Below are 72,089 nucleotides of genomic sequence, written 5' to 3'. Positions count from 1 at the left end.
GTTGTGTGTCATCGCTCTCATCAAACTCACAGCTGTTTTCATTGAAAAAGGTCTGAGTAACCCACTATACACACTGTACACGCTGTACACACTGTAATCCTGCTCAGCACTAAACACAGATAGCTAGCTAAACTAAAGATACAAGATACAAACTGTGAACGATACTAAAAAGGTGACAGTAGCTTGGTAGCCTTTGTAGTGTTTAAGATGAGGGTGTCTGGTGCATGTAATGACGGAAAGGCAAATCTCTTATATCTGACAGCAGCCACGTATCTCGGATGTCTGGGAGACAATAGTCTGTAATGTCTTTGGAGGTCATGAGACTACTCATGTCATGTCATGTCACTTAAATGCAGAAGAAGTGTCTCCATTTCACTTTAGTGAAATAATGCTTTGTTCCCTCGTCTGAAAAACCTCCTCATGACAATGTAAGCATTTTTTTTAACAACATTTGAGTTCCAAAATTCATGTGTGTCCATTTCTTGTTTTTTATCTTGCTATTTTAAATTGCGCATTAAGCAGGTTAATGGAAATGCAGCTACTGTGTGTCCTCATCCAGGGAAACTAACTTAACTTCACTAACGTACCACTGGCTCTGTTGTCTGCAATTTTATATAAAATTTGGATGGAATATTAGGGAGAGTCCAAAGTTGTACATTTGTGTTCATCTCAATTTTATAAAACTGATGAAATACTATTTGTTGATGCTAGTTTGATAGAGACAGAGCTGAATACATAATGAATATATGTTTTGTTGGACAGTTTAACAACGTCGTTGCCTCTGTGGGTTCTTACAGATGTAACACCACATCCCTGAAAACATTTTTTTGTGAACCTTTGAGTTTACATTGTTTGTGTTTGTAGATGTCATGTGACTACTCATGTCATGTCATGTGACTTAGTGTGTAAAAAGTGTTTCCATTTCACTTATACTATAATATAGAAATATTGCTTTGTTCAATAGTCTTATTACGCACCTCCTTACATGTTTTATTTGAGAATATGTGAATGTTGAAATTCATGTGTTTCCATAACTCATTTTTTAGTTTGCAATTTCAAATTGTGCATTAAGCAAGTTAATGGGAACACATCAAGTAAATACTGGACCTGCATTCATCAGTTGGCAGAAACCATGTTTAATGTGTCACATTAACTATATGAACTTCATAAGGTGATGTGTCAGTGTTGTGTTTACAGTTTGTCACTTTCAAATCTACATGAAAAACTCTTTGAATAATCCTCTACTGCACCTTTATCTTTATCACTTTATCATCTTTATCAAGTTGTTTCTGTGTTTTACACATACAGATGTTTTTATTTCTACTTTTTCTATAACCACTGGTTTATATGTAGATGAACGTTTTACTTTTTGAATATGAATCATTGCTTCAGTTTGACAGTGCAATTAAAGTGAAATTAGATTTAGCTGTCGGACCAGCTGCAATTTTAAAGTACTGTTTGCATATTAGCGCCTTGTTCTGAAGCCTGACAACTTTTACTGCTGATACTTTTTTGAATCAACGATGCAGTGGTGTTGTAGATTATTGGTTTAATGAAGTGCCAGTAATAACAGAGCGTCCTGAGGTAAGGAGGACTTCAGTGCAGCTCCATGTTTGACTTTTGTTTTATTCCTCATCACAGATGAGTTTTTTGGAGACATTCCCAGATTAGTTCTGCCCGTGCGACTGCCTGCTATGTTATTGGGAAGCAGACAGTAGCTGACTGACTGCCTGTTTGACTGGCTGCCCTCTCATTGTCCTTCAGCAACGAGGAAGATCAGTGGACCAGGACCCAGCAACAAAAGGCTTGGAGCCACCACTCTGTGTGTGTTTGTGTGTCCGTGTATATGTGTAGCTGTCACGGGCCAGTGATATAAGTGTTTTGGGGCCCCGGCTGGATCCCTGCACCACACAGGGGCAGAGACAGAGAAAAAGCTGTCACTTTAGAGGTCCTTTTCAAAACCTGGATCACTTCAGAGCAAACAGGCCCTGAAAGTCACAGTCCATATAGTCCTCTGAGCCCCTGCTCAGCTCCTGCATCAGATGATTTGTTTCTTAAACTCCCTCCTCCCACCTCAACATCTCCCCTCACTCCCACCCGGCCCTTCCTTTTCTCAACTCATGCATTCCTGTTTTCCAATTGTGTTGTCTTTGTGTGACAGCGGGGCTTTGTTGGGGCCATGGATGGCTGTTGAGGCTGGCGGTGCGGTTTCAAAGTGTTTACTGATCTGCAGGCTCCACATGATGTTGGATCTTGTTGTCAGAGGTCACAACCTGTTGGTGTTCCGGTGTGGCCGGAGAGAGGCTCACATCTTGATCCGTGCCGGCGGGTCACGCTCGTCCTTTCAAAGCAACAAGGCAAACAGATCTTCTGGATGTTGGCTCATCCATCAAGCACACCTTAAGACTGCAGCAGCCAAGCATGCAGTGCTGTCACTCACAGGTAAGAAAGCTGTTGGCGGCAGGAAGCTGGGTCACAGGAGGACCTGCTGTAAATCAGTGGTTCCCAGCCAGGGGACTGAAGGGGGGTCTTTGGATGGATCTTGGGTTATAATAGCTAGCGAGTAAAAAAATAGTCTTGTCTTTTTCCTGTAAAATGTTTTCATTTCTCAGGTTAAACAGTTAACTCAGCAGCTGTTGCATCCTGGGAAGCGGAGCTGCAGAAAGTTATCGCCTCAGGTTCATAAGCTAAAAAAGTTAACATCCACATAGCTAGCATTTTTATGGAAAGGCCTCTGAGGAGAGACTGTGCTGCTATTTTTCATTCTGAATGTGAAAGCTAGCAGAGCTAACTAGACCCAGAGACAAGCAAAGAAATTATTCATGTAAAAATCATGTTGAATCTCCTCTGGTGGCGAGTATGAAGTTAGCACCTGTACAACAGGTGGAAATGAACCAGAGTTCTTCTTTAACCCAGGGTGCTGAATGTTCCACAGGTCAACCTGAACCTGCAGTTCTGTGTGACAGAAGCAGAATGTGCCCGCAGCTCTCAGGTGTCAGTTTATGTTACTGTGAAAATGCAAAGAAAAACCAACGTTTCCTGAATGTGAAGAAAGTATAATTTGTTATAAAGGTTAAAAACACGACTTTGGCTGATGTTTGAAGGGTTCTTGAAATGGTGGATCAGCTGACGGGGTTTTGACTCCGCAGTGTGACTGAGATCTGAGGGTCTGACGGACTGAGCTCACCAGGTGATGTACAGTCTGACAGCTGACTTTTTATTTCCTAAATTTAAAACACTTCCTACAAATACAACAAGCAACTCTCAGCCCTTAAACCTGTCACTTCTAAATCCACAGTTAATAAAATAAACTCTTCTTTCATCTACTCAGCAACATTCAAAGAAACACCATAAAGTCATTTTTTTTTAAATAATGAAGCACTACATTTGTTAACACCACCAGAGGGACCAGGAGGTGATTGGTATGGTGGGTGTACGAAGTGCACAGCTGGCCATCCAGATAAATCCTGGTGGGCCACCACATCAGCGGTTAGTGAACCATAAACGAAATCTAAAAGTTTTTACCGTCCCTGTCAGTCTCTTTTTTGTGGACCCTCTCTCTCTGCCTGTCATTCAGGGTGCACATGAGAGCAAGCTGTGTGCATGTTCTAGGACTGAGCTCAGTTCACTAACCCAGAAAACAACAGGTTGTCTGTGAACATTTTACTGACACATTCAGTATCAGTGTATTTGTGCAACCAGTCCTCCAACCTGAATAACCATCAACCCTCTGATTTGACCCATAGGAGTGTCTCCTGAAAAAGCGCCCCTATGGCAGCAAATGTACCAGACCTTGGTTGTCATGGTTACAATAATAAACATGTCGACTTTACCGACATCAGCATACCTACCTTTGTTGCCATGGTTACTATAATGATGGGAATGGCTCTGTTAGGTTTAGGAAAGGATGGTTATTTGAGTTAAAATAAGTATTTCCTCAACATTAGACATTCTTTGTTGTCATGGTTACAATATAAACAGCTAGTTTCACATGGGAATCGAACACCACTGTCCTGTGTCATATTCATCCATCCACCACAACCTCCTCCTGACATGGACTTTGTCTCTCTTTATACTACGTCACTACACTTTTCCCTTTACTCCTGTCATAATTACTACGACCACTAGATGTCGCCTAGCAACAAAACTTAACTATGGGTTATAATAACCTGCTGCACAGACAAACTGTGGGCTCGTTTTTCACAGGACAGTCTCTATTTGTGACTTATCAAATAAGTAAATTAACAACATATCTGCAAACGTATCTGCTGTTGCAAATTACATTCATATAAATGTAATTTCTATGAGATGAAGAAGAGTGAAGATAAAACACGGACACACAGAATAAAGTAAACAGTGCTGTTGATCACTGGGTAACTGCTGTCATAACATTAGAAATCTACTCACACACTTAAGAAACAACACACATTACATTTCTGTTATTTATTGATATTTTGAAACATTGTGTTGTCAGATATTAGATAAGAGAATTTTAAATTAAACTGTCTGTGAATTCATAACAATTAGCATAATCTAGGTGAAAATGCCATCTGTTCTTATTTCTAATGCAAAAGGAAAAGACTACTTTTGTTATTAAATATTATAGATGAGTCTTCATTATTTTTTATAACATACATCAGTCCATTTGTTTCTCCATAGATTACTGTCAGGGTGTTTTTTTCTAAAGCAGATTAATGAATCTAAAATATTTTCATGTCATATGTAATGTGACAATGTGAAAGGAATCATCAACTCTATGGATCATTTTAGTGTCTTTCAGCTCATTATTTAGTTTTACAGGCCACAGCTTTACTTTTCTGGCACAGTCTCACAGCACAAAGACAGAGTTAGCAACCAGCTGGTGAACATAGTGGAGCATTACGTGGCTAAAGGCTGATTCTGACCAAAAACAGAGAAACACTGACACCAAGTAACCCAAACTGTAATTAAACAGCTTTAAGTTTCATGATATCAGTCATTTATGGTTAAACTTCTGACTGATGAAGTTAATGTGTTCTCTGACGTAGATGAAACAGACCGTTAGCAAGTTTGTTTAGAAGTCTTGGTCCTGCAAACTTTATTTAAATGTCAAGCACCTTTGTGTCAGCTGACCACAAGGAGGGCACAAACCTTACAGACTGATTTACACCAGGCTGTCAAGCGACACTGTTTTGCATGCTATGGCTCTAGTTAGCATTAAATACATTCTTATTTTCTCCTACAAAGTATATTGTAGTTTACACGTCACCAACTCATCTGGAACACCTACAGTTTCAGACATCTTTGTCCAGGTATTTATATATATATTTTTTTTTTATTTATGTCCCTGTAAACAAACAGGGACACGTCGAAAAGGATGAGGAAACTCATCACCGCAGTTATCAACTCCTCCTCCATTGTGCTCAGGAACAAATGTTTGATCGGAACCAAAGTTTACAGGTTGTGTTCTCTAGTGTTCTCTAGAGCAGAGCACTTCTACATTCTGATTGGTTCCCAGTAAACTGCGTCATAGTTCATTACAATAAAGTTCCGTGGATTTTTTCCCACAACACCAACAGGCATGCTGCTGTTTGCCACCAAGAGACACTGGTCACATAGGAAATTAATGACTTCCTGTCACTTTGACATTCTCTCTGCTTTCAGTCTGAATGTACAAAAGAAGAAGAAGAAGAAGAAGAAGAAGAAGAAGAAGATGAGTGTGTGACCCAGGAGAACAACGAAAGTTGATGAGTAGATGGTGACCACCTGATGTTCTTCATGTTCATCACACTGACACAGACAGTTACCTGCTTCTCCTCACATCAAGCTTCATTTTAAAACATGTCATAACACACACAGTCTGTTACTGATGGTGGTATGCAGGTGGATGTAATCAACATCTCTTCACCTCTATTTGCATTTCAACCTGATTTATCCAGTTTTATCTTGTGCAGATAGAAGCAACCCAGAGAAGATTTCCCATCATGCTGAGCAGAGGGCGGTGACTTACACCCTGTGCCTCATATTGACCCAGACTCCAGACTGCTCTATTCCTTCTCGAATCTTTAATCTTCACCTCTCTAACTCCCTCTTCACTGCCCTCCACCTAAAACTGTCTCATTTACCTCCGAAACCTCACTTTGATCAGCCTCCCCTTGTTTTCCCATGGTCCTGTGCTACACTCCTCTACACCAGCTCCTGCCTCTGTCACACTACAGACCATTATGTTGATGAACAACTAGAATATGGATTTAGTTAAATGACAACATGTTCTAAAGTTTCATTTTCAATAAAACCTGCGCAGGCAGCCTCAATTAATGTCATTAATTGTAGTTCAATAAAGTGTCTGCCCCTCTCTTGTGTGGTTGAGACTGACGGGACAGTTCAGTAGCTCAGCTGACTCACAGTCACTGATGAAGGTCAAAACCAAACAACAACTCCTCCAACCTGAACGACCACACAGGTTGTTTCCTTCAGCCCTCTGATAAAACCCATAGGAGTGTGTCCTGAAATAGACCTTGGCTGTCATGGTTGCAATAATAAAAACGCTGCCTGTACCGAGAGCGGCATACTTTTCGCCATGTCGCCATGGCTACTATAATAATGGTCATGGCTTGGTTAGGTTTAGGAAAAGACATTGATTTGGGTTAAATGGTTATAATAATAACAACGTATTTAACTTTGTTGAATGGTCATGGAAAATGGAAACAATATAAACAGCTAGTTTCACACGGGAATCGGACGCCGCTCTCCTGTGTCCTATTCATCCATCCACCACTAGTGTTGTGCATGAACGCGTGCAATGAACACATTCGTATTTTTAGTAAACGCTGAACTGAACGAATCAGTTCACAAATGATGAACATGAACTCATTTTTATGACAGTTTTCGGCACGCCGCATGACGTCTCCATAGACACGGCCCAGCATGGCTGGTGCTAGCGGTACAGACGATACAGACTCATCTACAACTGCTGAAGCCAGTTTGTTTGAGCATTTGAAGCAGTTTTATGAACAAACAAGTGAAGACTCTTCAGTGGTGTACAATAATTCATTTAGTTTGGGAGTGGCAGTGATTTGGGGCTGGTGATGGATGGTAGAAGGAGGTACTATTGAAAAAGAATAGCGGGCTTTATTCAAAAAAAAAAATGGAACAGATGAACATGAACTAGTTCATTTTTGGAACTGTGAACTTAGTTCATGTTGCAAAGAATGAACTTTTAACTGGTTCTTTTTAAGTGTGAACTGGCACAACACTGCACCACAACCTCCTCCTGACGTGGACTTTGTCTCTCTTTATATTAAGTCACCGCACTTTTCCCTTTGCTCCTGTCATAATCACTATGACCTCTAGATGTCACCTAGCAACAAAACGTAACTATGGGTCATAATAAGCTGCTGCCCAGACGACCTGTGGGCTCATTTTTAACAGTCTCCAACCAGATGTTAGTTTATTACAACTAGGTTCCAGTCATTATTCTTTCACAGATCTGCGATAACAGATAAAAGTTAAAGTTAAAAATATCTGTTGATATTAGCACACATGATCTACAACAATCTGTTTCACTCTGAGAGCCACTTTGACAAAATCAAAGTGGCTGAGAGCTCCTACTGTCTGATATTACTGCTTACATTTATTCACACTCAAATTGATCTCCAAAACAAATCAGATCAACAAGTCATCAAATATAAAGATCCAACTCATCTGAGCTTCAGCTTGTGGTTCTTGAAGTGGTTCATGGAGGATTTTAAGGTCTGCTCTGGATCATGATTGTAGAAAGCTGCCTCCAGAGGTCACACAATGTTCAGTGGAGTCACTCTTCCCTCTGTCTGTGTTTCCTGGGACACACACACACACACACACACCCCTTTCTTTAAGTTATTTTTGACAGGACAGTTGCAGTTAGGACCAAGCCTATATGGGACGCGCTGTACCAGGTGAGCCCACATCTGATGAATTGTACATCTATCAACATCTAGCCTCTGATTGGGTGAGGCACTGGATTAAAGTCAAGTCTTTCAATTATCCTGTTTATTTATTGTCTTATGTACGTGTGTGTGTGTGTGTGTATGTGTGTGTGTGTGTGTGTGTGTGTGTGTGTGTGTGTGTGTGTGTGTGTGTGTGCGTGTGTGTGTGTGTGTGTGTGTGTGCCTGTTGCTTCAGTGTGTTGTTGTGCTGCTCGTTACACCTGACCGTCCTCATCAGCTCTCATCAGGAGCTGGATCTAATGAGGGTCGCTCATTACCCGCCCGTCTGGGCTAACCCCAGTCTGACCTCTGACCTCTACCTCCCAACGGCCGATCAAGACCTGTCTGCCTCTGTCCCCCCTCCTCTTCTTTAAAAGATGTTGTCAGAATGTGAGATGCTGTTTCACATAATCCGACCCCTCTGACCCTTTGGCCCAGGTCTTTCAGGACCCGGACTCCACAGATCTGTTCTACATTCATATCAGTCATTAATAAATGGCTCATTAATTAATCTTCAGAGCAGGGGGGTAGGGGAGGTGGGGGTGTTCTTTATGTTTTAAAAAAACATTCACAATCACAGTCTGGCAGCGGGGGTCACAGGAAGGGTGGAGGTGAGGATTAGGGGGCAACAATGAGTTAAATGTTGCCCCCCCCGACCATACCCGGTCCACCCCCCCACCTCCCGCAGACCACATGGAGGCTTGAAGCATCCCCCAATGTCCATAATTTCTCTGGAATAATTGAGTGTGTGTGTGTGTGGGTGTGTGTGTGTTATGTGGTGTGTGTGTGTGGTGTGTGTGTGTGTGTGTGTGTGTGTGTGTGTGTGTGTGTGTGTTGTGTGTGTGTGAGTGTGTGTGAGAGTGTATGTGTGTGTGTGAGTGTGTGTGAGAGTGTATGTGTGTGTGGGTAGTTGGAGGTGAAGGGGCTCTCCAGAGAGAGTGGAGGACCCTCGCTGTCAGACAGGAATCTGAAGAGACCTCCCAGTAACGTTGAGCGGTGAGACCCTGCACCTCCGTTCATTCACAGCCCCCTGAGGCTGAGGGAGGTAACATGGTCAGTGATGGACACAGACACAGTGTTTGGTGATACGAGGTAATACATGGACAACACACTGACAACACTACTACAGGTCAATGACCTTTACATGTGATGTAACTGAAGTCAGGGTTTTTTAAGTCTGATCTACAACCATTAAACACACAGACTGTAACTTCTGCCTCTAGGGGTCTCAGCAGTAACAAAAGATGGCGTTGGGTGATGTCATGAAGTAGCGTGTGATCATGGGAGTTGTTGTCTTCACCACCAGTACCTTAGCTTAGCTTCTCCCAGTTTGGATTCCTTCAGTATCAGTGGTTCAGGAAATCAAACAGACCTGGTGATTCTAACTGTTAAAAACACTGAATGAAGCAGTTTGATATTTAAAGTCAGTGTTGGAGCGACGCTGTATGGACGCTGTCCTCCTGATGTAGACTTTGTCTCTCTTTATACTACATCACTGCACTTTTCCCTTTGCTCCTGTCATAATAACTAAGACCACTAGATGTCACCTAGCAACAAAATGTAACTATAGGTCATAATAAGCTGCTGCACAGACGACCTGTGGGCTCGTTTTTCACAGGAGGACAGTCTCTCAGATCCAGATGTCTGACGACTAAAATCCTTCATCTGGTTCAAATATAGAGCTGAAAACCACCAAGGTGGAAAAAGTGTATGTGGCTTAAAACTAGATAAAAGTCAATGTTGAGCTTCTGTCAGACAAACACACTGACACATGATCATAGAGAATATGATGTCATTGACCGGCGACCAATGAAACGTTACCATGATTAAAATCACAGATTTCTCTGGTTTGAGAATTAATGGAAACATTTGTGATAATGTAAGAACACAACTCAACAACATATAGAACACAGGTCTTGATGTTTTAGACACTTTAATGTGGAAAAGTTACAGATTAACTTTAAGACAAAACAGCATCAGTAAAAACACAGATGAGAGAGGAGCAGATTGTTTTTGTGTAACTTCTCAATAAACAACAAAAATGAAAACACACTCATCTCATCTCATTCCCAGATAATGTTGAAAATGGGTGGAGTTACTGGAGGTGATGGAGGTGACTGGTGTATTGAAGGTAAGTGAACCTCCTTCACTGAGATCTCCCACAGTCAAATGGTTCTGTGTCAGAGATCAGGCGTTCCTCAGTGTTAATGTAAATGATTCACTGCCATCTAGTGGTCAGGCTGAAGAATGAGCACAGGGAGGATCGCCTTGGTTGTGCACGCTAAGTCTTTTTTTCTTCAAACTGCGTGAAATGAGCTGAAGTTTTCGAGCAGCAGCCATGATAAGAGCTGCTTCAGTTCTCTACATGATATGTGTTTCCTATCTTATCTCCTTTAGCATAGGAAACACCAGAGCTTCCTTCTCCATTCCTTGCAACATTTAAAGTGGTGTACCACTGTAGTTTCACCTCAGCAGAACAAAGTAAATGTAGAAACAACAGAACCGCTGCTTATGTTTGAGACACGATCCAGAGCTGATTCTCTTTCAAATCCAGTCAGGAGTCATCATGAATAATAAGCATGTCATCTTCATCATCATCATAAAAATCCACACCTCTACTTAATAAATTTATAAAAAGTCAAAACTCTATCATAATAGAGTATGATAATGATAATGATCAGTCAGAAGCTTTAAAATGATTTGATTTAACATCTGTATGTGTCCTGTTGTAAAAGTTATTGAATTGTGTCGTATCAGATGCATTTTATTAAAATAATTCAATAAATAAAATGAGAGATTAGATAAATGTTCATGTCACAGCTGCACTGATCAACATGACCAGGACAAACCCACAGAGAGTCAACACCACACCGCTGCTCCCTCAGCTCTGATAAACCCACTGTACACGGCCATGTCTGTTCACAGCTTGTTCTCACTGAACACTTGAGACTGGAAAGTAAAAACATTCAAGTGTCAGGTTTTGACCTTTTCAAGGTGTAATGTGTAAGATCTGGCCAGAATTTTACTTTGAAATGTTCAAAAAATTAACTAACACTATCAATAGTATGTGAAGGAGCCACAGTGATGATGACTATTGTATTTCAGAGATATCTAATGAAATGAGCATGCTAACCAACTAGCTGCAGCTGTGTGGGAATACCACTTTATGACACTGGATGCTGTGTGAGTCAGTGTAGCGTCTAGTCTGCCCTCAATCCCACAAAGAAGAACAGCTTCCTCCTGAGCTGGAAGTTACACTACAGCTCCCGACAAAAAAAAAAAAGAAAAAAAAAGCTGCCGACGAGCATCACAGAAACGCAGAGATGTCTGAAGCTCCTAGAAAGATCTTCATCTCCATCCTGGAGGACCGCTCCGACAAAAAAATACTGAACCCTGAATGTACCATCAGTGTGTGACAGTTTGTGGCTGGGTGAATGTGACTAATAATGTAAAGCATTTTGAATGGTTGTTAAGACTAGACAAACTCTATATAATTGCAGTCTGTTTACCATTGACAGCAGCGTGCATTCAACTCTGACCGGAGGCCCTCTGCTGCATGTCCTCCTCTCTCTTTCACACTGCAGCTGTAACAAAGGCAAAAATGCCCAAAGAAATAACAACAAAAAAGAAACTTTGGAAAGAGAAATTTTAATATAAACATATATAATATATAAACAATATTTATATAACATATTTTTCTAATATGTAAACCCTTCAGCCACTTCTCATGGATTTCATATTGAGACATGATGACAGCTAAACCATCTCTATGACAACTGACAAACTCTGTTGCTGATGAAGGCCATGACTGGACTTTGTAATGAGAATTTTCCAGTAGATGGCAACACAATTTTAAAATCAAATCATTTCTGAATGGAGTCAAAGGTCATAAAGACTGTGACCTGACTTTAGACTTTCCTCTACAGTATTACACCGGGTTGAAAAACATCTTCCACCTTCTCTGACACCTGATGAGTAAACACCCTCACGTTTGATAGTTGGATGCATTTTGCAACTCTTTCCTGATTTACAAACACAGCTGCTCACACATGCACACGTGTCCCTGCAGCTGCCTGGCACTCAGGTCTGTGGAGGCAGGCTGTGTGGTGCACGTCCTGACTGACACGTGTGGGTGTATGAAGACTGTGTGTGTCACTGTATGTTAATGTCACTGCAGTGATTCTGTGTCTCTGTCAGAGGAACTCAGTAACCTCTGAAGACGTTTATGTCATCGCTTCATCTGAACAAAGGGACACATGCAATCAGCCTGTTTGTGTTTGCTCAGCCTATCATAACAGTGCCCTTCACCTGCAGCTGGGGGGGGGGGGGTGATATCTGTCACTAATGTCAGCATCCTATATTTCTGTTCAAGCATAAACATGCATGAAACACAACACACACACACACACACACACACACACACACACACACACACACACACACACACACACACACACACACACCTCTGATGACATAGGAGGAGCTCTCTTTTGAAGTTCTCCATTTGCTTTGTCTATCACCTCTCAGATAACCTCTGACCTCCGTGACAGAGGCAGAGGTTACTATGGTTCAACTCCAGGATGTATGGGAGAGCAACATGTACAACCTACATTGCACAGAGAGGGACTGCACATTGTTTGACGAAGCCTTTAAAGGAGTTCAAACTCATCACTAAGGTTTTCTACTGCCCCCCCCCTCCCCTTTTCAGACCCTGTTCCACATTCAGTGACAATTAGACAATCAGAGGTTTTCTACTCTCACATGGAATAAGTGAATAAGTGATGTTTGGTCAGCAGGAACAACCTGTAAACACAACACTGACATAATATGATCACATTTTAAAGGAGCCCTGTGGAGTTGCTCATCACTGTCAACTGTGCTGTACATTAAAACACATACTTTATACCATACACAAAAACAAGTAAATAACAACGAGCAACTACACAATTATGAACATGACAAGACACTAAAGGTTAGTGGACTAAAAGGGCCTGTGAATAAAAATGTCTTTAGAAGAGATTTAAAAATCGAGATGGAGGGAGCTCTTCTGATTTCTTATGGCAACTGCCTCCGTCATTTTAGAGCAGCAACTGCAAAAGCTCTGTTACCTTTTAGTTCCAGTCATGGGACGTACAGGAGAGATGAGCTTTCACATCTGAGAGATCCAGGAGCTGAGTGTCAATGGATCATTTCTGTGATGTGAAGTGGGTTCTGGAAATTAAGAGCCTTAAAAATAATTAACAAGGTCTTAAAATGAATTGTTAAATGTCATCACTTATTAATGAGTTACTATTATTTATAACTGATAAAACAGGGCTTAGTAACTCATTAATAAATGGTGATGTGTTTCACACTTTACAATAAGGTTCCTCCAGTTATAAATGGTAGTAAGTCATTAGTAAGATTAATGAGTAGTAAGCATTAACTTGATCTTGCCAAATAGTGAGTCTGCATCAACGTATCAAAACTGTTATAACTTGTTTATAATTGTTTATTTATGATTTGTAACATATTAACAACTGAATTAGTGACCTATCCTTCATAAGGGTCGTCTTATCCCTTTAAAAACCCCACCAAGAAAAAAGCAATGGAAGAGTCAAAGTGTGCTAAACCATATGGTCGAGCAGGCAGTTAAAGGGTTATTGTAATTTTTATAGCCACATTAAAGTCTACAGAGGAAGGTTTTTTCATACTTAAGGAAAGTAGGTAGCTGTATCAAGAAGATCCAGTGAGCACATCGAAAAAAACTTCTCTAACATCTGGGCATTAATGTTTTGCTGACCAGCTCCTTGGTCCTGCGAATATACACTGTAATGACAACACACAGATGAAGTTCCCTGTTCTAGGCTCTGGGAAAGTTAATTACAGAACCTCCATGGATTGAAAATCAGAGTAAAAAGTAATCTTGTTTGTCGTTGTCATGTTCTGTCAACTGTTTTTCACGCATCTCTTTTATAAATTTGAGGAAAATTTGTTTTTCGTTGCAATACCATGAGTGGCCAATGGGACAAATTGGCAGCCAGACTGACTGGCAGTGCCGTGACAAGCTCCGCCCATGGTCGCGACTCCAGGAGCTGTGATTGGGCAGTTGGTTGTTTTTTTATTCAGACATGGATGGGTGTCGTCCCCTTAAGAAGAAACAGCTCCCTCTCACATACCTCTTGAAACTAATGCATTGTATTTATTTGCGGCAGGTCTGCGCTGCCCTCTGCTGGACAACACTGAAATGTTATACACCTCCTCACTGTGATTTCTGTGGTTTTATTACATTTTAATGCGTCTTGAAAAAATTCATGTCACAGTGTAAAAACAGTTCATTCAGTTATTAAAGACAAAAATCAATTGTCATTCAACATCTTTTTTATTTAAGTATACCACAGTAAATACATACATGACAAGCAAGTACACATAACAGTGTGTATTGTATTTCACTTTATTTACTGTTTGATTTTTTCATTTAGGCATTTCTAATCTTCTATACTCCAGAGTCTGTTTGCAGAAAATAAAACATCTCTTATCACTGCTAAACTTCTCACATGATCCAGATCAGAGGTAGGAGTGAGGGTTGGAGTCCGGCCAGCAGGTCTCTGTTGTGAGGTTTCTCCAGAGAAACACAACATATATTGAAAGACCACATTCACAGAAACTGTACAAACTCATTAAGGTCCCTGGGGCCCTTTAAACACTGTATGGTCCCGGACTGAATCGATCCAGTCTAGGTAGGTTGTGAGGTACATTTCTTCACCTCTGACTGACACATAAGTTTTCTCTTTGTTAAATCACCACAATGAACGTCTAATGGAGCCTTTAATTTTTTTTTTCATCAACCACTCAGTGCAAACAAACAGTGCAGCTGCCATTTACACAGCTGTGCTGCTCTGGAGCCTTGCCAGTGTTTTTGAGTCTGCATGTGCACAGTAGTAACACACACACACACACACACACACACACACACACACACACACACACACACACACACACACACACACTCCTTTAGTTAAAGCAGGTAAGCAGGTATTCTGTCTTTAACAGATTACAGTTGTTAAATTCTCATAATATTATATGATGATTAAAGGAGCACACCAACATTTTTTTTGTCAAGTGTGAGAAAGGATCTTGGTGAAGTCATGGGGTATGTAGACATGTTTTTGATGAAATAAAATGATGTTTCTATACAACTTACCTAAAACAGCAAAATAGTCCGGGTTCACATCAGAGACCAGGTTTATATCCAGAGTCCGTCTGTGGTCCAGTCAACATCAGCTCTTTGGTTCAGGTCGGTAAAAGATGGAGGTTCAGGTTAAATTTAAAGAAACAGGTTGTGAAGTTTTGAGTCAGATCTGGAGTCACTACGGATGGAGGTTTTTCTGTGAGAAAACCAAAACAAACACTGCAAAGATTTTACATTCATAGATCATTTTTAGGAGACAGGTTGTGGAGCTGGAAAGGTGTGGTGTTATCCAGTTGCATTATGGGAATTTTAGGTTCCACCATATTTGGAGCTTGACCAATGAAAGTCAGGATATCTGTGTATCAAAATCTGATTCCCAGTTAGGATATTAGACTAAAGACTTCAAAACCCTGAACCTAAACTAAACTGACTTCTCAAAGCAAACATAATTTATCATTTATACACCGGTCAATCACAGGTGTAATTAATAATCATGACATCCTGAATGTACACTAACCGTAAAAACAGGCAAAGCAGACAACTGCTCTGTGGAGCCTCTAGGAGTCTCAGGAGCCTCAGGAGCCTCTGGTTCACTGTGTGTCAGGTTTTGGTCATTTGATTAATTAAAGATGTGTCAGAGAACTTATATCGCTAAAGTAGAATATCAGTCAAACAGGTCATGTGTTGTTAGCTAATGCTGGGGCCTGTAAGACTAGTGTGTGTGTGTGTGTGTGTATGTGTGTGTGTGTGTGTGTGTGTGTGTGTGTTGTTTGTGTGTGTGTGTTGAGATGGTTAATTTAAAAGCCTTCAGCCAGACAGACTCCAGAACAGAATAGATCCTCATTCAGACACTGACTTGCTGTGCAACAAAAGCTCAGGTGTCACTAACGACATTAACGATGGCTCCGTGTGATCCAGGGCTGGAAGCTTCACACTGAGTGAAATGAGCTGAAGCATCAGAGCAGCAGCCATGATCGGACCTGCACCACTTCTCTACATGATAACATAAGGAGCTTCAATTCTTCCTTACTCATCTCCTTTAGCATAGGAAACACTGGAGCTTCCTTTAGGGAAGGAAAACTGAAATGCTGTCCCACAATTCCTTGCTGCAGCAACATATAAAGCGATGCACAATTGCAGTTTCACCTCGGCAGACATACATGTAGAAACAACAGAGCTGTTTATGTTTGTGACACCATCTGATGGAAATCTGAATGAATTCACTCTGGCCTTTTAATTATTATTCTAATGGATCAACTTTCTCTGTTAGTATATTTCTTTCATGTGATCTTATTTCAACATTTCAATCCTGTTTACGTTGTTTTTGTGGTTGGGAAAGGAGGATTTATCCTCCAGGTGTTATAAATAAAGTTAGTTACAAAAAACAGTGTAGGTGCAGTCGGATTCTCTCTGCACTGTGATTGTCTTTTCTGAAGTCTTTCTGAACTCTCCTTAAATTCTTTGACCTCATGGCGTTTGACATCAAGGAGAAGTGGTTAGAGAGGAAATTATTTAGATTTTCACCGGCAGCCCATGTGTCCCAGTAAACCATAACATCGAGACAGCGAGCCACCATGAACCAGAATCCAGAACACCAGACCCTGAAACTGAAGCATTTTTCACACGTGTGATGGTCACACCTGCTGTCACATGTCAGACTGTGTCCTGTGCAAAAGGTCTATGAAGCTGCCACGGGGCTGGACTCTCCCTCTAGCCTAAAGTATGCTGTGGGAATATTCAGAGTGTCAATATATCAAATGAAAAATCAAAGTTATAGATTTTTTCAAAGGGCTCCTCTACAAGAAGGACCTCAAGATCAGGTAAAGAAGAGCTTCCATAAGACCCTTATCAGACTACTACAAACTACCTGCAACACAGGCCCCCGGGGGCCTAAATGACTTTTCCCAGTTGGTAATCAAGCCTTGTACATGTAGGACAGAATACATACACAATGTAGAGGGGTGGAAAATCTGGTGAGAAGGGCCAAACGGAATTGTTGCCCAGCACCTGTTAACAGGTTAATATCACCATGGAAACATGCTTCTACAAAATAAAATAAATTAGGTAGGTCGTCCTTGATGTAAGAGTGTTGGTGGAGGACGACTAACACACATGCATCTCCTCACTGGTGTACATGTCCACCCCCTGAGGGACCAGTGAGACTCAGAATTAAATCATTAATCTGTGTTAATGATCCAAACCCTCCAGCTGTGTTTCCACAGCTGTCAGAGAGAAAACACGAACACATGGTTCAGTGACATCACACCTTCTCTTTCCTGGTAGCACAGATATGAATCCACTGGACTTAGAACTGAGGACGGTTTGTTTTCAAACAACACTGATAAACAACCACAGTTACTCATGTTTACTTTTTTAGAGGACCCCTGAGAGGACATGAGACAGGTCCAGCTGATTCAGACCCCCCAACCCCCCCACCCCTCTTCTCCACTTGTCCTACAACGCCCTCTGCTGGTGAAAGACGGACTCCTTCATAATCTGAGGGACACCAGGTATAGTAGCGATGATCAGGGTGATCCTGCTGATTCAACTTTTTTCAGCCTTTCACACAGTTAGAAACACAGGAAATGACCAAGAGGCAGTGATGTATCTGTAGAGCTGAAATGATTAGTCGGTCACTTGCTCGGCAGACAAATGATCAGTAATCAATCAACTACAGATTCCTTGGTCGGAAGTCAAGAAAGAAATTGTCAGATTAATTGATAATTAAAATAATTCGGATCCATTTGTACAAATAAGACAGTAAATGCATAAGAATGTAAAGTTATGATGTAAACAGGTGTTTGGAGACAACTACATTAAAAAAGAGAAAATTATTTGAATTCATTCACTAATACACAGCTAATTATAATATCTTTTAATTAAGATGGATTGATTAACCATCAGTGCATAGGTGACAGACACAGTACAGAATGAGGACAGTTACACTGGCAGGGGTCAAATATACACTGTGTGTATGTGTACATGGTTCTTATTTTATGGAAAATACACGACTGCCATATGACAAAAAATTCCTTCAATCCATATATTTATTTAAATTTCATTTATTATTATTATTATTATTATTATTATTATTATTATTATTATTATTATTATTATTATTATTATCATTATTGTGTATTTCTATTTTTTTTTTCCTCAAGTTGTGGACATGCAGAAACATCCATGACCCTGGTTTCAGACTTTGACTGTGTCTTAGATATAACAAGTAGTCAGACTTCAGATAGACTGAGTCTAAATTCATTCATTCAATTCAATTCAATTCAATTCAATTCAATGAATTCTGGGTAAATTAAGACTTTTTTCAAAATGAAAAAAAATGCCAACCAAGGAGCCACATCCAACCTCTCAGCTCCGTTCACCCTCAGCAGAAAATGCTGGTCTTTAGGAAGAATTCAACAGTTACGAGGACGTTTAACATGAAGAGTGAAAGAAAAATGTGATTTGGTCTAAAAAGTCTTTCTCTTCTCTTTACTTTCTCTATAACAATGTTAGCAAACCACAAATTATGAGCCATCTCAGCGCAGGTGTCATTCATTGTTACCATGGTAACATTGGTCTTAGGTCCGAGTTAGCCTGGGGGTAAGGTGTCTAATGTTTTAGTCTTAAAATGAGTCAGTCTGTATTTGTGTGTAACAGTCTGACATCAGACTGATCTATGAGCAACATGAAGACTGGACCAACACGACAGAGCAGTCTGACATATCTGTGTGGAACCTGAGGCCTGTCCAGCGATGAGGAAGTCAAACAGTCTGATCTAATTTACAGAAGGTCCAGTGTGATAAACAGAGAAATTAAAGGAAACCACTGTTTATGATGTTAATGGATTAGAACAAGATTCTTTTTCGATCATGTCTTTGTTTTTGTCTCAACCCAAATATCAGCACCAGGAGCCCGTTCTCCCCCGGGCCCGCAGGGGGCAGCACTGCTCTGATGCTGGAGGAAGTGCAGCCGTATCGGTGGAAGCCGCTGGAAACCGGAGCAGACTGTCGATAAACGGTGTCAGCATCAGCAGCAGGTCGGTTCACCGCTGTGGAGGTTTAAACACACGGACTGTGAGACTCTGACGAAGAAGAAGAACAAGAGGAAGAGGAAGAAGAAGAAGACAGTGATGGCCGATGATCTGTTCGACAGTATTGTGCTGGCAGATGAAAAGTGAGTTATCAGGCTTGTTTACTCGGGTACGTGCCCACCTGGACACACGGCAAAGCTTCCGCTGAGTAATCAGGACACACACACACACACACACACACACGTACGCACGCACGCACACACACACACACAAACCTGAGACACAGTACAACACTTTCACATTAAGACAATGACTGGTAAAACTGTTCTCCAGCCTCTGAGTGACGGTCTGACGTTTCCTCAGGTTCCGGGGGGAGGGGTACCGGGAGGGCTTCGAGAGGGGAACCCGCCGAGGACTGCAGGACGGCCGCAGACATGGGGCCTCTCATGGGGCCAAACTGTCCACCGAGGTGAGAGAGAGCGGTGAACATGACTGTGTTTCAGTAGTCAGTGCTGTCATCCGTGCCACATAACTGTTTTTTCTCTGTATGAATAATCAGCTCCGACATTTGTGTTGATTTTTTTTTTATTTTTAGTGAAAATATTTTAGTAGAAAATATTATATTTAAACTTCCTGACCTGCAGTACTTTATCTTTTTTAACTATGTTTATTGTTACGCACCAAAACAAACCTCTGACCCTCCTTTGTCTGTGACAGTGAGTTAAACACATGGTCAGTAACTCCTTTGGTTTCTTGAATGACCTGACTTGTGTTTCCCTTTGTTCTCCTACAGATTTCCTTCTATTATGGATTTGCCATCACATGGAAATGTCTCCTCCAAAATAACACAGATGTCAAATCCAGGTATGATCACCTTCCTTTAAGTTTTAGGAGACTTTTACAGTTTTTATTTTCTTGCATATCTCATAACCCACAGTCTAGATAACTGAAGGTAACAGGCTGTTAACCTGGCTAACATACAGTTGTCAGGCTTAAATAATCCTGTTATCTCTGATCCAGCTGAGTGACAGAAGATACATGTCAAACTTGGATGGAGTTCTCTGGAATAACAGTGTGCTTTTATTTTGAAATAAAGACAACATAAGTCACATCAGCATTCATACGACTGGCTAAGTATTGATCATATGATTGTGGTGTTGGGAAGCCTCCCAGCATGCACCGGGGCAACAGGTTGGTTGACAGGAGTAGGAGTGTTATTTATTTTTTTATATGGATCCCCATCAGCCACCACCAAGGTAGCAGCTACTCTTCCTGGGGTCCACTCATGTAAACATGACATCATAACGCAAAGCTATAATGTAAATTAAAATCAACGACAAACGGGAACAAGAAAATAACAAAAACAAAAAACAGTAAAAATACTAATAATGATAATAACAAGTAGCCACACTTTATCAAAACAGTCAGTACAACATTTGATACAGCTCAGAAAGAACAGTACCACTAAAAACACCGTATACAGTAACTGAAGAAAAACATCAATAAAATGAGGTTAAAAAAATGAAGAAATAGTGACACTGACACAGAGACTGTTTCAAAGATCAGAGAACATTTATTGATCATGGACATGACCTGTTTCTGAAAGAGTCCTGTCTGATCAGTGTGTGTGTGTGTGTGTGTGTGTCTCTCTCTCTCTTCAGGAAGCGTCTGAAAGCTCTGGAGGCTCTCTTGGGTTTGATCCAGAACTGCCCTCAGGACGATCCTCAGTCAAAAAAGCTACAGGAGGACATGGAGAAGCTTCGCGCCAAGTTCAGACAGGTACTCCACACACCTGCCCACCTGAACCTGGTGATACTGAAGGTCGTCCTAACGGGCTGATCCATTTGTTGATACTAAGTCTGTTCCAGCTGCTGTGTACTGTAAGCTGGCGTGGTCCAGGTGCACGAGCTGTCAGTCACTCTGCTGTTACCTGAGACACAGTGTTATGAGTGAGTGATGAGCTGCAGGTAACAAACGATGTGTTCTAATTAATACAACATGTCGCTGTGTATTATCTACATGTTGTGTAACAGCTCTGTGTGTCTTTAAGACTGCAGTGGACGCCTAAAGACAAGGACCATGATGTTTCTTATTTTTGTGGATGTCCAGATGTTTCAGTTAGATCCTATAAAAACACTTCCTGGTGTTGTCAAGGTAACAGCAGAGTCTCACAGCTGTAAACTGTCTTAGACCAGGGTCATACCCCTGAGCACAGAGCCGCTTCACTGAGTTCAACCCAACAACAAACTTAGTGAACAGTTTGTATCAATAACACAGGTGTCCTCAGCTGATTGGCCTGTAACAGGCCTACACTGACATCTCACACCAGGGAAGTCCCCTCTCGTCAACACGAATCAGACTGATACCTGTTATAAGGAAGCGTAGCCTCGGTAAGCGGTATGGGTTGGGACACTATGGAAATGATTCCGGTCAGAGAATCTTTGAGGTAGGAGGAAAGCTTATTTATTTCAAAACTTGTTAAACAGGTGTGGCCTGGCTGTTGGTGTATGTGTGTGTGGCCTGAAATAAAGCAGAAAGTACAGTAACGGTACAGGGACATGAAATATAATGAAAAATGGCCCTTTAAACATAAATTCAACAATAGAAATCGCTGTTAATTACAATGTGTGTTAAATGACCACTTCTTCTGTTCAGCACATTGGCCTTATATTAACATGAACAACTGCTGATACATTTAAGCTACAGTTACAGCTACAGTAAGGTCATTAAGCTAGCAAACCGTCAGCAAGCATGGTAAATGTACAACAACAGAGCATGTTAGCGAGTCTAATGCATAATTATTCCCTACAGAAATGTCACAGCTTGCATTTATATCCTTCACGCACACATTGGGAGTAAAAGACAGTCCAGAGTATTGTCCCTCGGCAAGTTTCACCATCACAACTGCAGGGAAAGAGTCTTCAACTCATCAACTACGGCACCGCTCGTTAACTACGGCACCGCTCGTTAACTATGGTTAACTGCTGCACTCTGTTTGTTGTGGTGATGGGCCGGGCTGTATGTCAGGAGTGAGGGAAGGAGGGAGAGCCTGCATGCATGATGTCGCCTCATTAAGGGGTAAAACTGGTAGGCTTTTGTACACCTGTCAGTCACACATGAGAAGAGACGCTGAGGTGGAGCTGTGGTTCTCTCAGGCGCTGGCTGTTGTAAGAGTTGTTGATAAGACAACAGCCGAAATGAACTCATACTAATCTATAAATTAACAATGCTGAGTTTCACATGGCTTTAAATGAGCTATTTGTAAGTTTTGCTATTGCCACACAGGTAACGTTAGCATTGGCAACTGTTTACTTACCAGTCTAGAAGAAACGTGAGTTCATCATGAGTCTTCATTCCTTTACTTGCCAACAGCTGTCTCCAGAGGTGGAAACATACACCAATGTTAACTCTTGTCTCTATCACTGTTTTAGCATGCTAACCAGCTAGCCCCGGCCCGTCTTGTCACTTTCTGATAGCAACCCACTGTAGTGTCCAGTCTGTCCTGAAGAACTAGCTGCTCAGAGGACGTATTATAACCTCTTGTCTCGTAAATGCAACGATGACTCAAGATCTTGTCAAGAGACAATCACCACCACCTGCTCCTAACAAGAAGCCACTTTCAGCAGCAGAGAAAACGTACATATAGCCCCGTTTCATTAGCTGCAGAGTCAGAAGTTGCAGTAACCTGTAAGACCCAAAGCTAAGCTAATGCTTACCTTAATGCTGAAGCTAATGAAATGACCCACAGAGAAAAATCCACATCACTGTCTCAATGAGGTGAAAGTCTGACCCTCACCTCACTGTGTGATGCTGCCTAGTGACCTACATGGCTGTCTTAGCTAACACTGAACAGTGTCACTAATGTAACACAGAGCAGGTGTGCACTGTATATAGGTAAACCATTGAGTTGGTCCCTGTCTACAGAGTCTGTCTCACACAGGTCTGATCTGCTCTGGACTGAGGTCAGCTGCTTTATAAGTGACATGAACCAGAGACAGCTGAGACAGGAGATGGTGCACTTACAATCATTTCCTGGAACTGTGTCACATGGTTTCTCCACCTCCCCGCCCCTTCAGGAGACCAGCAGCAGATCTAAGTCAGTTCACTCCAATGGGAGACGTGAACCTGATCACAGATTATGATTCTTTCACGTCATAGTCACTGAAATAAATGTTGGATCAATTTCTCACAAGCCGCGGATCAAGAGAAAATGAACTTTATTCAGACCTGTCAACTGAGACAGAGACAGGTCTGAATAAAGTTAGAATAAAGATCTCATGAGATCTCACAACGCAGATCTCTTCTCTCTGTTGGTTGTGGCTCTGGTTTCCTTGCTGCGGTAGAGCTACTGTCACTTTCCAACCACAGACGTTAAGAAGGACTGCTATACGTGCAACCATGAATTAAAAGATTAAACTGAAATAAAACTTGTATTTCTTTGCTTTATAATACTATTATTGTTATTATTATTGAACTGTTTTTGGAGGGAAAACAGAGTATCAGACTGATATGATCTTGTGCTGGGTTGATCAGATATAAGCTAGCAGATAAAAACGAGCAGCAAAATCAGGCGCAAAACTGTATCTAGTGTTGTATTGTACTGTTGTTATGTTTTGACATGAACAAACAATCACGACGAAGTAGAGACAGGAAGTGTAACCATGTCTTACCATTGCCGCTGCCTGTAATGCTTCATCTTTGAGTGAACGCCCTCCAGCTGACCTCTGTGTGCCGTCATCCAGGTCTGCTCCATGTTGAACGTCCCAACTGACTTCAAGGACTATATCAAGACCTCCGAGGGGACGTCTTTCTGAGTCTGTCCTGACGGTGATGATTAGGAGGAGGAGCCGAGACGACCTCCCACAGAGGAAGGTGAGCTGATCTGCTACCGGCTTCCGGATCTGGGATCAGTGTCAGAGGTGGCAGCTGACCCGTTTGTGGCGGACTCAGTAGAAGGTTTGGAGTGTGAAGCAGAGACTGTGTCGATCTGACTGCCGTCTTTGTGGGAGGGTGTGACGCGTAGAGTCCACGGTCCTCGTTAAACTGGATCAGTCTGAGGAGGGGACAGCAGTAAGACTCAGGACCAGCAGGAAGACATGATGTTGTTTCCCGTTTGACCGAGACAGTGGATTTATTGCAGTGATTGAGAGAGTTTCAGGAAGATGCATAATTGGAACCGAAGAAACGGACAAGAATGAGTTTTGTTTTTAAAAACTATTTAACAGAACAAAGTCAAAATAAAATGTTTGAACACAAACTAGACTTTACAGTGTTGTCCTCTACTTCCTGCTCCGCTACACTGATCTGAAGCTGTGTTTCAGCTTGAGACAAAAACATTTGGAGATTTTAGAAATTGAACTGTCACAGATTAAACCCAACAGTGTTTTTTAGTTGAACTGAAATCCACCTCCACCAGCTAGATAATGGATAATCCTTTATTAGTCCCACAGTGGTTACAGCAGCAAAGTGTCAGTACAAGAAAGAAAAACTTCAAAAAGATGATATCAAATGCTTAAAAAAGATAAATAGTATTAAAAATATGATATGTACAATTAGATATTTAAATATAACAACAAAAAAACTGTAGTAATAAAATGCTTTTGACGTGTTAATCGGTAAATTTTCCTGTCTGGAAGTTGTCAACCCACAGAAGGAGTCCGCTGATATTTTGATTATAAAGACTTCCATACACTGATGTACTTTTAATTAAGAATAACGAAGTGTTCTTACTGTTTTTGCTGCTTCAGTAAGGGGGATTGAATCCTGTAGAGAACATGAGGCAGACTGACAGTCTGACCATCACAACACACTGGAGGAAGCTGATAAATACAGGTGTTTGTAGACCTCCTTCAGCTCTAATATTCTGTTAAGTTAGAGCAGCAGTGATGTGTCGAAATTTAATAACTGAGTAATCATTTCAGTCAGTTTAATCAGAAAATGCCCAAAATGATCAGGTTCCAGCTTCTGAACATGAATATTATCAGTTCAGGTGGACAGTTACACATGTTTTGTTCTTCAGCAGATTCAGTTTGAAACACTGAGTTGAAACTGTAAAACTGTGAAACTTGCACTGTGTATTCAAATGGCTTTATCCCACACACTGCTCTTTCAGTACTGATGAAAACCTGCTCATAAAAAATCTGTAACTCAAATGTAGTTTCCATTATTTTGTTTAAAACTGAATGTGCTGAAGCTCAGAGCCTGAAGAGCAAAAGTGTGTAACTGTCCAACTCCTTTCAGTTTGGACTGCAGGGGAGACCAGGGATGGTTGTATCATGGGTCAGGTATTACACTTCCAATTTCTCCAATCAGGAACAAGTTAGGAATCACCTGATTCACCTGCTCAGTCTAATCCTTGTTCCACATGTGAGGATGTAGCTCCCTGTGACAGACACAGACTGCATTAGAAGGAAAAACTCATTTTGAGGTAAGAGAGTATTTTTTTTTTTACCTTATTTATTTTTGTAATATCAATATCTGCTCTGAAGTTTAACTCTTCTTCTTCTGTTGATATTTTCATGCTAGTTGTCACTGCTAATGTTTTAGCTGTTAGCTGTAGATTAAGCTTGTTCATGGCTGTAAGAGTCTGGGTTGTTTGTAACAACATTACACACACACACACACACACACACAGACACACAAATTATGTTAATCAATTAAGTGTTGAATAGAAATCTTTCAATATCACCTACATATAAGTGGTTATTGAATTTTAATGGAATTGGCTTAAAGATACAGACAGAAATGTCAAATGTTACAACCATCCCCGGTCTCTTCTACATCATACAACACTTGTTAGACGTTGGACTTGTTGTATCATGGTTGTCCTCTCTTTAGTTTTGATCATAATGAGATGTCACAGGGAATGTTTTCATTTATGTTCACAGCTCTGTCAGTTGTGATAAGATACAAACTCTCAGGATCATGTGTCCTCAGGCTGCAGGAGTTTAGTGACAAACTTGATTCTTGACATTTTGAAGATGACAAAAAAAAGAGAAAATATGACCCGAACGGAGGATAAAACTGTTGCTTTAAACTATTCCAGCGAGGAGCCAGTAGAGGGCGCTGCTGTCAATGATTACACCAGAATCACAGCCTCTGTCTGACACACAAGAACAAACTGATGCAGAACAGTCAGGTGTAAATATTAGATTAAAAAAAACATGAGTTAGAAATTCACCCCACTGGAGTTGCCTCATCTGTTTTATGATCTGTGACACTGACACATTGATTAAGGGCAAAAATAAACTATAATAATAATAATGACCTAATGTATAACATGTTTCTTAACTAAGTTATAAAGTCATAGATCATATTTAAAAGGTCCATGTATATCTGACATGTCAAAGTAAAAGCTGTGGATTGAGAGCAGTAGTTCAGGGGCTGGACAGTCACTATTAGTTGTGATCTATCATTCCACAGAAAATTAATCAGCAATTATTTTGATAATTGATTAATCATTTACAAGACGAGAGGTTCTAACACTTTCACAAAATATAGCATGATGGTGCAGTCAGAGCAAGATCTGGAGGTAGTGTGGGTGGGGTTGTAAACATCACCTGCAGGAGCTAGCATGGCTAACAGGCTAACAACAGCAGTCCACACAGCTGTAGGTTGAAGAGTTGAATCAAACATGTCACTGTCATTGACCTCTGAGCTGTCAGTCGCACACCGTCCCGTCTCTGATGTTTGGTTATTTGTCTGCAGTGATGAAACACAAATATAAAAACTCTCTCTGAGCTGGACGTCAGAGAGCCTCCAAACTTCCCCGGTCAAAGGTCAACTGGACTGAACTTTTATTACTATTATACTATAATACATATATTTTTTGAAGAGCCTCTGACTTCACGTGCTTCCATTTCTGAAACGAGACCTACACCCTGATGGATCGTTGTTTATCTAATCCAATGGAGGGATATGTTTATTGCAATTGGTTCTGATTAAGTTCAGAAACTGTCAGTCACAGATGAGGGTTGTTACACACCACTGGAAACAACGTGTTACTCGCCTTCAGGATCAGTGGAGAAATTCTGGCCTTTTGTGGGCGGACATATTGAACACGATGCACAACTGCAAATAGCCAAGTGGCCAAGAGGGAGCAATGGAAATGAATAATTGGGATATTTTATGGTGATTTGTGTTTTGTGTGTTTGGGTTATTGCTTATGTATGTTTGGGATGAGGACGGGGGTTCATGGGTGCTGCATGTTGTAAGATGTTGCTATACTTGAAATTACATTAAATAAAGTTTCAAAATAAAATAAAATAAAATACTTATTGCCCCTGTAATCATCTGCTTCTGCTGTGGCCATAGTGTTTGACTAAATCAACAGTTCTCATCTTGTGCATGATAAAAAAAAAAAAAAAGTAAAGCTCATGAAGGAGCTTCACAGCTTTCAGACAAATCACGTGTTCACTGTTTTTAGTTTGAAATTCCTTCTTAGTGTTTCCACTTTGTGTCCTCACTGAGGTTGTTGTTGACACATGTAGGTTTTTTTTACTAGGACAATAAATCTGCAACTGCCAGGACAAAGACAACAGCTCGATTTGTCTCAGCACTCCAACAGGCTGATCCACAGAGATCAATGAACTGTATCAAGAGTGACTGGTATTTAAGTCCAATAAACATAAACTAATTAGTTCTAGTTTCTCACATGACAAACATCATACACAGTCTTGTACATGTGTATTTGACAGATGATTTCAGAAAAAGTCGTCTTAACATCATCATGTGTTAAACACACAGCCTGTAACTTCTGCCTCCAGGGCTCTCTCAGTCAAAACAATAATGAGACAAGTGTTCGGTGATGTCATGAAATAGTGCGGGACGATGGGAGTTGTTGTCTTCACCACCATTACCATAAGCTCCTCCCGGTTTGGATTCCTTCAGTATCAGTGGTTCAGGAAATCAAACAGACCTGGTGATTCTAACTGTTAAAAACACTGAATGAAGCAGTTTGACATGTAAAGTCAGTGTTGGAGCGACGCTGTACGGAGGACAGAGACTCAGGGAAGAGTTGGAGCTGAGATTGATGCTAACCTTTGTTCTGATTGTTTCTCTGATAACTTATGAAGCAGACGTTCAGCAGGTTTTTACCAGCAGCTGAATTCTCCACAGAGGTGTCCTCCTCTCCACAACAAACACACCAGGGGATTAAAACCAGTAGAAACACCCAGAAAGCAGTTTACCTTTAAAAAGCAGAGATTCAGCGACGCTCTTCAGTGACACAGGACAGGACGTCTCCGTCAAAAGTGTATGTGGCTTAAAACTAGATAAAAGTCAATGTTGAGCTTCTGTCAGACAAACACACTGACACATGATCATAGAGGATATGATGTCACTGACAGGCGACCAATGACACATTAGAGAACACCACTCAACAACATATAGAACACAGGTCTAGTTGTTTTAGATATTTTAATGAGGAAAAGTTATAGATTATGACTTTAAACTGACATAGCAGCAGTTATTATGTCACATGGTATGTAAGTGATACAGGTGATATTAGTGCTGTTGAGTGTTTGGTTCGTGGTTCACATGAAGAAATGATGGTGGAAATCACACACAAGTTGTAATAATTATATTGTGAGTGAAACAAAGAGAAACAGAGAACAACAACAGTGTGTTAGCTGTGATGACGATGATGATGTGCTACACACTCACTACACTGCAAACAGGCTTAGTCTCTGCTGATGGGGAGCCACTGGTTAATGTTAAACTCCTGTTCCTCCCTGTGGATAAAACCAGGTCACCAACCTCTGCTGTGAGCAGTATATGTACAGAGTGTATACGTGCTGCTGCTTGGTACACACACACACACACACACACACTCAACAACAACAACAGCAGCATCAGGAGGCACCACAGACGACCACAGGGACTTTTTCAGCCATTGTCAGATGGCTCGCTTTCAATTCCATGTCCACACTCACTGACAATAACCCAACAGGACTGTGTGTGTGTGTGTATGTGTGTGTGTGTGTGTGTGTGTGTGTGTGTGTGTGTGTGTGTGTGTGTGTGTGTGTGTGTGTGTGTGTGTGCGCTGGGGTACAGTAGCAGCTGGTTTATGCAGTGTCAGGCAGCAGGTGAACGCTGTCTTCTGGTCGGCAGCTTCTGAAGGCAAACAGAGAAAAGAGAAAGAGGGAGGCAGGGGGGGAGGACGGGGTTGAGGTGTGACAGGGGCCAAATGAGAGAGGCTGCATTCAGATGAGTGTTTTAGTAGACTTGGACCCTCTTAAAGTCAAAAAAAAAAATCAAAGGCAGAGACAGAGGGAACAATTATCAGATGCAGAATCTGAAGAAAAGGAAGGAGTGAAGGAGAAGAAGGAGGAGAGAGGGGAAGGAGTTAGAGGAGGAGGAGGAATAATCATAGGAGGAAGGGAAGGAGGAGAGAAGGAGGTGGAGGGGGAGTGAAGAAAGATGAGGAGGAAGAGCAGGAGGGAGAGGAGGAGGGGGGCTGGGGTCTTTGAGAGAATGTGGAGGAATGTGGGGAGCAGGTGGTGAGTGGTGACATGAAAAGCAGTGGTGACAAATGCAGCCGTCCGGCCGGCCGGCAGCAGAAAAGCCCTCTGAATGAAACGGTGGCTTCAGATTTCACCACAAGCACACCAACAGGGGGAGGGAGGGGGCCTCTGCAGAGAGCAGCAGACACACACACTGTCCTCTGAGTTAACACACACTCTAGATAGAACAGCTTTCATTCAGCTGGTCATATATTTACAGTCAGATCATGTTTATGTGGTTTGGAGCGTTTTCATTTGTCGCCGTGGAGACAGAGATTCTGAAGAAACAAGAAGTGGTTGAAAAACATTTAATTCAAGGTCCACTTACGTGATTTTACACCAAACTCAGTGCGTACACACAGGTTTTTAAAATGTAAAAAAAAAAAAAAAAAATGCTAAGAAAAGACAATCGAATTCTTTCACACTGTTCAGACTGAGTGCAGGGAGCGATGCCATCACATGCACACACACACACACACACACACACACATGGATCTGTCTCATCCCTGGGTTGGTGCTCCAGTCAGTGTCGGAGCCTCCGTGTGAGACGCTTTAGACAGTAATTTGTGTTTTTAAAACTTATCTCAGGGCTGCAGTTCAATCTCAGACGGAGGTTTAGCAGCACCATGCTGCATAGGTGACAGGTGTGTTTACAGTGTTCACCTGGTGTCATGTTTAAATCATTGATAATTGGAGCTGGAGCTGATATAAACTGTAGACTGTAAATAAAGATGGACATACCCACAGGTTTCTGTAAAATTCTACATAACTTGACAAAAGCCTTAATAAAATGTAAACAGGTGAGTTATATAAACAGGTGTCATGAAGGAGGAAATTAGCTCTAGAGACCAAACCTGTTTTTGTACCAGGCTGTAAACATGTTTATTTCTGCTGTAAAGTTGGACATTTTAACATGGGAGTCTATGGGGACTGACTCACTGTTGGAGCCAGACTCTAGTGGTCATTAGAGGAACTGCAGGTTTTGGTTCTTCAGTGTTGATGCTTCATGTTTCAGCTTTAGAGGTTGAAGCTTGATAAACACCTGAGGTTACTGCAGAGTCATGTGACCTGGGACTGAATGCTGATTGTTCTCTTTCACACTGAAAACAAAAGCCAGTTGTTAGTGTTAGTGTGTTTTTTGTCCAGTGTAAAAAGGGCTTTTAGTGGCTTTTTCTAGTGTTTTCATCTCATGGATTTCGTCAGCACTTTGCACAATTGGCCAAAGTTCCATAGGCAGGTCATGTGATGATGATGATGATGACAACATGACATGACAGGAAAAAAACTCTGGTGGTTGAAAGCACCGAAAAAAGCAATAAGTGGGCCTTGAGTTGTTTTTGTTCGTCTATTTTGTTCAAATTGTTTCTACCAAGGTTCATGTGATGACTCCTTAGTCATCAGGGGTCTGAATGTCAACATGTTCACAGCTGTGATTTCTACTGAAACTGCCTCTGTAGTTCCTTTCTTACTCAAACAGTAGAAATAGAGCATTTGTTAGGGACTATTTTAAGCAGCGGATGAGTCCACATTTGGTGCTCTAGCGAGTATTTAGGGCGGCAGGACAGTGTGTGGTGCAGAAGGAACTGACTGTGACTAACTCTGAGATCTCAGACATTAAATCATTACTGACTGTATGGACTTTCAGATCCCTGATATTTAACAGATATTTCTCACAAACTAAAGAAAATATTTGAAACGTATGATTGTTGGTAGTTGGTAATTTATTATGTTTGTTTTATTTGGAGTTTGGAGGTTATTGAACCAGGAGGAGCCAACGAACTGAATTATTAAATATGAGGTCTTTGTCGTTCATTTAATTAGCAGGTTATTTTGTAAATAAGTATGTTGCACAGTTGTTTGTTATTGGGGAGCATTAACGTGGTCAATGTGGATTTTTGTTTTTATGTAACTCACTTTGTAACAACAGGTAATTAAAGTTTGCAAAGAAAAATACCGGGTGCTCTCAGTTATGTCGTAGTGAGTCTCCAGGTGAAAGGTGCTCTTAAAGTAAAGACACAATAAGAAGCTGTAGAGTTAACTTCAGGCACACTCGCACAGAGCCAAGGATACAATTAAAATGCCTTTATTTAGTTAGGGTGTATTGGAGTGAAAATCCAGAACAAAGATCCCGAAAAAGGGAGTAAAAGCGTCGAGCGGTATCGATCCCTACAGGGTCTTCTTCAAGGCGTGGTTGGAGAAGGAATTCAAAAGTTTACTTTACATTACATTACAGATTAAATATTTTATGTTGGCTGTTGTTTTCATTAGACCACTTTGTAATGCCATTGATATCACACTGATACACCTTTCTGTAGTTAATTTCAATTATTTCTATACTCATATTTTTAAGAATGACTCAATGTATTTGTATTGTTTGATGGTAGTGTTTAAGGCCCCTAAATGTCTTTGGTGGTTCTGGTTCCAGAGAGGAGTTCCACTGTGATCAGGTAGCTGTGCAGATGAGGTCTGCTCAGTGAAGTCACAGCAACAACACGAGCGGTCACACACTCAGACAGGCTAGAAACCCCCAGGTCTGTCAATCTATCAACATATTAATTAATGTAATAAACATCGATCACAGTTTACAGATCAGCTTATGGTTTTACATTGACCCATAGTGGCTGCCGTAGTTGTGTCCACACACTGTTTTCCTGCAGTGAGGGATGAGTGGTGTTTCAGGCGCACCCACTGTCAGTATCACCTCTGGATGAAGAGGTTTAGATCATCTAGGTTAACTGTTGGCTTGTTCATTATCTCCTATGTGACGTCTCTTATACCCTTTCTCCACCAACATTAGCAGGTATAATCAGGCTTTTTGAACGTGGGTAAATCCACTAATTAAAGTCGATTGAGCCCTTTTCCTCTGCCAGTGGAGTTTGTCTTTCTGTTTGGACTGAGGACACACAACTGTTAAGAGTGATGTCATCACATGCACTTACTGAGCTGGAGCTCCTGTAAAAGTGTCAGAGGCTTCGATCAGTGATGGTGTGTTTTCAAAACTTATTTCAGGGCTGCAGCTTCACTCTCAGAGGAAGGTGTAGCCTCAGTGTCTCTGGTTTAACAGCACCGTGCTGGACAGGTGACAGGTGTGTCTACAGTGTCTGTGCTCTGAGACACTGCAGCAGGAAAAGAGGTGAAAATGAAAGGGCTCACCTAGGTGTTATGTTTACATCAATGCTGATCGATAAAAATCACCAATAAAAACCCATGTCATTTGACCTGGCTGTGAATGGCAATTGAACCCCTTTCCATTACTGCCAGAAGCCTGATGATCTTAGTGGGTTTTTTGACCAGTGGAAAAGGGACTTTAATTGAAACTCTCACAAACAGAGTGTGTGTGTGTTGTTGTGTTCGTACGGTGGATTTCCGGTTGCCGGTGTCCTTGTCAAATGTGCTGGACCAGAATGTGAAGACCGGCTCAACACTGACCATGTTGAAGTGATGTCACCAACGTACCAGATCTCCATGACAACATTATCTTAACCAATGAAAACAAAAGAAGTACAAAAATAAATGAAGCATTTTCTTTATTTTGGATACTTTTAGCTTCTTCTCAAATACATATGAAACTTCCTTTCAACAGGCTGAACAATGTAAAGGTACAATTATAAAATACAATAAATGATTAATATTTGCACCAAAAACCCTCCATACTGTTGGTATAAAATGTGGTTTACTTAAATCAGTTGAAGTGGACATAGGAGAGCGTGTGTGTGTGTGTGTGTGTGTGTTGAGGGTATCAAGTGAAAATATCAGCAGACAAAGATAGACGCACATGCATAGAAAAAGCATGGTGTAACCCAACAGCCGGCTGTTGTACGTGTTGTATGTTGGTGTGTGTGTGTGTGTGTGTGTGTGTGTGTTGAGCTTCTTTGTCTGCTGCTGGTTGAGCTGGCACTGGCAGGCCTGTGGGAAAGGATTAGACTTTCACGCCTTTTCCTCCACACTGAAGCCCCATCAAAGACATTCCTTGCATAACAAATCAATGAGTACTGTCTCACTCACACACACACACGCACACGACAACGCACGCCACACACACACACACACACACACACACACACACACACACACACACACACACACACACACACACACAGACACACACACACTCCTGTTAATCATTAGCCAAACAATAACTATCAGACAGAACTTTAAATGTGAGCAGGAGGAAATTAGCAGAATTTATACAAAGAGATTGTAGCAGAATAAAAAGTGTTGTGTGTGTGTTTATGACAGGGTTGAATGTGATGATAATGTAGCAAACTGTAGCAGTAGAAAAAGCAGGAGCCATCATAAAATGATGGACTGACTCAATCAGCATTTCTCTGATGTAACTCTGATGTGACACTTCCCTGTGTGTATTAATACCCAGGTTGCACTTTACAGACTGAGGTGTTATGATGTGTGGGATTAAAAACTGACCGACAGACAGTGAGAAGTGTTCTTTGGTTTCTCCACGTCCGTCTGAGAGGATGTCGTCTCCCCACTAACGAGGACCTGGACATCTTGGATTCTCCAACACCACAGAGACCTCATGGGTAATTTATGGAATTAAAGGAGCCAATTAAGAGATGAGGTCACTGTTCACACACATGTAACAGGGTTCAGTCTGCTCATGAATATACAGTTTACAACACCCCGTTAAATCTCTTTTTCAACATGACAGTTCCAGGCTCTGCGTTGTGTAGAAGATGATGTTGAAGCAACAGCTGGCTGGTGACTGGCTGACTCCAGCGAAGAGACAAAGACAGCTCCAATGTCGATTCAATAACTTTTTTTTTATTATTGCTAACAAGAAATTCAGGATCTGGGGGATGAAAGTCTGGTCTCAATAAAATTATTGAGTCCAAAAGAAAACCATCATCAAAGGAAACTTAAAATACTAATGAGTGAAGTGTAAATAAATAAATCATATGGCCTAATAGTTTAACTCTAACCAGACTGAAATCTTTCAACTATAATTTATTTAAAGACACAGCTGACACATAGAATCATAGTGTAAGTCAATATAGTTACTTTCTCTCTCAGACTATATACATTAGTATATTAATATTTACAGATCTCACACTCACACACTCACCTGGGGGATACAACCCCGGTCTGACTTGTTCCCCCTCTAATGGACCTCACAAATATGTACACTTTACAACAAACAAATAAAGATAAAATTACAGACAAAATTTTATTGTATATTAAAATAGAGATTTTGCTATTAGATATAGTAACAATTTAAAGAAGTGAGCATGATGCACTGTCATCTAAACAGGTGAAAAAGCCTCAGTGTGTCAGCTCCATTTACACACTGTTTCCTTTGTCTGCAACAATGTGAGCATTTTCTAAATCTTCCCCTGCGTGTTTACAGAGGAGGGACAGATGCAGTTTACACTGAGGACGCATTCATGTGGACATGGACTCAGTGTGTCATGTCTCTGCTCGTACTATAACATCAGAACATCTCACAGCTAAAGGAACAACAGAATAAAAAGGTAGGAACATGATCAGCTAAGGCCAACTCTGCTTGTCTTTGCTGCAGCTGTTTTCAGAGGATCTCACATGAAATATCCAAACTTTATTTTCATCATTACAGAATATTTAGTCATTTTCAATAATTAAACAATCAAAATGTCCTTGCGTGTTTTTAAACATGTTTTGTCTGACTAGGCCGAGGCTCAGGCTCTCAGCTTACAGTCCTCGCAGAGAGGAAGCTGGAACCAGGTGGGTCCATTCGACCCCCGGCTCCTCCGGTCCACATGTTGAAGGGCAACATGCTGAACCCCAAACTGCCCCTGATGTAACATCGGTGTGTGAGTGTGTGTGATAGAGATGCACTGTATAAATGACAGTGAATGGGTTAATGTGACTTGTAGTGGAAAGCGCTCTGAGTGGTTGTTAAGCCTAGAGACCTCTAGAACTGCTTAAATATTTAAAGTACTTGCTTAATTAATAAATCAAATGATTCATAAATTTGTTGTGGATAAATGAAATGTTTAATCATGCAGTGATTTCAGCTTTGGTCTGAGTTTTCTCATTGTATTCAGTGTCATTATGTTGTGTGTAAATGAACTGAACACAGCAGAGCAGCATTAGTTATTGGTCTCTAGTCTGGTGATAATCTAAATTTCTCTCATTCTCAACAGATCCCATGAAAAGGCTCATTAAAAATGAGTACAGCTACTGTAGTGTCAGTCCCATACACACCATCCCTCTGCCCCAAATATTCATTGGAAGAACAAGTGTGTATTCATGTGCAGCTGAAAATAGTCCCAAACAAATGCACTTTATACTTCAGTTTGTTAAAAACCAGTGCCCTGGTGTTTTAACCAATTACACAAAACCACGTACAGTGTAGGATATTTGATGTTCTGTATAATTAAAAACAGACATTGAAAAGCCGCAAAGTGCAAAATGCAACAGAAGTTTGTGGCCAAATACTGAATGAGAAGATGACTGCAGTCTCAACAAGCTTGACATGAGAGGATTTTTCCATCACAACAATGAATCCCAAGCGCACTCAGAAAAATCAAGCAATAGTATTTTAAGGGCTATATATTCGCTGCCACAAGACTACCGGCCACAACCGGCTACAACCATTAGCCCACGCTAGCATTACTGTGATATGCTCCACAGCAATACTGACAATTAGCCAGCTAGCGATAGCAACATCTGCCAAACACATTTATAATACGGGTAACAGCAAGTTAACCAACATTATCATGTCTACTGCAGCTGTCACTAATTAAAAAACAGACATGTAACATTATGAACCATCAAGTTACTGACACATGGAGGAGAAGAAAAAGCAGTTCTGGGTCCAGCGTGCCCCTTTAGCAGCTCGTAGGGTTCTCCATCTAAAGCAAGACCAGTATTGACTGGGAAAGAAATTCAGCCTTCGATGGATCCACTGAGATCAGCCGCATGAATGACCCTGATGGAGCTGGTATACACTGTATACACGATATTTTGATGGTTCAACAGCCAACCAGGTTTTAAGTCCACCTGTGCTCTGGTCTCATCTCAAAATATGGTTTCTTCATCGGAGGAAATTCTGGAAGATCGTTCTCACCTGAAGGCTTTTACCTTTTATCTTTTACCAAGCTGCAACCCTCCAGCACAGAGCAGCTGAACAGAATCATCTTTGAAGAATATGACAGAACATCTCTCACCAGACTTGTGTCAGACTGGTGTCATCCATGTCCAGGAGGATAAAATCTGTCATCAATAATAAAGGCGGACATACAAAACATTAAAAAAGTAAAAGAATGGGATCTCAGTAATGAAGGGTGTACTCACTTTTGTTGCAGTTGGTTCTTTTTGGACTTGTCATTATACTTTAATTAGTCAAACCTTTCTGTTTTTCAAATCAATTTTGCCTTCATTCCTCTTGGGCTCTGCCAAAAATGTATTTTAATTCATTTGTATTAGAACTTCTTAACATGTTGATCCAAAACAATTACAAAACAGAATGTCAGGAGGACAACACAGCACTCAATGATTTTGAATTGATTCACAAAACTAGTATGGTCCTACTCCATGAAAACAAGGCCCTCTGCCTGAAAAATACAGACCTAGCTGCCAGGACGGAGGCTTTGTAGAAAAACCTGAATGACTTGATGGGCCAGCAAGACACCAGCAGTGTCCCTGAAATAAGGGATGCAGATGAGACAGATTTCCATGAGCAAATCACCACTGCAGACAATGAGTCTGAGTCAGACTATGAAACTATGAGAAAAAAATTCATGAACAGACACAGCCCACCAGCACTGTGTCTGAAATAACAACGGGCACAGAGCTGAGTGAGAGTTCCAGGCTGAGTCGCAAGTTCTGGCTGGAGAAGGGAGAAGTTGGGGATGGAAAGGTGCGTTGAAAAAGAAAGAAAGTTGTCACTCCCTAAAGTGCCTGAAAAGGGAACCCAGACTTTGTGCACATGGCAAGACAAGAAGAATGCCTACAATCTGCCTCTGCGAGAGGAAGAGGTCTGTGAGGCACAGAAGACACAACTGAGGCAGGAGATGACCATCCACCCAAAACAGATGTCTCAGGTTGAAAAGAGGGAGCGACAGACTCAGATCGACATGGAAGCACTGCAGGAGAAAATGGATCCCATCACCAAGAAGGCACAGATTAATATTGAAGCCTGGAACAAGGAGAGAGAGACCTTTCACCTGCTTTCTGAGGATCTTCAGGAGGAGATTCATCTACATATCTATCTATCTATCTATCTATCTATCTATCTATCTATCTATTTATCTATCTATCTAGTCTATCTATCGATCCATCACTAGCCCCCATTGACTAATTGGAAACTTTGTTATAAAAATCAAAGGACTGGTGATCTAAAATACAGTCACACTATGATATAGCTCCTTGTGTCTGTTTGTCTCCGCCAAACAGCCAGTCACAGGAACGGTCACAGTCTCTCCTTACAGTGTTGAATAATGTCCAGAAGTGTTTTTGCAGAACATTATGATGTCACAATTAAGTTGACCTTTGACCTTTTGGATACAAAATATTTTCACTTAATTTTATCCTTATGGACATTTGAGTTAAATTGTGTCATAATTAGTGAATGAATTTGTGAGGTATGGCCAAAAATGTGTCTTTTAATGTCACAGTTTGACAGAAGTAATCAAATTCTGAATGTTCCTGAATATATTGCATTCACAAGAATGTCAGTTCACCGTGACCTTTCTAAAGACATTACTGCAATATCGTGTTCAACAGGCCAAAACCGTGTTTTGTGAGGTCACAGCGACTTTGACCTTTGACCACCAAAGTCTAATCAGTTCATCCTTGAGTCCAAGTGAATGTTTGTGCCAAAATTAAAGAAGTTCCAGCAAGGTGTTACTGAGATATCATGACCACGAGAGGTAATGAAATGACAAACTAACATTAGAAATGAAAGGGGGCACTAACTAATGTTAGTGAGCTGAACCGCAACTAAAGGCTAAAGTTAGAAACTAGCTGACATTAGTTAGCTGAACTGTAACTTAAGGCTAAAGTTAGAAACTAGCTAGCATTAGCATTAGCTAATGCTACTTAGATTTACCTAGAGTGTCTCTAGTCATGGGAAGTTCTACTGAAATGTTACTCAAATAAGTAAGTCAACAGAACTAAAAATTACAAATTACAGAGCATCTTAAAATCTAAATTCAAGACATTTTTAACCTTTGAAATTTTGAATTTTCTGAATTTACTTTTTTTTTCTAAAAATTTGAGAGAATAAACCCAAATATGTAATATAACTATAACAAGATACTATGGGTTTATGTCATAATTACAATTGAAAACTCATTCTGAATATATCTAATTTGTTGGCTTGGATGATAATGATACAGTGACATTCATGTTCACTGAACCCACATTTAATAGATATGGCATTATATTGTGGATGCACACAGCTAACTGTATGATGTGAACAAGTAATAAACACTGGGATCTTTCTCATCTCTCCTCACTCATATAATATGAACCCTGCATGAAGCCTCTAATAGTAAGCGTTCAAGATTGATCAGCATCAGTAGCACACAGAGTTCCCTTCATTCAAACATCTCCTGCAGGAAAGAACAGACTACACCCAACTACATCTAAAACATGTTTTATTGTGTAGTCGACACAAGTAATACACTGTTTGTTCCAGTTGCAGACAACTGGCATGAAGTAGACACAACTGTGTGGAATGATTTGTAAAAACAAAAACAGTCTATGGCTTACTGAGTATGACACTGAATCTATGTACAAACTCAAATCAACTCACTGACAGTTTGAAACTTGGAGCACAAAGCTTTTTTTCTTTTATAAATATAAAAAGGGGGAAGGAAGGAAGGCCACTATGGGCCTAAAGGGGGGATAAAGTCTCTTTCACCGAGACAGCTTAACACTCAACAGAGTTATACATATCCCATTTTCTGTTATGGCACCAGTATCAAAGCATGCCCTGGACTCGCGGCTCTCCATCACGGATGCTTCATCTCAAGCAGGTTTAACAGAGCTAGTAGGCACTGAACCAACAAGTAGAATAGAATAACAACTAAACAAATAAAAAGACTACAAATTAGAGATAGATCTTGACTGTCACATGAGGTATTGTGGATCAAAGCATTTCTGTACATTGTCTCATTTTTCCTTGTTTTTTTTGGAATAGTACGGAGAATCATATTAACGTAATTACAAACCAAAAAAAACTGATCACATAGAATCTACATAAAAGCAACAAATGAGGATGTCAATAACACAATTTTCTATGAGAAAATTCAAACCTAGAATAGCAGTATATTGACATTTATATGTATAAAAACATCCAAAAATATAGCAGCAAACAGGAGAAAAGCATTGATTTTAATCCATTACGTCTGTCATCTTTTTTTTTTTCTTTTTTTTTTTTTTTTTAAAACACGTAGCTGGGATTTACTTTCTATAGCAGCGGAATACAAGGAGTGTTTCTCTCCTACTCTCTATCCTTTAATGTACAATCAGAAACCTAATGAACAGGGTTCCTACACAGTTGGACAGAACTCGGTCCTTCCTCTAGAGTGTGATTTGAAGAGTCCCCCTACACATCTACCTGCTCCTGACGTCGGCCCTGGCCTGTGTAGGAACCCTGATTTGAACTCTACAGGGTTAAGACACACCTCGCTGTTGAGCCTTCACCCTTTTTGCCACTTTTTTGCCGCCTTTTCTCCCCTCGGTTCTCTTGCCAGCTTTGCGCTCCACTTTTTTTTTTAGGCAAGTCCCCAAGAAACGCAACCCACGTCTTTTAGGTTTGTGCAAAATCACGTCAATAGCCTCAACACTCCTCTTTTTTTTAAGCTTCATCCCCATCCCAGAATCCATGAGCAGTATGTGAACTGAGCTGGAGCACTGGAGGAGACGCTGTCCTGGCGATTTACAGGCAGACTGGAGTTTTAGCTTCACAAATACATCTGGAGGGCAGGGCTGCTCTGGAGGCAGAAATGACCTCACTGCTCAAGTTCAACATCAGTAGGTGGAGCCACAGTTTGTTATCAAACTACAAAATGCACGCTAAAAAAATAAATAATACTATATAAAAATAAAGTATTATTTTCAATATAAAAATAATACTTCTTTTTATGTTTACCCCTGGACCTTAAGCTTGTGGCTCTGCACACTGAGGTTGAACTGAAGCAATGATATGAGAGAGAGGCTTTGCCTGTGTGAAACATTTGTCGAACTAAAACTCAGATCTGAGACTTGAACGGCGGTGACGGCGAGACACTGGCTCCATGAGACTTAGCATTCAGTCCTGTTTCTCTGTCATACTGGTCTCTGTCCCATCAGACGAATCAGATCCAGGTGCTGCTCTGACTCTATGACCACATGACTCCTGCTCAGACCCCCGGCTCTGTTTTCATATTGTTTTTCAAACTGTGATTTTTTTTAGACGAGCCAGCAGTGCTGACCAAAAGTGCTTCTTTTAGAAAACAAAGTTGGAATGGTTTCAGGTTGAACTACACAGAGAAAGAAAACACACAGACTGTGGACTCCGCTTGCATCTGCATCCATTTGATCTCATCAAACTGCAGCAAGGTGAGGTGGGTAAAGTGAATGTCATCATGTCCACACCTGAACATCAGAAACCCACAGTCACCAGGTCACAAACACAGAGCGTCTCACACTACACTTGGTTTACAAAAGAAAAGAGGTATAACACTAACTGATAAAGAACTCTAACATGATATATATTAAAGTGACTAAACATAAGCAAGCAGGGGTATATCTGTGTGAGTGTCTGCACTGCAACAGGACAAACATGGCAGCTTGGACAGGAAGTCTAACACATTGTAGATACAACAGAAAAGAAATGAAAACAATAAAAGCCTCTTCTCATTAGTAAATGTCAGAATTCAGATGACGACAAACTACAAACCTACTGTACACGACACTTTGGGATGTTTTAGTAGGCAGGTTGACTCTGCGGTAATTGAAAGATTCCTAGTTTAATATTTGTGGGAATAAGAAAAAATATCTAGTAAAATGTTTGTTTGTGGCTTTAGCTCCAGCCCACGGCGCTCATCAGTGTCTCTTTTCTCCGCTACACTTCTGTAGTGTTCATTTCATTTCCCAGGTTGGGAGGGGACACTGGCAGGAAATGTGACTTGGGGTGTTGTTGCGGGGCGGGGGGCGCTCTGTCCCGTCTCGGCAGTCGTAGCAGACAGCATGTATGCGAGTGACATGTCGGCCACGATAGCAGCCCACCGGGAGGAAGAAGGATGAGGAGGAGGAGGAGGGGAGGCTGAGTTCAGAGGAGGCACACCCCCCCAGCCCTCCCATCACCACCACCTATCCACAACTTTCCCTCGATCGTCAGGTCTTGGTGTTACATAGCTCTCCGTCGTCTCAGATGTTGATGTCTCTGACGTCTGTCGGCGTGCAGGACAGGTCCACGTCCTCGTCCACACGTTTGGTTTCTGTGCTGCTGCTGAGCTGCTGAGCCTGCCGCAGGCTGGACTCCAGCAGAGACTCGATTTGCTCCTGACATGACCGCAAGCAGTCCTGCAAGTACAGAATCAGAGTCAAGACCACCGCACCGCTAACCTCAAGAACCAACACTGTTTATTTTAACAGAGAGAGTGTTTGTCATACCGGGTCACTGCGAATGACCTGCGACAGGAAGTTGGTGAGGTTTTGGGAGGACAAGGAGGCGTCTTGGCTCTTCAGGTAGAGACCTTGAACAGCTGCAACCACACTGCCTGCCGCCACCATGGACGGAGGACTGGCGATGAAGTTAACATCTGCGGAAATGCCAAAGGTACATGTTAGGACATGAATAATCATCAAACACCACGTCTGCTTTACTTCACATACATGAACAGAAAATTCAGTTTTATACTCTGTGAGTTCCTGATCATCTTCACCATTATTCATCATTGACCTGAAATTTAACAGTTCAAACTGACCCTAGAACCTCTGCAGATAAACATAGAACTTTAAAAGTCTGTTGCGCCGAACATTTATTAACTGATAATAACATCATGGCAGCCATGATCAGAACTAGAGAAGCACCAAGTGCAGTTTAACTGACAGCAACTCTTCACTTTTTAGACTGCTAATCAACAATGGATGATTGTTATTATTGATTATCATCAAAGGCACATGGTCGAGCCTCAGCAGCAGTTCAGCAGATAGCCATCATGCACGGGTGAGATCAGAGGTGAGGCCCTAGTTTTAGCTGCTTTACCTTTGCTAGCTTCTAGAAGTCGGACATGTTCAGCAGGTGATGGAGTTTAAGTGCCTGATTAAGTTTGTTGTTCTGAATGGGTGTTCCTCCACATCTGACTTTGACCGCACAGGTGTCGCAGAATACGAGCTTTGTGTCTTCTTCACTCACGGTTAAGAACTTCTACGGCGATGCCATGTTTTTTGTGTGTGTGTGTGTGTGTGTGTGTGTGTGTGTGTGTGTGTGTGTGTGTGTGTGTGTGTGTGTGTGTGTGTAGGACAGGAACCATCATGTGGTGCATGAGGCATGAGTTTTAAATTTGGCTGGCACACTGATCACAGCTGATTGATTAGTGCATCTCTAATTAGAATAATAATAATATTAATAATAATAACAACAATAATATGAAGAAGAATCACTGAGTTCTAATAAAATATAGAGTATAGGTAAGTATAGAGGAACCAGGGGATATTAAATGAACAATATACACTGTATGCTTCCATGACAAATCAGATTCATAATCCAGTCAGCAAAGAGGTAGATACATGACCTCTGTGTGTGTGTGTGTGTGTGTGTGTGTGTGTGTGTGTGTGTGTAGTTCATGTCTCACCTGTAGCACAGAGCGCCACAAAGGTCTGGGCATGCTTCCTGAGGATCTGCTTGGTGGACGGGTAGATCTTCAGCTTGGACAGGAAGTGCTCGATGAAGTCGTGAGGTGTGACTGAAGCAAGGTCCCACTTCAGCTTGTTGAGAACCAGCAGCTCCATTTGCTGTGGAACGGACCAGACCAGAGTCAGTCAGTCACTCACACTGACCCACTTACTGCTGGAGAGACATGTGCTCCTCCTTACGTCTGCTCTGACAATTAGTCCCTGCAGCTGCAGCTCTCTGTCTCTCTGTTTATCTATTATGAAGGTATGTACTTATTTGCTTATCAACATATCTACTCCCCATGTCTTTTTTTAATGATGATTACCTCTACATACTATATGTATAATACACCAGTGCATGTTTCTTTCTTCTGTAAACTAACAGGATCAGTTAATGTGAATATGATTATATTCCTGGTGAAGTATCCTAGACTTCATCTGATGGAGTCACAGCAGAGAAAAGTGTGTGTGACTGTGCGTCTTCTAACAGTCTGCACCTCTACCTTACGGCCACCAGGTGTCACAGTGAGTCAGTGTTTTCTTGGCAGTCACTGAGACCATTCATGAAATCAGAGAGGCCTTCCAGTCACCATGGGAAAGTCACAGGCAGCCATTCAGAGCGGCTGCACCACAGCTACGCTTCTACTGTTTTATTTCAACCACACAACTGATACGTGTCCATTCAACACCATCAACACTCTCCCCTCCACAGTGACAATGACTAACCAGATTGACTGTAAATACTCTGTGTTCTGGCCATGTGGTCTGCAGTGCTGCTCTACTGTATGTGTTATGCAACATCCATGTCTGCACAACTCAATTACCAGGAGTTCTCCAGGCTGGACCGAGTTGTCCGTGTAGATGCAGAGTTTCTCCGCCGTTAAGGGCACAGTCTCCTTCATCTTGGATGCTAGAAACATGCACGTAGCTCCCAGCAGCTGTAGTCGTGTTTTCCTGGTGGCCTCCACTGATAAAAATCTGTCCAAATAGTTCATAGCCAGGGGAAAAACCTCCTCCTCACATTTCTGTTCCTCGCAGACCTGGGAGGTGAGAGAAGCACTTAGAGGTTGCTGTTGCTTGTTGGGAGAAAATTCCCCCCATACATACATACATACACACATATATATCTATATATGCATTATTAAGCCTTAACCCCCACAGGCTTGTCTGTCTGCATTCAACAGTAGTGCCGTTCACAATCCTCCTGAACGAATTTACCACAAATTCAACATTTTGTGTGTTTAATTCGTTCGGAGTTTAGAGTTTAAATAGAGGGATTATTTAATGCAAAGTTAATTTCACATGCAACTGAAAATGTCTTAAGTGAGAATGTGACGAGTTTATAGGAGAAAGTGAGTGTACTGCAGTCATGAAAACAGTCGGGAATTAGTTTGCAGTCAGTTCTGACTGAGACACAAAGGTGGCGTCGATGCAAGTTTCACTCTCTAATTTCAACTTCGTCATCTTTTCAAAAAATATTTAGAAATATTTAAAAATTATCAGGATGCGCACAATTAGCATGTAAATGATCCTCATCGAACACCTGATCGGATCAGAGTCAAATGGGTCGAATTGTAGTTTGTATGAATTTAAAAAAAAATCATTTCTCTGTCTGGGCTTTTTCACGTGCTGCAGGCGATGCTTCCTCCGACTCCGAGATGCACGATTTCAGAAATTAATTAAAAATATAAAACGAGGGAAAATTCTGTCCAAAAGTGTATGTAAATGTTAAAAAACATCTAATTTATCAAACCCGACTGTTTAAATCAACCCAACACTTTTACACTTTTAATAAATGTCCTTTTTCCTGAGCGACCTTCACGGACCTCGGCGGCTCCTGTGGAGCAAAACAAACTTCACCAGTTGATCCCAGTGGAACCAGTTGGAGCAGATAGTCTGGACCAGGCCCGAGACACACGTTCATTTCTGCCACATTTAACCCAGTTACTGTCATTGATCCCACTGTTATAGATTTTTAATGATATTAAAATCCTTCTCATATACGACAACAAAGATGGCGCGTAATAGGCTACTGGCACGGGCCGGACTGCATACGTGTACATTGCTGTTATTTAGGAATATTTTCCCCGTGTAATTACATTTCATAACCTTGTGGAAAATATAGGCAGAGGAATAATCAATAATAAATGTATTTACGGTGGAGCTGAAGGCGGTCTGGATCTGCTCTTACAGCCAGGCCGACGGACCACCCAGCACTTATGAGGACATAGTTTTCACAGCGTTTATGTAACAAGCAGTGAAATAACAGACAGGAGCCTCTCACAGCCCCAAACTTTAACATTAGGACCGGACCATCACGGTCTAAGGTGGACTACACAGACCAGCTAGCGGCAGTTAGCAGCGTCACTCAGACACAGAGGGAAAGTTGAAGTAAAGTAGCTACAACCAACCTCCAACATCCAGGTAGCAACTATTTTCCTCATTTTAGGAACAATTTCCTTCTGAACACACTTGAAGTAGTTGGGCGACGGCAGGTAGGTCTCCTCTGCCTTCAGCATGGTGTGGAGGACCCGGTCGTTGAGCAGGTTGACGTCCTGGTAGGCTCTCCTGATGGAGTCCACCTCGCAGCACAGCAGCTGGTCCTCCATGGTGCCTTTCACTTCTGCCTTAATGTTGCGATAATTTTCAGAGTGTGACGCCGCAGAAGTGACGCGGTGTGGTGGAGGAAACGGGCGACACAAGGCGACGGTCGGTGCTTTTTAAATCACTTTCCTCTCGCGGGGGCTGCTGCTGCTGCCGCGTGCTGCTGCTCCTCCGGTGTGCGCGAGCCCTCTGAAGAACAGAGTGCTTCCCCCCGCGAGACAAAAACCCCTGCCTCGCGCTCAAGACACACACACACACACACACACACACACACACACACACACACACACACACACACACACACACACACACACACACACAAAGTTTACCGGCGAGCGCGCGCTCAGGAGGAGGAGGAGGAGGTGGAGTGGGTACGCGCGGTGACGTCAGCTGTTGTTAAGAGGGGGGGATCAAAGCGACAAGCAGTCTGCTAGGGAGCGCGCGAGGAAGGGATTCTATTATATACATATATATAAGGAAAGAGCGAGGGAGGGGGGCGGGATGGGGATCCTCCCCCCTCCCAGAGCCTGGTGGCTTCTGAGGAGGAGGTGGGAGGTCCGGGGCCGAGTCTGGGGAACGTCTGTACCCGGTAGGGAAAGCTGACGGCTGGGCGTCGGTAGGGGGCGGTCACGGCTCACACCCCCTCTTCCTTCTTACTCTGTGTGTGTGAAGGAGTGAATGAAGGCAGCAGCTCCCACCAACATGAGGTGAGCACATGGGACAATAGCAGCACTCTCAAACACACACCGTGCTGCTTTATTTATTCCATTTAATCCTGATCCACACAGTTCCAGGACAGGAGCGGGTGGAGTGAGTTATATGAGCCCGCTCTACCTGTTCATGAGCACGGTCCACGTCTAAAACACTCACTACCAGCACATGGTTTAACCTGTTGAATATGTACAGTTAGAGAATTAAAGATGGTGGCTGTAGTCCTCAGCTGGTGACCAAAATATGAAGCCCACTCTGCATGTGGCTCCTTCACACTGAACCAAACAGTCAGGTCTAAACTGTTTGTTTGAAGACTTGTGAGTCCATATATGTGAATGTGAACAGCAGTTAAACTCTATCAAATATCAAATGAGGCAATTAATTATTTAGTCAGTTATTGAGAACTATTGGAGCTCTGGAGTTTGATATCACATGAAAAACACAAGAAAAGCTGTTTAGAATAAAGTAAAACTGGAGTGCAAATAAAGTTTGAAGACTTTCTCTAACACACACTCACCCTCACACACACACACACACACACACACACACACACACACACACACACAGAAACGGGAGGAGACTGGAGCTGCACCAATGGGAAGAATAGCTGTTACTAGGCAGATGTCGATGTAACTTTTCATGTGGGGAAAAGTTCAGTTCACTGGAAAAGTTGACACTGTTATTGATAACCCTATCAAAGTCCTCTGACTTTCAAATAATCAATACAGACATTTTTTTTATTGACAGCGCTGCTGTATGTGGACGTCTGTGCTGCTTCAGTCAGCCTGGGCCTGGAACCCTTTCAGTCAGACTGAAGACAGGACGGTCAGGCCCTGTTACCAGCACTGATCTGGTTCCTCCAGTTAATAACCAGTGTTCAGTGTGAAGTTGTGCACATTTTAATCTAGTTTCAATATGAATTGGAGCTTTTCACATTCCTGGAATTCCTCTCTGGGCTGTTGGGTGGACTACCGTAATGTCTGAAGAGGGTTCACAGAGTCACATCAGACCACATCACCACTCAGGCATCAAACACACACCATGACTCTGCTATGTAAAATACACTTCCACTATGTTTTCACACAGCTGAACTGTAAACCTGCTGATTTTTACTTTGTTGTTATCTTAACTTTTACTTCATGTGTACAAAACCTCTTATCATGTGTGTTATAGCTCATAATGTTTTCTATGCATATCTATTTTTATTTCCTATTTACAGCTGGCCCTCTGAAACACACAGAACAAATCAAACAGATCAAATTTATTGTCTGTCCTATAACAACCCTGATGTCACATGAGTATTTTATTTATAGCACAGTAATGTCATAATGTAATTTAAGTAACGTAACTTCATAATTGTCCTTTTTACATGTTTGAAAATGTGTTGAAAAATGAAATGTAAGCCAGCAGATAGTTAGAGAAACTGATGTGATCCAGAGTGTTGTGTCCTCAGTGTCTCATTCACACTTAGATAGAGGCTCTCTGTGGCAGACAAAGGAGCCGGAGCATGTGACTTTTGCAGTGAGGCTCTTCTAGCAGCTTTATGGTAACGGGAAGGAAGTGTTTAAAGGGACAGCAGAGAGCTGAAGTGAAACCAGCAGGGCACAGACTGCTGCAGACTACTGATCACACCACCACCACTACCACCACTGAGCCCACGGCTGGAACATAGGCTGCGATTTACCACATCAAGGCCGCTGCCTCTGCCCTGGTTCTTCACTCACAGTGTCATGTGATGTTTTCTCATTTTCACTGCTTGTTCAAAAACACTCACACTGACTCCTCACACTTGTTGAATCTGCTCCACTACACTGGTTAAAGCCACATACTTCAGTATAATGTTGATGTGTGTGATGTGTTATTTGTCATGTGTCAGGCTCATGATACGAGTGATGAATGTCAGGCGATCAAAGAAATATGCAAAAGAAAAGAACAATAAGAGTCTGCAGCCATGCTGTAGTGATATGAGGCTATCTGCATGCTAACATGCTCTCTATGACAGGAAGCTGTTGTTTACTATCTTAGTTGAGCAGTGTTGACATGCTAACATTTACTAAGGCTACATCCACACTATTATGTTTTAGTTAAAACTCATCTGTCCACACGACTCCAGAGTTTTCAGCCCCTAAAACAGAGACTTTCAGAACCTGGACCTGTTTTATTTTGAAAACTATGGAGTTGTGTTTTATTTTGAAAACTATGGAGTTGTGTTTTAGTTTGAAAATTCTGGGGTTGTGTGGTATCTGGATGAACAGAAACTGAGACCTGTGGAAATGATGACATAGACACCCACGGTCTCTCCTGATTGGCTCTCATCAGCCTTGTCTACCTGTGGTGAATACAACATGATAATGAATTACAGTGTTACTGACCTTGCTGTCTGTGCTAGCAGCTGTTGTTCAGTTACATTCTCTATTTTAATAAAAAACTGTCTTTGCTGTTTCTCCTTCAGAGGACTTACTGTACTTTATGTACTGCAGAGCAGACAATCTACTTCCTGTTCACACCGGCTTGCACATGCCCAGTGTATCTGAATGGTCATGTAATATGTGTTTTCAGGTGTGTTAGTATGATGAATCTGATATGGGATTGTTTCTGAGACAGACCTAAAACGCTTGTCTGGATGGAGATGGTTTTTGTTTTAATACACCATTTTAAAATGAAAACCTATCAGTGTGGACGTAGCCAGAGTCTGCAGCCATGCTGTAGTGTTGTGAGGCTGTACTTGTGTTAGCATGCTAACATGCTCACTACACTTAAAAATAACAAGTAAACTAAATTTTAAGTAAACTTAACAAGTTGATATAAAGTCAACATAATTTAAAACTAATAGTTATATTAACGTAGTTTTTTCAAGTCAATCGGTTTCCTAGATTTTTTAAAGTGAGCTCAACTTGTCACATTTTACATTTTATGACAGGAAGCTGATGTTTAGCGGCTGATGTTTACCATCTTAGCTTAGCAGTGTTGACATGCCAACATTTACTGAGCTGATGGGAATGCTGTTGTGTTTGGTTATAAACCAACTTATTGACCCATTAATTTAAAGTCAGGGTTTCACAACAGGTATCACAGTTCATCCTGTGGGCAACACAAACATCTGTATAAAATGCAGCGCCAGGACCCCTCGCTCTTTGCTGCAACTACGATCAGCTGATTGTATGACAATCTCAGGAATGCCTCAGTGTTGCCTTAAAGACAAAGATGTTTACGGTGCATATGCAGCTGGTGACCATTAGACTGTTTCTGCTGCACATTTTATTTCCCTGTGCAGACACTGTACACAGGCTAATACTGAGGTTAATGGTTGATGTAAGAGTTCTTACCTCACTGAGCAGGAATCTGAGTCTCCTACAGGAAGAGCACTCCATGTGTGACAAGACACAGATAACATCTTTCAGTGGCTGAAGCAGCTCACATCGTCCACATTCCTTCATGTTCTAGCTCTGGGCTGGTTAGTTACTGGTTAGTTACTGGTTAGTGACTCTGCTGTGACTTGAACGGAAACGTCAGATTTCCTCATGTTTGTAAAGGCATCATCACATTCATTCATTTTCTCAGGCCTAAACCATTCATTCATTCTGGTTCCCAGTACTGCCTTTCATTCATTCAAGGGGTTGGCTGGTATGTGTGTGTGTGTGGGGGTATGTGTGTGTGTGTGCTCCCCCTCCTCAGACCCTCCCCATGCTGTTTTACTTTATTTTGTTGCACCTTCCACACTGTGTTTGCTGAAAGGTTTTGTTTTTAACACACCTTAGTTAGACTCACACACACACACACACACACACACACACACACACACACACACACACACACGCACCTAAACACTATTGTACTCTTTCATGTTAAAGTGCTGTTAGACTGTAGACTGCATGCCTGACATACCTGCATGTGCCAGCAGCAAGGTGACCATGTTTGTGTGCTGTCTTTTACATTTGTGTGTTTGATTGTAGAAGTGTGTGTATGTGTGTATGTGTGTGTGTGTGTGTGTGTGTGTGTGTGTGTGTGTGTGTGTGTGTGTGTGCATACATGCAAAGTATTGACTCTGGATATTTACATTAACATTTACAATATTTCAGGCTATTGCCCTGCTTTTATCTAACTCAAAGCTTAAATAACTGAAGCAAAGCTTTGTGTGTGTGTGTGTGTGTGTGTGTGTGTGTGTGTGTGTGCTTGTGTGTGTTTGTGTGTGTTTGCAAGAGTGTTGAAGTAGTGACATTTGTCTTCACACTCATTCTATGTGTAGCTTTGAAGTCCTGATGCCTCTTCATATTCTAAATATGACCTCCAACAGCACACACACACACACACACACACACACACAGAGCCTGTGTGAGACCGTCATCCTGAAGGGACGGAGTGAAAGACAGAGGGTTTCTCTCTGTGAATGAAACTCTTTCTCAGCTGAGGGCAGCTCCACAATGACCCTGCAAAGATGGATAGGGAGATTGTCCTGTGAAGTGATCCGCGAACACAGTTAGGCGGGGGTCAATCTGGGCGTGTGTGTGTGTGTCTGCATGTGTGTGTCCTGCACCACAACTGACCTAACAGCACCTCTGTTCTGGCTAGATGGGTGGGTGCTCAGGGGCCATGTAGGGCCAAGGGCAAGGATAAGAGGAAAAATCCCCAGTACAATGGGTCAGTGGGAGTTTGGGAGGGGGGTGGGGTGGGCTGGACTGCATGACTCCCATATCACACACACACACACACACACACACACGGTTGTGTCTACAGGGTGCTGCTTTGACACGTATGTGTGAATGGGGCTCGTGCTAACTACCAACTCAGCGTTGACCACCTAATATTTGACAGTAAACTCAGGGGCCACAGACTGATGTGTGTAGCTCCAACATCTACTTCGATGAGGCTTTTAAATGAATCATAGTTCATTTCTACCTGTGTCATTTTATAACATCACAAAAAGTGGATCCAACCAGTGGTCAGTCCGCAGTTCATGTTGTGCTTCGTGTAGGGTATAGGTAGAATACAGGAGTTTGTTCTATGAAGTCCAACATAGAGGAACATGTCCTTCCATCTTACAGTGTTTTAGAAAGGTCATGTGAGTAAAGCCCCTTTTCCACTGGTCAAAAAACCCACTAAGACCTGGTGACATCAGGCATTTGTCATTAATGGAAAAGGTAACAGTCAGGATTCACACCTGGGTCACATGACTTTGCACAGATATTTAAGATATGGTCACAAGTGTTTATTGGCTCCAGCTCTGATGTACTGCACTGATGTAAACACAACAACCAGGTGAACACATTCATTTTCTGTCCCCTCTTTTCTGTCTTTCAGAGCACAGACACTTTAGACACCTGTCACCTGTCCAACATGGTGCTGTTAAACCAGAGACACTGAGGCTACACCTTCCTCTGAGAGTGAAGCTGCAGCCCTGAAATAAGTTTTGAAAACACACCATCACTGAAGCCTCTCACATGGAGCCTCCCATCATCACCTCTGACTACCTTAGCTAACTTAGCTTGCAAAACACCAATAAATACCTACACCTGTCTTCCCTTCTATGAAGCATAATGCTATGGCAAAACAACAGGTATCAGGAGTCTGCTATAGACTGCTGCAGGAAAGAGTCTAAGTAAATCAGTTGCATTTTAGCTCTTCCAGTTCCCTTGTCCTGAAGTCTCTGGGTTTTTTGTTATTTTTGGTTAGATGACAGAAATAAGGTCTGTGGTTAACACAAGCTCAAGACATTTTCACATTTGTTTTACCCCAGTCCTGATTTCTTTAAGCTTTTACATCACTTAAAAAGGCTGGTTGCTAAGTGTCTAAAGCTGCTTTTCCACTGGTCAAAAAACCCGCTAACATCGGGCTTTTGTCAGTAATGGAAAAGGGAACAATCAGCATTCACACTCTGGTCACATGACTGCAGTAGACGCAGGTATTTAACCTTTCCTTTTCCTGCTGTTGTCTTTTAGAGGACAAATCCAATTTTCAACCATTTTACCAGTTTGCAGGGCGGCCAGCGGCTCACACTGTCTCTCCTGCATCTGCGTGATCTGTAAGTGCATGTGGTGACATTGGAAAAGAAAAAGGGTCAATTTTTTTTTGCAGGTTTTGCATTTTTAAAACCTGCTTATACCCGCTAGCTTTGGTGTAAAAAGTGTATAATGGGAACACTATGGCCTGAGGTCAAACATCCCTTGATAAAAACATATTGTTTCCAAACATTTCACCTTTTCACAGCTGTCAGGATTTCCAGAATCTATATTCACAGACAGAAATTTATCGAAACCCTGGTCTCCTCTCTGATCTGTATCAGAGCTGAGTCCATGTGTTGTGTACACTGATCGTCTGTGTGCTCCTCTATCAGATGGCTGCACACAGTCACACTCATTTACCTCCCAGTGCTCAAACCTCCACAGTCTTCTCACCTCATTACAGGTAAGAACAACAGAGGGTTGTGTGTGTGTGTTAGTGTACGTGCGTGTGTGTGTGAAAGACAAATGTGAGAGTGTGGGGTTTTTTTTATCACTCACAGTGTGTGTCTGCACCACTGTTGTGCCAATACAGATGAACATGAACTAGTTCATGTTCATGTTCATCTGTTCCGTTTTCTTAAATAAAGGCTGCTATTGTTTTTCAACAGAACCTCCTCATCAGCCCCAAATCACTGCCACTCCCAAACTAAATGAATTATTGTACACCACTGAAGAGTCTTCACTTGTTTGTTCATAAAACTGCTTCAAATGCTCAAACAAACTGGCTTCAGCAGTTGTAGATGAGTCTGTACCGTCTGTACCGCTAGCACCAGCCATGCTGGGCCGTGTCTATGGAGACGTCATGCGGCGTGCCGAAAACTGTCATAAAAATGAGTTCATGTTCATCATTTGTGAACTGATTCGTTCAGTTCAGCTTTTCACAAAAAATATGAACACACTGGTCTGCACCATTATCTCTGTGTGTTCCCTAAAGTGATGATGATGATGTTCTCATCCTCTTCTGACAGAGGAGAGGAAACGTTTGATTGATTTCATCTCCTAGCCTCTGTCCAGGTTTTTGGTCGACCTGCTCTGTGGAGATGTTCACACTGAAGACCTGAACCTCTCTACTCTGAGTGAAACCTGTCCAGTCAGGTGAGGGAGGGAGTTTCAGTGTAAGTGTAAGACTCCGCTCCCTTTATTTGCATATCTTTGCATAGATTTTGCATCAGGCCTTCAAAGTATGTCAAGTGTTCCTGAAATCATGTGGACAGATGTTCATAGAGTCACCTGGAGCACCTCATGACAACAACATGGAAAAACCCTGAACTCTGAATGAACCAGGATTTAACTGTTCGGTGACAGCAGGTATCACATCCTGGTTTCTTTTTAATTCATGGAAATTATGATCAGCAGAAACATCAGCCACTATTTTATCAGCGCAGCAGATTTGATGCTTTAAATAATAATTAAATACACAGACAGCAGCTCTGAAGGAGCAGATGTTCCTGCAGGCAGGTAGAGTTTGCTTGTGAATCACTTCCCTCAGTCGCCTCCTGACTGTTTGCCTTATCATGCAGTTGGCCCAAAGAAGCCTGACGTGAGAGCAGTGCTTTAGTTTCCCTCAGAGCGTGTCCAGGTCTGGGGTTTGGAGCTGATAAGGACTCTCAGGAGTGCACTGTCAGTGTTACACACAGGCTGTAAACCATCTCACTTCAGGTATGTGAGTAACATGTTTATAAGTGTTAGATTCAAACTATAGACAACTGTCTTTATTTCCTTTGATTGGAAAAATGAAAGGCACATGTGGAAGCTTTGGAAGGTGAGGTTTCCTGTTTTCACCAGGGTTAACTTTACATATAAACAGACCACTCCTTTCTCCTCTCTCTCAGATGTTCTCTTATAATTAGTCTATGACTTCATATTCAGAGCTTCAGCCACTCTATCAGTGTAAACAAAAAACAAACTTCCCTCAGCACAAAGCCTGCTCTCAACAACAAAGGCCTGAAATACACAAGTCTGAAAACACAGTTCACACCTGATAGACCTGACTTGTATTATCCCACAACTTCAGCAGAGGAGAAAGCACAGGACGTCTGCTTTCATTCATCAGATGACACATGTATTTATGTAGGATAAAGATTTTTATTTCAATTCATTTTTTGTAACAAAACAAAATATCAGCCATGTGATTCTGTGGCTGTTTGCTGGTTCTCTCTGTATCTACAGGCAGAACAGAGAGGAGGTGTACTGTAATCTTGTTTCTTTGGCAGAGTTTCCGCTGAAAAAATTATGCCATGAAGTTGCAATGACACATCTCTGCAGAGGGCTTTTAATTTCAAAAGATGGATAAAACGACACCCATTAATGGTGAGAGGGAGGGAAAGAAAAAGGAGAAAAAGACAAAGAGAAGAGAGAGAATGTTGATTTAACCAGCTGATATTAAATTTGATAGATTTTTATCACCCATTGATATCCACTCTGACTACACACGCACACACACACACGCACACACACACACACACACGCACACACATGCGCACACATGCACACACACGCACACACACCACCCAGGTACAACAAAATTCTTCACAGTCACGCTGGGAATCGGGACAAATCCCTGTGGGCCACCACATTACTGGACATTTGTAAGGTTTTTACTGGCCCTCTCACTTTGTGTGCCTGTGATTCAGGGTGTGCATGAAGTTGTGAGAATGTGAGGAAACAGAAGAATCTGTTTGTATAGTTTGTATTATCATATTAACCTTGAAAGTCCGATCATCACTAAAGCTTATGTCATGTAAAAGCCAATAAAAACAAATGGAGTGGTCTAAATTGTCGTATCGAAATTTAAGGTGGATTGATTGATTCACAACTAAAATGCTTTCCATCCAGTTCAGTTTCTTAAAGTCTCTGTTTCAAGGCTGAAAACTCTGGAGTTATGTCGATGGCAGGAGGAAACATGGTAGAAGTCTGAACTAAAACATAACACTGTGGATGTCCTAAGTAACATGCAAGAAAATATTCCACCTTAAAAGTTGCTGGTAGCCTTTGAGCTGCATAGTGAATGTTTTTTTCTACCTAGCTATCATTAAAGTAAAGATGAAAAGACAGAAAACATCCTTTCATTCATCTTTCCACCCTCTGACATTCTTTTATCTGTGATGCATTTTCACAGAAACATGACAAAGTCAGACTGTTAAACCTGGACAGGTGAGCTGCTGGAGATGAAAGGTGGCTGTAATATTGTCAACATGATCAAACTGTTCATAAAGTCTACAGTAAAGTAAAGTCTTGATACAGTGGTTAAGAAGTAGGTGTGTCTGCATTCTGGGCTACATGTTGGTTAGAGAGCAGTTACCTTCACATCCTTATAAATATTAATGGTGTGGGCAAGGAGCCAGGGAATGTGACCTTTTAACCAGGACCTAAAGGCAGAAACACACACACACACACACACACACACACACACACACACACACGCGTGCACACACACATAGACAAAGCAGTGCAGTTCAAAGTAAATGGCCCTATCTGGTCCCAATCACCCAGTTCCAGTCAGTGTGTAGAGCCTGAGCAAAAGGTAAAGGTGTGGTGAGACGTTGTGTATTGAAGTGGAAATAACAGGTTTATATCTGAATCTCAAACCTCTGAGAATTCAGCTCCATTGCTTCTTTAGTTCCTGGTCAAACTGGATTAATTAATTAATCAGGACAATTATCATGGTCATTACCAAACAAGTCTATGCACACACGCCACTTTAGGGAAACATCATGCATTGGGTTAAAATGACGACTTTGTTAAGGTTAGGGAATAATGGTTGTCATGATTACAATTAGGAAACATGTATGATGTAGTAAAGACACCTGCATACTGTCTTTACTTGCCTACTTCATTGACACCCCTTTTACAAAGACCATTTTTGATGACCTGGAACTATGAAACAACAATAATGACCTGTATCCTCTGTTATGTCACTCACAGGTTTCTGAAGAGTGGTTTTGAAGCTCAGAGTGAGCTGCGCCACCGTTGCCATCTTGGTAGTGTCTGATTCTCCATAACTTTAAGTCTTAATAAAATGTAAACAGTTGAGTTATATAAAAGGTTGTCATGAAGGAGGAAATTAGCTCTAGAGACCAAAACAGTTTTTGTACCAGGCTGTTAACATGTTTTTTTCTGCTGTAAAATTGGACGTTTTAACATGGGAGTCTATGGGGACTGACTCACTGTTGGAGCCAGACTCTAGTGGTCATTAGAGGAACTGCAGGTTTTGGTTCTTCAGTGTTGGCCTTAATTGCTCTGTAATAACATCATCTGACTTCCTCCTTTGCTCCAGTCATAATTACCACAGCCATGAGAGGGTGCTGTCACCTGAACTAGTTGTTCTTGCTGTCGTTTTTCTCGGGACGTTAATCAGCAAAAGAACCTTTCACAACTTCTCTTCTTGCTGTTCATCAGGACATTGACTTCAGCACAACATCCAGTTCATTAAAGGCAGTTGCCAGAAACTTTCTAAGCACAAGTTGAAGTGTATGTGTGACTACTCCAGTCAGTTCGTATGGTAATGTCAGTATTCTGTACGTTACACTGACACTAGATGGTCCTGCTCATTCATATGAAAGTTGCATCCAAGTAGTTGTGAAACAAGCATGAGTACCTGGTTTCTCTGTTGATCCTGATCCTGGTGCAGACATCAATACAATAGCAACTTGTTAATGAGCCATTTCAATGGGAGTGAATGGGAGTTTAGCATTTCACATAGTCACACTGGCCCACCATTTGTTTCTGCATACAACAAACTATTGACATGCATGTCATACCTCCAGAGCAAATAGCTGGTGAAAACATGTGTAACTTGTTAATGTTGGCTCTCTGCAGTGGCTGCATCTCGTAATAAGAATCAGTTTCATGGAAACGCAGTTACTGATCTGAGCACAGAGAATCAAAGACGAAGCCCAGCAGGTAAAATCTTAAAGTACTGAAATGCCTCCTTTAGTGGAATCTACATGAATGAACAGACTTTTCTGCAGCAGACTCACCTGTATCACATCAATATTTGACCAGGTAGTTGGTCAGATAGTCTTAGACAAATTAACAGAACGAACAGAAAGAACGGTTAAAGAAATATTCGGTAACCCTTCAATTTACAGACTGTTAATTATGTAGTAATTATGTGGTAATGTGATGAAGTTGCCAAAAAAATAAAATTCAAGTAAAATCAGTATAATACCAAGTTGTAGTAGTATAATTACTGGTAGTTACTGTACAATATTGTGTAATTATGGAGTTAATTTGAAGCAGAATGAAGAGGGTTGGTTGGTAATAATATGGGAATTGTTATAGTAAGTAGTATAGCCCACGTATAGGGTAAGACAGGAGAGTCGTTTCTGTATAGGCTACCATCAATATAATCAATAACGCAGCAGCCAGTTTCCTCCATATAGACAAGTACTTTCAGTGTTATGAACACAATGTATTTGTAATTTCCTCAGTCTGACCTTCCAAAATTCCAAGCGTGGTAGCCATGGCAAAAGTTTTTACCGAAAGTGAACAGTAGATATGGCAACTGCTGGAAGTGACACCATAGTTAACCCATAGTCACCTTACCACTGCCTGTAAAGTGTAGTGTGCATTGTTTTTTAGAAACATATAGGTAGTTAACAAGAACTTTGGCCGTAATGACTTTTCTACTACCTGTGAAGTGTAACGTGAACATAAAGATAATTTCCTTGTGATAGAGGATGACATGGCAGCAGTGGCCACATCCATCGTTCACTTTTGGTGAACAACTGTTGCAGTGGCTACCGCTCCTCTGGCCTATTGGAAGGTCAGACTGTGGAGATTACAAATACATTAGGTTTATTACACTGAGAGTACTCTGAGTGCTCTGTGGAGGAAACTGTACCCTGATAGGGTTAGGGACCTTTTAGCTTTGTGGGAAGATAACATTGGCTCACGAGAAACATCTGTCAGAAACAAATTGAATCAGCTGAACTCTCCAAAGACCTTTGGTCAGATCTGTGATTTTAATATATATAATTATATAATATAATATAATATATATTAATTATAACATTGTTAATATGTCACTGTCCCCACTAGTTTTAAAACTGCTGTGGTTAACCCACTACTTAACAAACCACACCTTGATACAGGATCTCTAAATAACTACTGTCCAGTCTCAAACCTTCCTTTCTTTACCTGCTGGACAGTTGTGTCTCACTTGTCTAACAACGATCTTTGTGAAGCTTTTCAGTTTGTCTTCAGGGCCTGTCATTCCAAGTCAGGAATCAGAGCCATGACGTAACACAACAGCGTTGATCTCTCCCATGTTGCCGGCTCTGCCTTTTACATAGACATTGATCCAGCTTTGTGACTACCTCTGCATAAGGTGAAGGTGGAATAAAGGTGCAAAGTCCCATCAGACACAGACTACGTCACTACACCGAAGAACTTTAAACTAAATGGAGGACAAGCTAATCACCACGGTGTCCGACATCTCTCTTAATGAGGTGACCAGGAGAGGGTTTCCAAGTTCTTTATCTGACCTACCCCAAAGTCCATAATGTTAGTGTCTATAATGGTGTGATTTCAACACATAGTCCATTCAAAGTCCATGAAGAGTATAAGTAGTGTGAAGCTGATAGGCCAATTTATGTATGAATATGTGAATGTGGTGGCATGTACAGGGGAGCGTGTGTTTGTCCATGTATATGAATGCGTTCGTATGGGTAAGGGGCTTGGAATTTATGCTCAATACTCACTTTCCAGGTGCAAACAGAATAAAACACAACAGTCAGAACAATAAAACATCTCCTCTGTCAAAATGGTGGAGGAGATGACACCACCATGGCTGATTGGCTGAACCTCCTGTCAGTCAAATATCAAGTAGACCAACCAATCAGTGTTTAGTTTGTGGTCCGTACCCCGGCTCCTCCCTCCACCACACACAGTTACTCCTGATCACTCAGTGTTTAGAGCAGAGCTCACCACATGACATGTAGGCAGACAGACTGTGGGAGTGTTTGGTGAGAAAGAATAGGTGCGCTTGTTTATTGTTTAAACATGGAGCAGTTGTGTGGGCTGGGACACTGGTGTTTTAGTGGAGGTTTACTTACTTTAATTTGACAACATGCCCTGACTCACTCTCATCCCCTCTGAGTTTCTGCTTGTTAGTGAATGTTTAGGTTACAATAAGAGGATTTCTGGGTGTGTAGTGTACAGGTCGTGTGGGTAGTGGTTAACATTCCTCTCCCAAGAGGAATGCAGTGTGTGTGGAAAGGTGAACATCCACTCTGTGGGTGGCATCTGCCTTCTTCAACACCATCCATCCATTCTCTGCCGCTCATCCAGATGTTGTTGTGGTGCCAGCAGGCGAAGCTCCTCAGCCACATCCCGAAACATAACAAAACACAACACACAGGCTGTCCTCACCTGCAGGTGCACACACCTTTGTTGCACATTTCTGTTGATACAGATTGATATCAATATTTAGTGTAAATGAGAAAGATTATTACCAATAATATCATCTTGATGATGCTGATGTTGTCTGATGAGTGAGTTTCCAGCAACAACTTGTAGCCTTGTTGTTCAATGCAGTTGATTAAACACCTGTATTCATCTGTATTCCCCTGTATTCATCAGACATCAGAATCACAGGTGTGTGTTTCATCTACAGACTCTGAAGACTGTGAGTGGCGTTACAGGAGGACACAGCAGCAGCTCTTACAGTGGGTGAGTTAAGCATTTTTGGTGGACATGGCTCATCCCTGAGGAGGAAGCCGCACACATGCAGAGTAAACTAGGGGTGAGTTGTGTACTTTATAAAGACCAATATCTGTAAATGAAGACAAGGGCTCACCTCCATTACAGCAAATCAACTACTTTCATTCCATGTATCATTATTACTAAAGGAGGCAGAGGAATAACTGAACATAAGACACACCGAGCAGAGAGAGCAGGAGAGAGGGAGGGAGAGAGAGAAGTCATCGATAACGAGGCTTCGTACTAACGACTATGACCAACTCTACATATCAAACAGAGGGAGTTAGACATAAAGACCTGCCTCTAATAAAAGTCTGTTACGTTTGGAGCTGAAGTAAAGAAAGACTAAACTATTGTGGATCCAGACAGAGGCTGTGCTCTGTGTGAGAGACTGAATAAGAAAGACAGTCTGTCCTGGACCCCGGTGGTTCACCTGGTGGAGCACGTGTCAGAGCAGGCTTAGACCTTGGCACGGCAGCCTGGGTTCGAGTCCAGCCTGTTGCTCTTTGCTGCATGTCATCCTCTCTCTCTGTCTCTCTCTCTATGACTGAAATAAAGGAAAAAGCCTGAAAAAATAACTTTAAAATAAAAAAGGTATTGTGTCTCTTTTAACTTTCTGTGTGAGTTCTCATGTTACAGTAAATACAGCTGAAATCACAGCTCATGCTATGTCCACATTATTACTTTTCCATTTTAAAATGGCATTTTCAAATGAAAACAATCTCCACAATCACAACTGAAAACACATACAAACCTGAGCAATCACCTACACTGGGCATGTGGTGTTAGTTGCAAAAAATCCTCTGACCAAGGAGCAAACACAGCTGTAGTATTAAAATACAGAAAATAACTGAACAACAGCTGCTAGCACAGACAACAAGGTCAGTAACACTGTAATTCATTATCGTATTCACCACTGCTCGTCAAGGCTGATACAACATAACAAGTTTTCAAAATAAAACACAACCCCAGAGTTTTCAAAATAAAACACAACCCCAGAGTTTTCAAAATAAAACAGGGCGAGCAGCATTTCCAAAAGTCTCCATTTTCGGTGCTTGAATTCTGGAGTAGTGTGGAGTGCAGGAGGAAACGTAGCAAAAACGAAAACGTAGTAGTGTGGACGTAGCCTCAGTCTTTGTCTTTAATTTATATGTTTGGTGATTATGTTAGATCAGTATTTGACCATAGGTGGTCCAGACATGACTAGTCCTGTTATTGACATTTGAGAGTTAGTTTTATAAATTCACATTTCCATTACTCGTTTTTTAGTTCACAATTTGGGAATTTGATGGAAACACACCTAGAGAGAGGGTCTTTGTGGTGTGTCTTTACCACTTTGGACCCTCCAGGGGCCTCTGTGAGTGTGTGTTGCCTCACACAGACCTCAGACCAGTGTAGAGACAGGTTAACAGAGACAGCTGTAGGTGATATGAAGAGGAAATATGAGATAAAGTGACTAACTAACTAACTAACCAACTAACTAACTAACTAACTAACTAACTAACATGTGAACTGCGGTCAGACGCAGATTAATAAGATCGAGGACGACCTTGTGTTAATGACGCAAGTTATTGATCCCAGCAGCTGCTCCCTCATCGACTAAACATGCCTCATCTGAATCATGGTAATACGGACTATTGAATTTTCTTGTCTACACACACAAGGACGTCCAGCGTCTGGCTAAAAACAAAGGAGGGTGGATTGATTTGTCCTGTATTCTCAGCCTTATGTTACACACTGAGACATAAGCCCCATGGTCACGGCTGTCTCTGCACAAACAGGAATGTGTGAAAATCACTCAGCTGACCATGTATTATGTGGAATTTGCACCAAACTGCTACAGACTAGCCACGTACATTAGATCCTCCAGGTTTGGCTGCATTAACAGGTCATCAACCAGTGTTAATGTCAGTATGATTTTGAAAGAACTTCAGGCCTTTAGGCACAGGGGTTTAACACTCACTGGACATTGAACTGACTGTTTAGACTGACTGTCAGAGTTAGTTCAGGCTCAGTTGACGGAGAGTTTGCCGCTTAGACTGAGGTGGAGCTGTCTGTCAGCACGAGGAGTGAAGAGGAGACCATGCAGGTGATGAAGATAATAACAAAGCTAAAGTCTGAGAGAAATCAAAGATCGTTCATTTACCAAAACCAGCAGGTGAGTGAACCTTACTGTTCCTGACTTGCTGTGGTCATATATATATATATATATATACTCCTCCATCCTTCCTCCTCCTCATTCTCCTCCATCCTTCCTTCTCCATGTTCCTCCTCCATCCTTCCTCCTCCATGTTCCTCCTCCATCCTTCCTCCTCCTCATTCTCCTCCATCCTTCCTCCTCCATGTTCCTCCTCCAACCTTCCTCCTCCTTGTTCCTCCTCCATCCTACCTCCTCCTCATTCTCCTCCATCCTTCCTCCTCCACGTTCCTCCTCCATCCTTTCTCCTCCATGTTCCTCCTCCATCCTACCTCCTCCTCATTCTCCTCCATCCTTCCTCCTCCTCATTCCTCCTCCATCCTTCCTCCTCCTCATTCCTCCTCCCTCCTTCCTCCTCCATCCTTCCTCCCCCTCATTCTCCTCCCTCCTTCCTCCTCCACGTTCCTCCTCCATCCTTCCTCCTCATTCCTCCTCCATCCTACCTCCTCCTCATTCTCCTCCATCCTACCTCCTCCTCATTCTCCTCCATCCTTCCTCCTCCACGTTCCTCCTCCATCCTTCCTCCTCCTCATTCCTCCTCCATCCTTCCTCCTCCTCATTCTCCCCCATCCTTCCTCCTCCACGTTCCTCCTCCATCCTTCCTCCTCATTCCTCCTCCATCCTACCTCCTCCTCATTCTCCTCCATCCTTCCTCCTCCTCATTCCTCCTCCATCCTTCCTCCTCCTCATTCCTCCTCCATCCTTCCTCCTCCATCCTTCCTCCTCCTCGTTCCTCCTCCATCCTACGTCCTCCTCATTCTCCTCCATCCTTCCTCCTCATTCCTCCTCCATCCTACCTCCTCCTCATTCTCCTCCATCCTACCTCCTCCTCATTCTCCTCCATCCTTCCTCCTCCTCATTCCTCCTCCATCCTACCTCCTCCTCATTCTCCTCCATCCTTCCTCCTCCTCGTTCCTCCTCCATCCTTCCTCCTCCTCATTCCTCCTCCATCCCTCCTCCTCCTCGTTCCTCCTCCATCCTACGTCCTCAGTATGCGTGTGGTATGTGTGTGCTGTGTGTTTGTGTGTGTGTGTGCATGTGTGTTTGTGTATGAGTGTGTGTGTTTGTGTGTGTGTTTGTGTGTGTGTGTGTGCATGTGTATTTGTGCGTATGTGTGTGTTATGTGTGTGGTGTGTGTTTGTGAGTGTGTGTGCATGTGTGCTTGTGTGTGTGTGTGTGCATGTGTATATGTGCGTACGTGTGTGTTATGTGTGTGGTGTTTGTTTGTGAGTGTGTGTGCATGTGTGCTTGTGTGTTTGTGTGTGTGTGTGTGTGTGTGTGTGTGCGTGTGTGTGTGTGTGTGTGTGTGTGCATGTGTATTTGTGCGTATGTGTGTGTTATGTGTGTGGTGTGTGTGTGTGTGTGTGTGTGCATGTGTATTTGTGCGTATGTGTGTGTTATGTGTGTGGTGTGTGTGTGTGTGTGTGTGTGCATGTGTATTTGTGCGTATGTGTGTGTTATGTGTGTGGTGTGTGTGTGTGTGTGTGTGTGCATGTGTATTTGTGCGTATGTGTGTGTTATGTGTGTGGTGTGTGTGTGTGTGTGTGTGTGCATGTGTGTTTGTGCGCGTGTGTGTTTGTGTGTGTGTGTGTTTGTGTGTATTGGTATAGGAATGTAGAAGAGAAGGTTGTCTCAGCAGTTGTGAATGACATCACACAGTTTGGTCACCTGACTATAGACACTATAGACCTCTTCCTGTTGTCTCTCCTGGTTCAATCATTTGTCCAAAATATTAACAACCACTTTATAAAATATTTAGTTCTGTGATAACATCGTTGAAGGAACAAAAATGTGAACATAAAAACTGGAGAAGAAGTTAACATCCTCTCATCTCCCAAGGTGCCTCCTCTCATCTCATCTCCTAAGGTGCATTTTGGCAAGAAGCATCCAATCACAGAGCTTGAAATGTTACAGCACATAGTAGTAGCTCAGAAATGTGTGTAGGTTAATTTACATTTATTCATCATGAATACATTGTCGTTGTTTTTTTGTCACGTGACATTAGTTTCATGTTCACTGAGTCTGTTGTTTGTTTGTAGCTAATTATCTTCAGAAAAGTTAATGAGCTGTTATTGTCTCTGTGGTGATTGGTGAATGTTCTCTCTACCATGATGCATCAGTTATTAGTTATCTGTGAGTCTGTTACCATGATGATGATGAGGTGACACTCACTGACACTCCAACATATTATTGATTGACCTTGTGCAGTCCTTGCCTCTCTTCATCATCATCCTCCTCACCACACACACTTGGATATGAACAGTTGGAATTAGCTGCAGCCTGGCAAAGCAATGTGTCCATGTGCGGAGCAGCATATGTGTGGGCTAATGAGTGACCGGGTCAGGTGGCCAAACAGAGCCCCGTCCTGGACTGTCAGTCCGATGTCCATCTCCTCATTCACCTGCTAATAGGATCAAAAGCAGAAGGGTCGGGCTGGGCGGCCAGCAGGGCGTAGGCTAATGCTGAACGCGCGCCATCCTCACCCATCTGCCCCAGATGGACTGCCGAACCCGTCCCTGGGGATTAGGTATATGACTCACTGCTTTATATGTGTGTATGTGTGTGTGTGTGTGTGTGTGTGTGTGTGTGTGTGTGTGGACAGTGGGTGTAGATCGTATGTAATTACCCGATGCACCATCCATAGTAAGTTTTCCATTGTTCGCTCTCGACTTTCAGGATGACACATCCACATGGATTATCTCGTCATACGCAGTAATCCTGTGGTCAGGGTGGCGGATGACCGCTGAGCTAGTGACCACCATGAAGCCCTAAGCTCTGAGGTTACCTGTTCTCATTACACAGAGGTTCATGACACATTTTGACTTATTATTATAGTTTTATCATCAGACTCATTTTTCATCCCTGACATCTGATGTTGCAGTGACTGAAGTGAACTCTTTCACTCTTTCATTCACTCTCATAACTGTTGAATTCTTCCTAAAGACAAACATTTTCTGCTGAGGGTAAACAGAGCTGAGAGGTTGGATGCAGTTCCTCGGTCTGCAATTTTTTTTATTTTGAAAAAAAGTCTTAATTTACCCAGAATTCATTGTACCAGAGCTTGACTTAAGATAGTCAAGAACTAATCTGCTTTGTGCAACAGGTGAATTCAGACTCAGTCTATCTGAAGTCTGACTGTTTGTTCTATGTAAGACACAGTCAGAGTCTGTCTTTGTGAAATCAGACCATCATGTGCCAATCAACAGATTTTGTGTTTCTGGTCATTTTCTGAAGCAGCTGTGGCTCAGGAGGTAGAGCGGGTCATCCACTACTCTGAAGGTCGGTGGTTTGATTCCCAGCTCCTCCATTCTGCATTTCTTTGTGTCCTTGAGCAAGATACTGAACCCCAAACTGAACATGTGTATGGCAGAAAAGTGCTGTATGAATGTGTGAATGTGGCTTCTATCGTAAAGCAGGTCGATAAGACCAGTAAAGCTCTGTATAAGTTCAGTCCTTCAGTCAGTGATGGAGTTCAGGTCCTTTACTCAGTGAAGTAAAAGTACTAATTCAACACTGTAAAAAATACTGCATTACAAATGAAAGTGAGTATTATTAGGAAATGTATTTGAAGTATCAAAGGTGAAAATACTGCTGTAGCTGATAGAGATTCTCATTAGATTATTCCTGATACATTGATGAGTGATCAGCAGTTTACTGTTGTAGTTAGCTGAGGTGGAGAGAATTTAACTATTTTAATTGTGGATTAATCTGTTTATTTTGTCACTGTCTGATGAAATACTTCAAACCATGGATGTCATATAAATATAGTCCAGTAAAAGTACAAACTTCCCGATGAAGTGTATGAGCTGAAGTACAAAGTGGTGTGAAATACTCAAATAAGTACAAGTATCTCAGATTTGAATGTAAGTACAGAACTTGAGTAAATTACAGTCCGGTTACAGTCCAAAGACACCTGACTGTCTCATCTACTGTGATGGAACAAGGTCACAAGTTACAGTGGTTAAAACCTGATACAGATGATGGATCTCCTTAGATCCATCTGGTTCTGTGGTGGTGAAATCCTGAACTTTGATGCAAAACACTGTAGGGATCTGAAGCTCTGAACCAGGTCCTTCTAACTTGGTCCTTCAGTTTGTCTGGACACCAGCTCTAGAAGAGTCCTGGTTCCTGACTTGTTCCTCTTCACGGTTTTTGTTCCCACTGTTCTCCTGGGAACACACAGAGCTTTATGTGTCACCACAGTTTGATGACAGAGATCTACAGAGAGTTCATTGGACTTCATGGTCTTTGTCCTGACCTGCAGGTGAACTGTGGGACCTGATACCACAGGTGGACTACAGTCAACATCTAGACTCATCTAGATGGTGACTCAACAGCTGACCACAGTTTGGAGACACAGTGATAGTCTGAAGACTTTAGTTAATGAAAGAATTCAGTTTTTTGATTTTTTTATTAACTTGCAAAATTTTCTAAAACATATTTTCACTTTGGGCAAAACCTTTTAAATTTTATTCAGGGGATTTTTACAGAGTCAAACATGCCTGTGTGAACTCCATTACCCAGCAGTCTCCATGTCCCTAGTTCTGAGAACTAGAGCTGATGTGTAAAATGTTTTCTAACCAGTAGGAAAATGGCCAAGTGTGTGTTTTCATTAGTCCGATGATATGGTCTAGTTAATGAGGACTAACACTGTCTCACTGATGGGTCATCATGAGCTTCACAAACAAACAGTGTTTTTCCACCGGGTCTGAATAAAGTTGACAGTTTTAAATAAAACGTTATTATAAACTTTCTCTGCTGCGGAGGGAAAGCGCCGTGACTCATCTGATTCTCATTGTTCAGATATTTTTAACTTTGCATTGATGCTCACTTTGTCTTTTCACTTCACTGTGTGCAAGTTTCAAATCTCATATCACTATCAGTCACACAATGGCCACAGGAAACAGTGTGTGTGCTGTTTAGAGGACACTCCTATAATAACCACCACATATTGTAATGAAACAATATACAGTAGAATGGGCTATTTCTGCACTGACAACAGTGTTGTTCACTAAACACACATTGTTCTGTGCCGCTTGTGAGAGGTCAGAAAAGTTTACTATAATTGATTTATTCCTGATATTTAACTACTGTTATTATATTATTAATATTAAACTCTATATCAACTCTAAATTAAATTCTAAATAACTCTAAATTATGAGGACAGAATAAACGATTTAGTTGAGAAGTGTTTACAGTATCATCTCTCCTTTAGCGCTCCTCAGTATTCTGCTGCTGCTCCTTCACCATATGGAGCAGAGCAGCACGTCTGGCAGATTGGACACGTACAAGCCCTTTATAGAGTCAGCTATAAAACAATGGCTTCTATAGAATTAGTGATACACACCCCACTGACACACACACTGATAAAGTCAGCTCACACACTTTAATCACCACAAACACTACCAGGAATCCATCAGACTGCATTAATACCCCGGACAGATTAAAGCTGCTGATCTGAGGAACAAATCAAACCACACAGATTTTTAATTAGTGTATTGGAGGATAAAATGAGGGTTATTAAAGGCCGGGAGCACAGACGCTGGAGGTATTGATTATCACACATCTATCAGCCCAACAGCTCGCGCACACACACATACACACCCGTTTGTATAACTTTATTCATTCACGAGTCCTGGCTCAGCAGGTTACAAAAAGGCCAGGTCATGAATTCATATTAAAATGAATGAAATCAGTCAATACACGGCTTCAAGGAATGAAAATACTGTGTGTGATAGATTCAAATTAAATACATCACTAATATCAAACTAGAGACCATCATGTGACTGGATCACAGCAGCTGTGACGCCCGACATCATGCTGATGTTACGACCCATCAGGACTCACTAGTTATGAGTTGGACCCAAGCATCAACCTCCGAGGCTGAAAAATGAAGCCAGTAGTGAAGAACCAAAACCTGCAGTTCCTCTAATGACCACTAGGGTCTGGCCCCAACAATGAGTCAGTCCCCATAGACTCCCATGTTAAAATGTCCAACTTTACAGCAGAAATAAACATGTTTACAGCCTGGTACAAAAACTGTTTTGGTCTCTAGAGCTAATTTCCTCCTTCATGACAACTGTTTATATAACTCACCTGTTTACATTTTGGCCTCTTTGAGTGACAGGTGGATGAGCGTGTGCTTACCTCAAACCAGCGTGCACCGAAGTCTCAGCTCCACACACACCCCTCCTCTTTGTCCATTTTTCAGAAACCTGTGGGTGATGTCACGGAGGCTACGTACATCTTTATCTACAGTCCATGGTCAAACCACACCCACCTTCGATCTCAGCCTCATTTTTGATCTCAATCACACACCTGTGAAGGTTCACGACCGTATCTTGCAAATTGTGATGCAGAAGTGTCAATTGTCAAAATGCTGATGTGAGCCTTTATACTTTTGTCTGCATCGCCCTGCTGTTACACCACCAATACAGCAGTAGGCGATGCGGCTCCTCTGCTTTTGTGTTGTCCACTTCAAATGATGGTGACTGAGACTGAGTGGATCATGTCTCAGTTGGAGCTTGAATATTAAACAATGAATTTTACTAATGTTACTGTGACGCGGAAAAGAGAGAAGACGTCAGAGGAGACGAGTGTACGACCACTGAGGCAGAGTGGGGGGGGGGTTCTGTTTGTCTTGCCACTGAGAGACATGGACGAGACATGTTACCCAGCCGACCAATCACAGTGTCACCACAACCTGTAATTACATTTCAAGGGAGGTGAAGGTGAGGCTACTGTGTAGGGACAAGGTCACTAATAGGTGGACCAGTCCTATAACCTATAAACTATTATTACATTTTGATGGAGTGTTATTATTTTAACTGTCGCAGCTTTTTCACTTTTCATGAAACTGAGACGAGAGAGACGACAGTCAGGCAGATGAGTGTGGAGCAGTGGGATATGAGTGGGAAAGAAAGAGAAAATGAGTTAAACTGTTCAGATTGTTTCTGACAAAGAATGATTCATACAGTTCAGATGTGAAATTATGACGCAGTATTATATGAGTATAAGTATATGTATATATAGTATAATTTTGAGAATAAAATCATAATATTTCAAGAAAAAAAATCATAATATGACAAGAATAAAGTCATAATATTACAATATTTAAGAATTTTAAATTTCAAGAGAAAATAAACACATTCTTTTGGCATATTACATCAAACAATGAAACAGGTGAAAGGACAGTCAGTGTCAGCTTTTGCTGCTTCTGGCAGCTGCTGTTTGTCTAACAATAGCCTGAAACCTCACTTTTTATATAATTTCTCTAAAATTAAGCAGAAGCTCCCTGTTATGATGTTTCATGATGTTATGATGATGTTGTGGGCCTTTTTTTCTAACTGGATAATCTCCTATATAATTTGATTGAATGTCCATGGCGTCAGCGATGTGGCTTTGCCCCACCTGCACCAAATCTATGGTGCTGATTCAACACATAAATGTGAACCAGGCTTAATTTGAAATGTTGCACTTGATAATGAAGTGGTTCAACTTTTATTTTGTAGCAGGAAGTCTGTGTTCTTTCTCCTTCAGAAGAGACAGTCATTTCAAACAGTGAGCCACATGTACAGTAATAATGACAGAGTTAAATGTATTCCAAGTGTTAAATGTATAACTCACATCCAGCACCTTTAAGATAAAAAAACAGAGTAAAAAAATCAGGTGGACACAGTATTAGCATTGAGATCACTGTTTGTTATTAACATCAGAAACTAGAATAAGATCATCCTGTATGTAAAGATAACAGGATAATTAATCTGTGATTACCACCATCAAAGATGGAGACAAAACAAACTCTCAGATTACAGTTTAATCAGCAAACATAAGAACATTACATAATACCTGAGCCAGTGGTGTGCTGGTCATCGGACAGGCCGTTGTGTTGGTGCAGTCCAGTCCATATGGTGGCAGAAGCCAGGAACAGGCTCACAGGATTAACCCGACCCTGAGACTAATACACGGCTAATGAACCCAATAGTCTGTGATTATGGTTTTAACTAAGTGAGACACAAAGAGGTGAGAAAGCTAATTCATGTCAGGCCGGTCCGACCACTGTTCACTGTGGCCCCCTGTTTCAGTAAATGCAGGGGAGTGTCACAGACTGAGTTTATCTGTGTGGCTGCACATCACAAACACAACATACTATATACAATACAACATAAGTAATATATAAAACCTGTGCGCATGTCGTAGAGCCAGATCTCAGAGAACATGTCCACTGTTTTATTCAATAATTAAAGTGACAAAATCAACAATGAAAAAGTGTCAAACACTCAGGCCAAGGCAGTAATAATGTAATGTAATGTAATACATGACATATATAATTCTATATCAAGAGAGATGTTGTCATATATGTCACCTATAAGAGAATGTTATTATCACATATCATCTGGGTATATGAAAATATAAGTTTATAACATGTATGAAATATTCATAGTAAAATTTCTATGTGTACATATATCAAAAATATCTATATGATGAATTTTGCAAGGACATATGTTAACAATGTTTATTCAATTTATATATGTCAATTTAAACAACATACATCTAAATATTATATGTTTTTCTTATTGACTTTTCATTAATTTAAAACATGTCTTATCTTCTAACTCTAGGAAAGTGATCTCAGACCTTAAAACATATTGACAGGCTTTGAGGTGGATATTTATGACATGTTTGTAACATGTCTATAATATAATCAGACATGCATAAACATACTCTATATGTCCATGCATGAAATTGTTCCCATTTCCAATAGGTTTGATATATAATTTTACATATACTGTATGTTTATATTTTATATGTACATATATTTCAAAAATGGAAATTCAATATATGTACATACAGTATATTACAGCAGCCTGTGGGTAAATTAACTGAAACTATCACAGAAGCAGTGGTGGTTACAAAAAGTCCTTTTGATTGTACAGTTTAGAGCTACTTTTATTTTACTCAAGTACTTCTTCCATTTTATATTACTTTATATCTCTACTTTACATTCATGAAGAAAATGTTGTACATGCTACTACATCTCACAGCTAAGATACAAGTTACTTTGATTTAGGTTTCACATAGAAAACCTATTATATACGGTGGCCCTGAGAGCTCAGCGCAGCAACTTAAGAAAACACAAACAAATTCTGAAAACATCTTCTACATGAGCTGCAAATACTCACAACACAACTAAGTGTTTCCAGGGGACACTAAAAAGTGATGAACCTGGCTGGTAATTTTTTGCCTTAATTCCGATAGTGAGAGAGAGACAGAGAGAGAGAGAGAGAGAGAGAGAGAGAGAGAGAGAGAGAGAGAGAGGATGATATGCAGCAAAGGGCCACGGGTTGGACTTGTACCCAGGCTGCTGAGGTTAGGACTACACCTTCAGAGTGTTAGTA

The 72,089-nt window shown here is 41.6% G+C and overlaps 2 protein-coding genes across 2 annotated transcripts; one reads left to right on the top strand and one right to left on the bottom strand.

Moving 5' to 3' along the window:
- The first annotated feature begins 19,112 nt into the window (after window positions 1-19,112).
- oraov1 (oral cancer overexpressed 1) lies at window positions 19,113-24,409 on the top strand. The gene is made up of 5 exons (XM_022744248.1): window positions 19,113-19,290; window positions 19,511-19,616; window positions 19,941-20,011; window positions 20,809-20,926; window positions 23,890-24,409. Exons 1-5 carry the CDS (start codon window positions 19,247-19,249, stop codon window positions 23,959-23,961), a joined length of 411 nt encoding a protein of 136 aa, XP_022599969.1. The 5' UTR covers window positions 19,113-19,246; the 3' UTR covers window positions 23,962-24,409.
- A 14,822-nt stretch (window positions 24,410-39,231) lies between these two features.
- Window positions 39,232-46,333, bottom strand: ccnd1 (cyclin D1). The gene is made up of 5 exons (XM_022744456.1): window positions 45,888-46,333; window positions 44,301-44,516; window positions 43,437-43,596; window positions 42,253-42,401; window positions 39,232-42,162 (listed from the first exon to the last, which is right to left on the bottom strand). Exons 1-5 carry the CDS (start codon window positions 46,083-46,085, stop codon window positions 42,007-42,009), a joined length of 879 nt encoding a protein of 292 aa, XP_022600177.1. The 5' UTR covers window positions 46,086-46,333; the 3' UTR covers window positions 39,232-42,006.
- Window positions 46,334-72,089: the final 25,756 nt, after the last annotated feature.

The sequence above is a fragment of the Seriola dumerili genome, unplaced genomic scaffold (assembly GCF_002260705.1).
Source record: "Seriola dumerili isolate Sdu_G_001 unplaced genomic scaffold, Sdu_1.0 BDQW01000003.1, whole genome shotgun sequence".
Taxonomy (NCBI): domain Eukaryota; kingdom Metazoa; phylum Chordata; class Actinopteri; order Carangiformes; family Carangidae; genus Seriola; species Seriola dumerili.
The sequence above is the reverse complement of the archived record's forward strand: the minus strand, read 5'-3'. Positions and strand labels throughout refer to the sequence as shown.

Coding starts and splice junctions, on each gene's coding strand:
- oraov1 (XM_022744248.1), top strand. CDS start 19,247: ATGGCCGATGATCTGTTCGACAGTATTGTGCTGGCAGATGAAAA. Junction 20,012..20,808: donor AACACAGATGTCAAATCCAG/GTATGATCACCT, acceptor CTCTCTCTTCAG/GAAGCGTCTGAAAGCTCTGG. Junction 20,927..23,889: donor TTCGCGCCAAGTTCAGACAG/GTACTCCACACA, acceptor GCCGTCATCCAG/GTCTGCTCCATGTTGAACGT.
- ccnd1 (XM_022744456.1), bottom strand. CDS start 46,085: ATGGAGGACCAGCTGCTGTGCTGCGAGGTGGACTCCATCAGGAGAGCC. Junction 43,597..44,300: donor TCCAGCCTGGAGAACTCCTG/GTAATTGAGTTG, acceptor TCCGTTCCACAG/CAAATGGAGCTGCTGGTTCT. Junction 42,163..42,252: donor AGGTCATTCGCAGTGACCCG/GTATGACAAACA, acceptor CTGTACTTGCAG/GACTGCTTGCGGTCATGTCA.